This window comes from Stenella coeruleoalba, assembly GCF_951394435.1.
Source record: "Stenella coeruleoalba genome assembly, chromosome: 13".
Taxonomy (NCBI): Eukaryota; Metazoa; Chordata; class Mammalia; order Artiodactyla; family Delphinidae; genus Stenella; species Stenella coeruleoalba.
In genome coordinates this window covers 26,203,173-26,268,404 of record NC_137159.1, presented here as the reverse complement: position 1 = coordinate 26,268,404, position 65,232 = coordinate 26,203,173, and the positions used below count along the sequence as shown (strand labels likewise).

General features: G+C 42.3%; 3 protein-coding genes across 4 annotated transcripts in view; 1 reads left to right on the top strand and 2 right to left on the bottom strand.

The window, feature by feature from the left end:
• Positions 1-7,878: 7,878 nt before the first annotated feature.
• On the bottom strand, positions 7,879-18,191 carry BOLA3 (bolA family member 3). Its single transcript, XM_079940059.1, has 4 exons — positions 18,026-18,191; positions 15,732-15,855; positions 13,525-13,613; positions 7,879-8,124 (listed from the first exon to the last, which is right to left on the bottom strand). Exons 1-4 carry the CDS (start codon positions 18,077-18,079, stop codon positions 8,059-8,061), a joined length of 333 nt encoding a protein of 110 aa, XP_079796185.1. The 5' UTR covers positions 18,080-18,191; the 3' UTR covers positions 7,879-8,058.
• Positions 18,192-25,033: 6,842 nt separating this feature from the next.
• On the bottom strand, positions 25,034-44,225 carry MOB1A (MOB kinase activator 1A). Its single transcript, XM_079940060.1, has 6 exons — positions 43,973-44,225; positions 40,580-40,746; positions 35,809-35,902; positions 34,207-34,340; positions 29,934-30,097; positions 25,034-28,814 (listed from the first exon to the last, which is right to left on the bottom strand). The coding sequence occupies exons 1-6, from the start codon at positions 43,984-43,986 to the stop codon at positions 28,737-28,739; spliced, it is 651 nt and encodes a 216-aa protein (XP_079796186.1). The 5' UTR covers positions 43,987-44,225; the 3' UTR covers positions 25,034-28,736.
• Positions 44,226-60,074: 15,849 nt separating this feature from the next.
• MTHFD2 (methylenetetrahydrofolate dehydrogenase (NADP+ dependent) 2, methenyltetrahydrofolate cyclohydrolase) overlaps positions 60,075-65,232 on the top strand; it is a 22,144-nt gene continuing 16,986 nt past the window's right edge. For both annotated transcript variants that reach the window (XM_079940318.1, XM_079940319.1), the window contains exon 1: positions 60,075-60,181. In XM_079940318.1, coding sequence (XP_079796444.1) covers positions 60,081-60,181 — 101 coding nt within the window. In that variant the 5' untranslated portion in view covers positions 60,075-60,080. The remainder of the gene's footprint in view (positions 60,182-65,232) is intronic.

The following is a 65,232-nucleotide window of genomic DNA, read 5'->3' as shown; positions in this document are numbered from 1 at the left end:
AAATCATTCCCATCTTTAAGATCTAAATTTTTAGTTACTGAAATTTTTAAAAAGTAGTAAATGTAAGGGCCCACTTCAGAAAATGTGATTAACTTTAGCCAGAATAAAATAAACATTTCTCACCATCTTTAAAGAAATCTGGCCACATAGGATTTGCATTCTTAAATTGGCACTGAAGCGGGAGGATGGATAGTGAAACTGGTCACACGCATAGTCAGCCACCAAATCGAGTGTTTGATTACCCTCAATAAAGACCCAGCTATAAATGGGTCAGAAGGAAGGTGTCAGGTTGAGACATACCCTTTTTTTTTTTTGGCTTTGAAAAATATTTATTCATGTCTTTCCTACATTTAGATAGGAAAATTAGCTTCTTGCCTCTACTTTATGGGCTCATTTCATAAGTTCATATCAGAGGACCAGAAAATGGCAGGAGGGACTCATACTTGTTGCTCTGGATGGCCTGCCTGTGTTTCAAGGTAAGTTAGCTGCAGTCAGCTTACATTTTATACTGGCTACCAAAGTGAGATATAGCAGACTGTACTTAATGACAGCCCAACTTACAACTACATATATAATTTTTTAAATTTTATAATTAAAATTTCTTTTGCATTATTATGCCTTTACTGACATGATATTGATAAAGCCACCTGTCTTGATCCAGACCGCTTCAGGGGATTGTTTCCTTCAGTTCTCCTTTTCAAGTATTGCATCAAGAAAATCAGCTGACCCTTAAGTGAGGGAGATTTGTTTTAATGAGCCGTAATGCTCATTAAACTAGTGGACTAACTGCTTCTGGCATTTAACCAAATGAATGGGAGACAAGAGGTATTATAATCTGACCTTCTCATGTCAGATTATGAGCTCACTTCCAAATTGTTAACTACCAGAAAAAGCCTAGAACAGGCCAAGTCAACATTAGTTTTTAAAAAGCCTGCCTTGAAAAAATCCTGTTTTTTGAAGTTTTTTTATTCTTTAGGATTGTGCAGATTTGATTCAGAAAATAGCTCGATTTGTTTGTATAGAGCAAGTGTTGTGTGCATAAACTTATGATCATTATTTTAAGCCATTGCCTCCACACCAAAAACAGATGGAGATATGGGACATTGACTAAAGAGTTCAAGATATTTTGTAGCTGCAGTTCCTTTAGTCAGTGCCTGAAGTATTAGGAAAGGTATTGAACAATTTCCAAAGCAACAGGAATTTCCTTTTCCACCCAAGATATTCTTTTCTTCCAACAGTTCTCTGTTAAATAAAAGAAGAAGAATCTCAGCCTGATTATAAAGTTTTCTTCCTTTATTTTACAGGTTAATAATAACACACTTATGATAGGGACAGAGTGAAGGGACAAAGTAGGTGATTAAATAGTTAATCCCACTAGGAGACTGTAAGTAGAAAAAAAAAGTATGGGAGACCCCTGTAAGTTAATGATCACTGAAGAAGGCAGGCTTGCTTAGCAACAAAACCATGCAACAGAAGCATGAGACATGCCCCCAAACAATAAAACAATGATGAACTGAGACCCACATCCTGCCCAGTGAGGTCAGTAAGTTAATGATTCCTAGGACATGCTCCTCTGAGCATATTAAAAACAAAAATACAGGGAAAAGATGACATTATACTGAAACCTGAGATGATTTACCATACTTTAGTATATGTTACTGCCTTTTTGCCCATTTCCATTGTGCCATGACAGTCCCAGTTTGACCATGACCATGTAGGGACAAGAAAACTCCCCCGCCTGACATGGAGGAGGAACTGATGACAGAAGCTTGACATCTACTGAAGAATGAGGAAGAAGGTGGTCTTCTTTCTCTCCCCGCTTTTCCTTTGATTATAAAAATGTAGCCCGCCTAGCTTTCGGCGCAGCACTCCCTTGCCTGCCTGCTTGTACCCCTCACAAGGGTCCTAGTCTAATAAACTCTTTCCTTACCTGTCATTCTGCCTCTCACTGAATTCTTTCTGCGTGGAGACAGAAGAACCTATGCTCTACTAAGCCCCGAAGCATGTCTGCAGTTTCACTTACAGGTTAATAATGTGTGTGTTGAAGTCTTTCCTCCCTAACCTTGTTTATAAATCTACCAAACCTCACCCCAGACAATGCATTTCTTTAAACTCCTCCTGTTTGGGTGAAGCTGTTACTTCCTGAGGTCCAAAACTCAGGGCACTTGTTTTCTTTTTAATAATGCTAGGGCACTTTTTCGGTGTGGTGTCTAACATGTGATTATTTAATGGTTGCCAAAATGTTTAGAATAACTTTCAATTGGCCAATTGGGTTATGACTCCTTTTGTGGTTTTGTTTTTGTTTTTAAAAATGCTTTCAATCAAACACATCTATAATTCGCCACACAGAATATACTGCTGTTTAAAGAGTCACCAAAAACAAGGAAATTATGAGAAACTGTTTTGAGGGAGAGGGGAGCCTAAGGCGACTGTACGACTAAAAGTAATGTGGTGCTGTGGAGGGGATACCTGGGTAAGACATTATGGAAAACGATGGAAATGTGACTAAACTTTGGGCTTTAATTTGTAATACTGTATCAGTATCGGGGTTTACTAACAAATGTACCATAATAATGTAAGCTGTTAATAATAGGGGAAACTGGGGTACAGAGGAACTCTCCATACTATCTCATTTTTTTCTGTAAATCTAAAGCTGTTCTAAAAACACTTATATTCAATAGAAACTGTTCTAAAAACTGCTTATAAAAAACAAAAACCTAAAGTGGTTACCGGAACTTCAGTTGTTTTAACTTTTTACTCTTTTATCCATTTGTTTAGCTGATTATTCTCCTCCCTAACAACCTTTTTATTTTCATAACTGCCGGAGAGGCTGCCTGCTGGATGAGACACATGAGACTACTATAGACACTTGGGTTCTGAATAAACTGTGTTTGAATAAAGATCAACATGATTGTTTGTTTTTATTCTTATTCTAAAGGAAATGAAACCATCTGGCACCTTTTACTTGTACCCTCTTATCTGCCTCTTTTATAAGTATTATATTTTCCTCAAAAAATTAAAGTGCATAAATGTTCTTTTAAATTCACAGTGTGCAGTGGTTGAGAATCCGCCTGCCAACGTAGGGGACACATGTTCGAGCCCTGGACCGGGAAGATCCCACATGCCGCGGAGCAACTAAGCCCGTGCGCCACAACTACTGAGCCTGCGCTCTAGAGCCCGGGAGCCACAACTACTGAAGCCCGCGCGCCTAGAGTCCGTGCTCCGCAACGAGAGAAGCCACAGCAATGAGAAGCCCGCGCAGCGCAATGAAGAGGAGCCCTGACTCGCTGCAACTAGAGAAAGCCCAAGCCCGCGCGCAGCAACGAAGACCCAATGCAGCCGAAAATAAATAATTAATTTAAAAAAATAAATCCACAGTGTCAGGGTATTTTACCACAGCCTAAGAGCTCACTTCCGTGAAATGAGGTGCCTAACGGCAGACTTCACCCCCACAACAAATGCAAATAAAAAGGCGTCCAAAGCGTGGCTCGGCGGGCGAGCAGCAGAGACCCCGCCGGCCGGGCGAGGGGCGCCGGGAGCCCCGCAGAGGTTGGGGTGGAGGGAGCTGGGTCTTCGGCGGCGCGGAGCCGTGGCCACGGACCCCAGCCCGAGTCTCCGCCGCGCGCCGGCCGGCGTGTCTGAGTCGTCGCAAGGAAGCGCAGGGCGGGAAGGCGGCCGGCTCTGCTCCCCCGAGACCGTCGCGGCTGGTGGAGGCCCTGCTCTTTGGCCTGGTTCCCGGGTCGGATCCCGCCCAGGGCAGCGTGCCCTCGGCCCAGGTTAGGTCGGAGCTGCACCTGGCTGGGGGGCGTCGCGCACTGCCACGCTTTACTCTGCGCAATTAGGGGCCTGGGGGTGGCTCCCCCTAGACGGTGGGGGCGGAGGTGAGCTGGCCACCTGCCCTCTGTGCAGCAGCTCCCTAGAGGGAAAAGGGGCTGGGCAGGGCAGGCCTCACCCGTCTGGGGGGCAGAGGTGAGGGATCTAGGGTAGGGGGTGGGTCCCGACTCCTGGGCCACTAAGGGAGTCTGTCTTAAACTTGGGCTCTGGAATCCACTCTCCCCACCCCTCGCTAGCTGGTCTCTTAGACCTGGTAGGGACCAGGTATGGGGATTTTTAAAATACCCGAGGTAGTTGTGACTTGCAGTAGGTTGAGAATCGCTGTCTTTATTTCCTAGTGTTGACTTTCTCTTAACTTGGACTTGCCACTGCCCCTCATGACAGCTCCCAGGCTGGTTTTTTTTCAACTTCCGCTTCTCCTTGACTGATTCTCTCCGTATTTCCAGATTTGAACCAGATTTGTTTTCCCAGAGCTTTCCACCAACCATTATCTGTCCTTTGGTCATTTACCCTTTCCAGTTTGGATTCCCATGAAAGGAAATTGAATCTATTGATCCCCTGCCACTGCCATTGTCTGGGTGGGGCTTTGTGGCCCTAATCCCCTCCCAGGTTGCAGGCCAGCTTGTCCCACAACTGCTAGTTGGGTGCTCTAATCAGGGGTGAGAGGGGCACCACAGGAACCCATGGAACAAAACAGGCCTGGGACCCGGCAGTGTCTCTTACTTAGGTTGACTTGCCTAGCTAGCAATCACCTACCCTAGGACACTTTGGATTTTCCACTGGAAAACTGCACACTGTCTTCAAAAGGACCCTTGACTCAGAAAATGTCTCAGGTTAATTCAGCAGTTTCCGTAAGTAGCACTTAAACTCTAGGAGTTGGCTGTATCAGATGCAATGTATATACTGTGGCTGCTAACATGAAACAATTTCTTCTTATTCAGTCAACTAAAAAAGAAACCCAGTCATTCCTCTCCCAACTTGCCTTCTAATTTGTGGGTAAGAACAACTGTGTATGTGTGTGTGTTTGACGGGGGGCGGGGGGGTACATTAAAAAGTTCTTGCCATATTTGGGAGCAGACGTGTGAGGTGGTAGGACTGACACATTTCACTGGGTCTGAAGAGTCCTCTGGGGTGGGGGTGTGATGAAGCAGAGGCAAGAGTCCCAGTTTCTCTAGTGTCTCCACACTCCTATGAGGTCTTTTCTTCCTGTTCTCCCACTCACCTTTTCCTCCAGTTGAGAATTCCTGTTGTTTCGTCCCCAGTCTCTGCTTTGGAGAATAGAACCCCTACTTCTTTTGGCAGTTGTTCCTCCCTCCACTCCAAACCCGAGTCCAGAGAGAGGCTGCAGTGTACTGTGACTCCCGGACTCCAGGTGGCTCCTGATTCATGACAGGCTGATCAAAGGCCCTCCCTGGCATCCTTTGAAGTGGAAATTGGAAGGACAGTCTGTCTTTCTCATGATCTGCACATTAAGATATAAAAATTAAGACCTACTGGCAGTAGAGTCGGTTGTATACTGGCAGCATGTGGTGGACGCTGATTTACAGTAGGAGACAATAAAGCTGATCTGCAGAGAGAAGCAGACAGGAGAGGCAAGGAGCCCCAGTGGCGGTGGTGTTCCTGTTCCTGACATTTAGCTGTAACCCAGTCCTTTCTGAGGTTTGGCTGTTCAACCCTTCCTTCAATATGTGTAATCCCCAGTGTCCTCCTAGTAATGCACAAGTGTATCAGTTATCTATTGCTGCATAAACATTCACCCCGGGATTCCATGGCTGGAAACAACAAACATTTATTATCTCACAGTTTCTATTGGTCAGGAATTGAGGAGTAGCCTAGCTGAGTGGTTCCAGCTGTTTGCAGTCAAGGTGTCAGCTGGGGCTACAGTTTTCTGAAGGCTTGGCTGTGACAGACTTGGAAGGATCCACTTCCAAAATGAATGGCTCTTGTCTTGGCAGAAGGCTCAGTTCTCTATGGGCTGCTGGCAGGCCTACTTCATTGGCTGTTGGTAAGAGACCTTGGCTCCTCACCACATGGACCTCTCCACAGGCTGCTTGAGTGTCCTCACAACATGGCAGCTACCTTCCCCCAGAGCAAGCAATCCAAGAGAGCAAGGAGGAAGCCACAGTGCCCTTTATGACCTAGTGTCTGAAGCTGCAGTCACTTCCACTTTAATCTGTTCTTTAGAAGCAGATCACTACATCCAGCCCACCCTCAGGAGGACACTTACGCTCCATACAAGTAATCAACATGTATCTAATTCTGTGGTCTTTCTGTTCTCACTGACCACTGCCTTCTTCTTGCCTCTGGGACTTGGGTGTTCCCTCACTATACCACCTAAAAGCTGTCCTGTGGGGTGTCTAGGTCTTTTGGAGGTGCCCTGGGCCCTCAGGAGTTGTTTTATCCTGTCTTTTCAAATCTGATACAACTTAGTGAATCTATTCCATGTAAAAGGCAGTTCTGCCTTGGCAGGACACCAATCCCTCCCCCAGACTGTGGGGTTAGAGAATAATTTTAAACCAAAAATGAGGGCACTGTATGTGAACAGAATATTTAAAATTTGTGCTGCTCCAAAGCTCTGGGGCTTAAGGTTGTTTTACCTACATACTTTTATTTCTTAGGGAGGTAAGAGGGATCTTAAGAACTGATAGTGACCAGTGATTTCTCTGGTGGTCAGTTCCATGAAACACAAAGGAGGCGTTTGAGGAAGGAGTGGATGGTCAACCTGCAATCGCTATGGCGACAGGTCATGTGGAGGACTGAGAGAGGCAGTGGATGTGATTTCTCATAAAGCTGTCCAGTGGAGAGATGGGAGCAGGAGGGCAGGAGCCACACTGTGAGGGGCGGGTGAACCCATCAGAGCTCTCGGTTGTAAGCAACAGATACTGACCAGGCCGATGTGAGCAGAAAAGAATTCAGTGAAAGGATATGGGGATAATCATAGAATTTCTGGGAACATTGATGAAGCAGCTTCTGAAAATGGGCCAGAAGAGGAAAACTGGCCAGAGCCCAGATCATATTGCAGACACAGTGACTACCACCATGGACTCCAGAGACAGTGGCCTATAACACCGACACCTCCCAGAACACTGGACATTGCTGCCACAGCTGCCAAAATGGACACGCCACTGCCCCGCTTCTCAGCGTCACTTGCTCCCAACGCAAAGTTCAAGGCAGATCCATCTGGCTGAGTCTAGATCATCTGCCTGTGCCGTGTTTGCCAAGGAGCTAGGAAAGCAAGCCTTTTTAGCTTCTGACACTGGAGGCGGGCTCAACCTCCCACCAAGATGCAAAGGGTGGGGGATCTTCAAACGTGAAAAAGACCCTGATCCAGGCAGCCCACACTCCTCAGAGTTCACTCCAGGAAGTAAGAAACTTGAGGGTCCAAGATCATTCTTGTAAGAAGTTTGAAAGGAAAGGGAAACAGAGTGGTGAACTAAGGGAAGAGCAAAACCAAAGGGTCTTTCCTTTTCTTTTTGGTAAAATTAAGGGACCTGAGCAGTTTCACAGAGGAGGAGAAACAAAGTTTCTTGACAAGACAAGGAAGCTGGCACCCCATTCTGCCTCTAGCATCAGGACAGAACTGTTCAAAGACAAGACCACTTTGAACAAAAGGACATGCTTCTGAAGCAAAGGGACTAAAAGCATTACTCATGACTGTTCAAAAATTTCATATAGTCTTTCTTGGTCTGCTTCTTATTAATTACATTATCCCCATATTAAGAATGTTGCCAGGACTTCCCTGGTGGCGCAGCGGATAAGACTTCTCGCTCCCAATGCAGGGGGCCCGGGTTCAATCCCTGGTTGGGGAACTAGATCCCACATGCATACCACAACTAAGAGTTCGCATGCCACAACTAAGGAGCCCTCAAGCTGCAACTAAGGCGCCCACGTGGCGCAACTAAGGAGCAGGTGAGCTACAACTAAGGAGCCCCTGTGCTGCAACTAAGACCCAGCACAAATAAATAAATAAATATTAAAAAAAAAAAAAGAAGAATGTTGCCTAGCACAGAGCAGGATTAAATAAATATTTTTGTAATGAAAAAATTTTTAGTTGTCTGTTGCCTTTAATTAACATCTAAATAGATATCATATTCTTCTATAATTACAATATGGAAATGTCCATGAACAAAATAGATAAATTTTTTGTCATATGCCTAGGAAAGAATGGTGGCAATAAGATACATCCAAGGTTTCAGCAGCAACATCTACGCAGCCAAGGCGTGGTCAGTGTTTGGGGACAGAGGTAAATATCCGCAGTCCGTGCATACCTTTGATTTCTTCTTTTAGTGCCTAAGGAAGCAGAAGAGCATCATCATTGTTTTGTATTTGACACTGATTACAGTAAGTCCCTATGGGAGTATTTTTATATAGCTCTATCTCTGTAGGAAACTTTGCACACACTTTCTTTAACAATGTTTCCTTTTTATTTTTGGAATCAGTATTTAAGCTGGCTCAAAAATCAAAAGGCATAAAAGGCATGCAGTAAAGTCTCCCTCCCACACCTGTCCCCCAGTTTCCACCTCCAAACCAAATAGAGAACTGTTGGTATTTTCATGTGCATCTTTGCAAGAATTTAAAAATGCATATTCAAACTAATATTAATATATATTCCATGCCAATACCTTTTTAAAACACAAATGATAGTATTTCAAACACAGTTCTGCACTCTCTTTTCCCCTAACACTGGGGATCTTTCCACATCAGGCACAAAGCATGCCCTCATTCTTTTTTGTATCAGCATAGCATTCCATTATATGTATCGTAACTTTTTAGCCTGTCCCCTAATGAAGAACTTTCAGGCTGTTTTTTGTGTTTTGCTATTTTGAGCAAAGAACAGCTGTTCTTTAAAACCACACTGGGAGTCCCCTGGTGGTCTAGTGGATAGGATTCCACGCTTTCACTGCAGAGGCCTGGGTTCAATCCCTGGTTGGGGAACTGAGATTCCACAAGCTGAGTAGCACAGCCAAAATTTTAAAAAATTACTTGAATAAAAGAAAATATATAGCTTCATGTAAAAAAATTTTTTTTTAAATAAAAAGATAAAACCACACTAATCAGCACCAATTCCCCAATTTTACTCTAAATCAGAAAATAAAATTGTAAATTACGAGATTTGTTTAAGGTTACAAATGATGTCAGGGCCCAAGTGTAAATGGGCAACCACAATCAAATAGATATTTAGCTCTTGCAGTACCAGGAGACACACTACAGGACCTGAATGAGGCATGAGAGTCTAAGTCCTTTTATACTAGGCCCAAGACATCACAGTGGGGTAGACATTTTTTTCCAGTCTATCCAGCAATCTCCCTTCTCCCTTTCCACTTTAATTGTGTACTGCTGGTGGGGCTACCAGTTGACCTGTACTGAGGTAGCTATGTGCCCCTGGACCAGCCTGACTGGTCCAGGGGAGGCACATGACTCAAACTGGGCCAATCAGAGTCTTCCCTGGGATTTTTCAGTGTAGAGCCTTCTCTCTTGGTCACCACAGATATACCCTGTCTTATTGCACTTTGCTTTACTATATTTTGCAGATATTGTGTTTTTTCACAAACTAAAGGTTTGTGGCATCCCTGTATTATCAGATGATGATTACAATTTTTTAGCAAAGTATTTTAAAATTAAGATATATAGTTTTTTTTTTTAGACATAATGCTACTGCACACTTGATAGATACAATATAGTGTAAGCATAACTTTTATATACACTGGGAAACCAAAAAAATTCATGTGCTTGATTTATCCTCATGGTCTGGAACCAAGCCTGCAATATCCCTGAGGTATGCCCGCATACTGGAATATTGTCACTTGGAGGCAACTTGGAGTCCTGTTCCCCACCAAGAAGAGAAAGCCCATCTCCAGTAGGAGAAAATGAGGCCAACATACAGAAACTGGAAGCTCAGAAAAAGACAATATGAAAGAACAAGCAGATGAACTTAAGACCCTGAATCTAGATAATTTCATTACATGGGCCAATTAATTACCTTTGTTTGCTAATGCTCGTTTTAACTTTGTCTCTGCCACTTACAACAAAGAGAATACTAACACATGCGGTCAAGTTTATTGAGTCAGAAGGATCCTTAGAGATAATCTAGTCCTATCTCCATCTTTGATAAAAAAAAGAAATAGAGTTTATCCCTTGTCCAATGTCAGCACGTGAGTAACAGCAAGTGAGATAGAACCTGAACCCAGGGAATCCTGACATCCTGGCCACCCCTGATGCCAGCAGCTGTGGTTGTGTTGGGAGCCAATGAGCTGCCCCACCATCTCCATATTCACAAATAAGCCCCTCAGCTCTGCAGATAAGCAGAAATGCCCCTGGAAAAAGCCTCATGTCACTGCTGCGAGAGGGAAACACAGCGCCCTGAGCCACATGCTCTCTGCTTTCTGCAGGCATGGAATGTTCCCTAGAGGCTGTCCCTGTGTCTCGGCCACAATTCTTAAAGCCTCTGTGGCTAGATGAGGGCCCAGTCACAGCTTCACATGAAAGACCCTGGACAGAGAAACCATCCAGGCTTTGATCCCTAAGCCCTGTGCACTTCCCCTTCCAGGGCCTTCTCCCCACTCTCTTGCAGCCCTCAGAGGGCTCCCCAACACAGGTCACAGGATCTTACAGCTACAGAGGGCCTTAGAGATCACTTGGGTCACTTTAAATAGGTCAGGAAACTGAGGCCCTAGTAGGGAAATGACTTGGCCAAAGTCCCACAGTTTATAAGATGTACAGTAGGTAAACATTTTTCAGCACCCACTGTGCCCATGGCATTATGCTGGGTGCTGGGGACACAAATGAAAAAGGCATGGGAAAATGATAAAAAAGGTAAGGAAAGTAACTCAAGCCCATAAGAAATGGATTCAGCACAGACTGTGATGGATGCTGCCAGACCACAAGCCAGCTCAGCGCTGCTGCGGGTACTGTTAGGAAGAAGCATTTGCTACCGCACTGGCCGTTTGTGCAGGAGGTAGCCCAGGAGCGGGACGGCCGGAGGTGCAGCAAGCACAGGGCCCAGAAGAGCAGGTGAGGAAAGGCTGGGAACCTGCTGCAATTCACCAGGAAAAGCCTGGCTTTGAGTCAGGCCCATGGAGGGGAGACTGAGGCCGACCACAAAGAGGATCAGAAATCCCAGATGAGGGTGGGACGGGCTCCATGGGCAACCAGGGTGCCCAGCGAAGGGTTCTGAGTAGGGGAGCAAGGGCAGAGGCACCCTTTGGGGAGGATGATGGACAACAGACAGGAAAGAGGGCAGAGAAAGGGAGAGGGCAACTGCTATTTACCAAACGCCCTTCCCATGCCAGCACAAGGCGGGCACGTGTGGCCAGCACCTCACGTGGTCTTCACCAACGAGGAATCTGAAGCTCTAGTCGCACTGTAACGTGCGGAGCTGGGATGGACCAGCTCACCCGACACAGAGGGAACACGGCGCTTGCTCTCCTCTGTGTGGCTGCTCCCCAGGGCAGGGGCAGGATGGATGGGGAAGGAATCCTCATCATCCTGCCATCACTGGGGCCTGGCCCAAAGCATATGGCGGTGACGCCCTCTGCCACTGCCTCCTGCCTCACCCACCCCACGGCAAGCAGTGCTTGGCCCAGCAAAGCGGCTGCTATGGTAACCCAGGCAGTAGCTGCTCCAGGTTAAAAGTACACCAATGCCAGGAGGTGAATTCTCTGAAGTGGAAAGCCTTTCAGGCATTAAACATTTAATTTCTCTGTAAATCAATTAGAAAACCCAGGCCAGCTCTCCTTACTCTCTATAAACTCTCAACAAACACTGATTGAGCTGTTTTATGTACCAGGTCCTTTGTTAGGTGTTGGGGACACAGCAGTGAAGAAAACAGACCTGGGTTGTATAAGTGAATCACTCTGCTGTACACCTAAAACTAATACAACATTGTTAATAAACTATGCTCCCATATAAAATAAAAATTACAAAAAAAAAAAAAAGAAGAAAAGAAAAAGAAAACAGACCTGGACCTGGCCTGCATAGTCTGCTTCCAGGGCAATGACAGACAAACGAGCAAGGTTCTCCAGCAAGGACGGGGCCAGGGAAGGTACATGTTCAGTAGGGGCCCAAAGGAAACCTTGAGCCCAAGATGATGTAGGTGACATTCTCCCAAGCAGAGGAAAACTGCTGCCCCCTGAACTTGTGGCAGGTTCCTCACAGCATTTATAGGTAACAGTGATGATGATGGTGACAGCAGCGGACATTCATGAAGGACTTAGCATGTGTCAGACACTGTTCTCAGTGCTTTACATGACTTTACCACTAATCCTCAAAAGAGCCCTTTGAGGCAAATCCTATTACTCTCCCTGTTACAGATTAGGAAACTGAGGCACAGGGAGATTAAGTAACTTGCTCAAGGTCACACAGCAGAAAGTAGCAGAGCCCAGATTTGAAATGTGGGCAGTCCAACTCCAGAACCTGCATCCCTGTAACCATGGCTTCAGGCCAGGGGATGTGCTGTACTTAACAGCACCCCCAGGAGCCCAGTTGCACTAGGCAGCCTGAGTAGTTTTGATAACAAAGTCCTACCAGTTGGGGATGATCTGGGCCAGTTGGGTCTTCCCTGCCTTGTCTTCTACCTTGGCTCCAATCCCTGGGATCACATGGGGCTAGAAGTGCTTCTGGAGGACAGAAGTGGTTGCTGTTCCACCCCAGATTGCCCAGTCAGACCACCAGCATGCCTTAGGGCTGTATGTGCCCACATCCAAGTGAAGGTGGACTCCACGAGGAATCCAAAGATGGATCCAACAAGAAACCAGACCACAAAGGGCTCGCAGGGCCAAGGGATGGAGGCAGGGACCTAAGTTTCCAGGACACAAGCCAGAAAAGCCTGGAGTCAGGCGGTGGAGGGCATTCATTCCCTGCCAGGCAGGTGGGAAGACAGCATTTGAGCCTGGCAGAGGAGTGAGGGAGGGGCAGTCCAGGTAGGAGGTCTGATCTGGACAAAGGTCCAGATGCATGGAGAGACCAATGGGCAGGGCTCAGAGGTAGACTCTAGGCCAAGAAGGGTGGGGAAAGGCCTGGAAGAGCAGTCTGGAACACCTGGACTCGACTTTCATGACCAGAGCTGTGCTTTACAAAAGTTAAACTAGTTCACAAAGTGCAACTTCCCAGAATGATGTCAAACACACTGGCTGAACGGGGTGAGTTTATAGACATAGGCCCAAGGGTCAAGGCTGGAATAAATTCCAAGTAAAATAAGCATAGAAAATGAATACGTTGGGCCTTAGTCTGGTTTAATCTGATGTTCCGGACCCCTGCTGTTGTCACTGGGTCCAGGGCAGCTGGAGCAATTCTCAATCAGGCCATCCTTCAATTTATCCAATTTAGGACTACTTTAGTAGTCCTAAAAGAGGCTTAAAAAAATATTCAAATCTACAAAAACATATATATTTTAGTACTCCTGTGTTTACAAATACTATTCAATATGCAACAATAACAGTACACAGTAAACATCGGTAGCACTATACAGGGAAATGCAAAATAACTATTGGGTGGCTTGTTTTCAATTTTGAATAAAATTCATATCTGCCTACAATCCAATCCCAGATAGTTTGTTTATGTTTTTCTCAGATCCTGAGTCCTGTTCACATGATTGTGGTATTGCATTATTCTTTCCTAGGACTGGTGGTACAATACCATCCCCACTTGCAGGCCCTTTCAGATGCGGAGACCAGTGGCAAGGCCTCTACTGACCTGATTTACCATCTGGTGCTGCTGGACAGTTCTCTTCTCCTTAAATTCTTCTGATTCAATTTGAATTTCATACATGGCCCCACAGCCTCCTGAAATAAATGTGATTTGAAAATGTTTCAATTATTAAGTTACAGCAGCCACAGTTCCTTATGTCCTTGAAGTAAGTACCACACAATCCAAAGAAGGTCTGAATGTTATCATTCTGTAGAAAGTTGCTAAGATTGTTAGAGGATCATGGCTTACAATCTGACCATGTCCTCCTCCTGGCAGGCTGCCTCAATCCAAAACATGCTCTTCCTTTTGTAAGGCACTTGCACTGCCCAGAATTTTGCTTTTGGGGTAGGAAAGATAAGGCACAAAACATGTAAAGCCTAGGAAATGTAGGTTTTCCTACTATTTCCTTTTATTAAGCCAGCAAATGCCATGGAAGAAGGTGGGAGGGACTGAATTTCAGTGCTCCACCTCCCAAAGGACTAGCAATTGGTATTTTTAAAAATGCAAAAACACACTAAAATGTGATTCAAAAACCACGTGCAATACTATCCAAAATAAAAGGAACAAGGAAGCGTGAGAGACAGGGACACAGCATTACAATAAACAGTGAAAACATGCTGGTCACGGAGCTGGGCTCTCCAGCGCCCCTGCTCTACAAGCAGCATTAAGGGTTTCCCCCTGGGCTGCGGCAGGGAGTGGGTGGCTGTCTGGGGATGCTCTCAAGGCAGAGCTTGTGTGGACCCATCCACCCCCAACCCGAGCTTTGTCTCCACATGGCTGGAAAGCTAGTGCTGATGACTGATGATAATAAAATGTGCTGCTCCAGCATGACACAAAGCGGCAAGAAAGAACTCAATAGGCTTTGTTAAGCTTTTTTCATGGGTTCTAGGAGGCTAAGCTTTAGCTAAACCAAGGTTCCTAGCCTTGATCCCCTTTCTGCACTCTACCCAGGGCTGGGCAGAGTGAGACTGGAGGTCAAGTTCCAGCTCTCCCCTAACTGGGCCTGAGGCAGGTACAAGACTGGTGACAACAAGACCTCAGCACTGGGACTTCCCTGGTGGCACAGTGGTTAAGAATCCGCCCGCCAATGCAGGGGACACGGGTTCGAGCCCTGGTCCGGGAAGGTCCCACATGCCGCAGAGCAACTAAGCCTGTGCTCCACAACTACTGAGCCTGCGCTCTAGAGCCCACAAGCCACAACTACTGAAGACCACGCGCCTAGAGCCCATGCTCCGCAACAGGAGAAGCCACCACAATGAGAAGCCCGCCCACTGCAACGAACAGTAGCCTGCGCTCGCTGCAACTAAAGAAAGCCCGCGCACAGCAATGAAGACCCAACGCAGCCAAAAATAAATTAAATTAAATAAATAAATTTTTTTAAAAAAAAGACCTCAGCATTGCCCTGGGACCCCTGCAGAGGGCTCACCCAACCTACCATTCCAACAGATCTTTAGATGGGTTAATTTCCTATAGTGTCCAGAGTAAAACTACTTTCTAAACTTTCTCCCTATCCTTGTAAATGTTATGTTCCCAGAGAAGCCAGTGAGCCCTCGAGCAATGCAGAGTGACAAAGACTGGGTCTGGGTGTGGGAGATGCCACCCCTGGCCAGCTCTTCCACATGTGTGTCTAGATAAAGGCCTTATCTTCCCCATCTGGTGTGGGCAGAAGTTGATATCCCAGCCTGCTCCTAACTCACAGTCAGCCTGAACTTTGAGGTGCCAGCGGCCATCTGAGAAAGGCAGGGCCTGTCTGGGGCTGGTCACTGGGCTCAGGACAGAGTCTGCCCTGGGTTCTGGCTCTGCCACCTATGCCCTGTGAAGGGCTAGGCAGGTTCTTAGACCTCTCTGGGCTCGTCTTCCTGGAGTCTGTTCTAGCTCTGGCATTCTAGGGTGTCAGAAGAATGTGGGGAAATTAAAGTCTGGCTCATCTCAAAGTCAAATTAAAGGCTGTGGACCGGAGCCCCAGGGTGACTGAGAGAGACCTAAATCTGAGCTGCGCCAAGCCTGCAACCACAAGTCCTCGCAGCTCCCCGCCAATGTTTCTGCATCCCCACCTCCACCCTTGCAGCGGGAGAGGCCAAGGTCTATGTGTCTAAAAGCCACATGTATTGAGAAGCCACTGATGGCGAGTTCCATTCAAGCCTCCTGCCCTCTACCCCTCCAGCGGGTAAAATCTTACCAAACTCTGTGGGAAAGATGAGAGAAAACCTTACCTGAAATGTCAGTGACTTTGATAGCTGTAGCTTGAGGAAATTTTTCTTTGAGAATTTGGGTCACTTTGAGCTCCCCCTCAGTCTGCGAGGCAAACATACGCTGGGCACAGTGGAGAAGAGGAAGCTGCCACAGAACAGAGGAGAGTCACTGTGCAGGCCCCCCCTGCCCTCCCCTGCAAGGCAGGGCCCTGAGCTAAGTCAGGGGGACTGCATGGTGTCTGATGTCCATTTAAGCTCTCCAGGATGCAGAATAAACTTCTTTTGAGGGGGGAGTGGAGTTGTAAATAACTCACTTTGACTCTAGAGATAACAAGGGCCCCAACTTAAATCAACAAGTGTTTAACTCCTCATGACAGTGAGACACTAACATGATGACGGTTTAATAAGTGAGGCACCTGAAGCACTAAGTAATATGCCAAGGTTGGATCCCTTAATAAGATGCAGAGTCAGGAGAGGCCGGGCAGCAGCCTGGCTCAGGCATGCCCTGCTTAGGCCAGCATGCCACTGACCATGTACTGATGGGGCCAAATGCCACCCACCCTTTAAGCCTGATTAACATTCTACATTCTCTCCAGTGGGGTGTAACCCTGTGACCTACTGCTCAATAAGCCAGCTACCCTTTGCAATTCTTACTGGGAGAAGAAACAGAATTCTATTAAAGGACCTTAAGTCAGAACATTTTTAGATTATTTACCACTGACAGTAACACTCCCCCCTCCCCCAATGGCTACCCTAAGGACCCAGTGCTCCTGATGGGAATGTGTCTCAACTCTTATGGATGAAAGAGCACAAAACCATGTCAGCAGCCCCTTGGCTGGGCTGAGCACATGCTGAAAGGGGAGACTGAAAATAGAGCATGGCAGGCCTTCAGTGTCAGGCCAAAGATTTTGGACTTTGTTAGACAGGCTTCTTGGTGCCAAAGTACCAGTGCCTTTTGAAGTAAGTCAGGAAAGATTCCCAGATAATGGTATCATTACAAAGGGAGTAGTACCAGGCATCCCTGACTGGAGGAGGAAGGCAGGTGGAGGGAGCGCTGTTCATCAAGTGCTGGTGCTGAAGGTAACATCCCTTCTCCTCCTCAGTCCTGCCCAACCTCAGGCCTTTTCTGACGGCCCAGAGCAGGGTCCTGGGTTATAGAACCTCAGAGCGCCTCCTTTAAAATGCCCTGTGCATTGACTCTTTCACCAATTGGTCTTAGAGGCCAAGACTAGGTCTGTCTTGTTACTGCAGTCTTCTAGAGCTGACCCAGGGCAGGCCCTCAGGAGGACTTGGGTTATGGATGAATGAGTGAATGAATGAATGAGCAGGGGAAGAACCACACGATTCAAGGCATATGTACTGGGCACCTGCAAAGAAGTCCTGATTCTAGCAGGCAACTGAAATGCAGGTCAGGAGAAAGATCTGGAGGGAGGCTGTCTGAGTGATGTATACAGGGACAGAATCTTAAGTTGTGGGCCTGGGTAAGACTGGGGGGGCAGGGGGAAATGGGACCTCCTCTGAAGACAGTGCCCTGGGGGGCAAAGGCAGAGGGTAGCCAGGTGGCACGCAGAAGCGGCAATCACTAAGGAGTGAGGGTGGTTAGCACTGCTGACTCCTTGGGAGAAGCCTTTTCCTCATCTCAGCTGATCTGCAGGCAGCGGCCTTTAAACCAGTAATCTACTGACAAAATCCCCGGAAAGCCGATTGTCCACTCTGAGAATCACCAGCAGAAGTGTCCTTCATGCCTGGGGGAGGCAGGTCCAAGAGAAGGAGGAATGTGAGAGGAAAGCGAAAGAAGTGGATGAAGTGAGGAAAGAATGAATCAGAAACGGCGGAGAGAAAATTAGCAGGGCGCGTGGTGAGTGCCCTCTGCTGGCTTCCTACCCCGGGAGTATGGGATTTGGGGAGGGTCAAGGTCACAGAAGCCAGGCGGACTTTCCGGAGCCCTGACCCAGCCAACAGTCCCCGGCACGCACGCCGCGACTCCGGGCTATGAGTCCCATGTCTTCGGCTCAGTAAATCAACATTGCTTTTTCCGTGCCCGCTGTATTATGACTACCTATTCCCCTCGGCCTCAACCCCCACTCCGTTCGGGAGCTCCCCCAGCACGCGCCGGGCCTGACACTTCTCCCAGTGCCCGTAGCCGGGCCCACTAAATGAACGAACCAACGAGGGAGTGAATAAGAGAAATGAAGGGTAGGCCCTGGGCCCAGCGCGCCTCCCTCGGTGGACCACTTCCGCGGCCGCGGCCGGCCCCGCGGTCCCAGCGCAGTCCCCGCCCAGGGGAGAGCAGCCCGGTCCCCGCCCGCGCTCACCCGACGGGTTCCGCGGAGCAGAGGCGCTGCCGCGGCCGGGCTCCACGCCGCCATGCCCGGCCGACGCGGCCCGCCGTCTGAGGTCGCTTTGTCGCCCAAAAGACGCGGACCCTGGGTCCAGGGCCGCCGCCGCCACGGGCTAGGCCGCCCCCTGCCGTCCGGAGGCCGCGAGCCGCCCCCGCACGCCCCGCCCACGCCGCCCCCCCACGCCCAGGGCCCTGTCTTCTGCCCTAGCTCTGGCACCGGCTTCCCCTGCCTCCCAAGGCTCTCCCCCAGCGGGTCCTTCCTCCTCTGCCTAGAAGACGGTGCTAGGTGCTCGGTCCTGCAGGACTTTCCCTCGTCCCAAGGACCCTGGGGCCCTAGGTGGAACGCCTCCATTCCAACTCCCCACCCGAAAACTTGCTGCTAAACTGAGGAGCTTGGGTTTCTCCCTCCAGGAGGGAACCAGGAGAGGATTTTAAGCAGGGGAGTCGTTTTCAGATTCGCGTTTTAGAAAGATCACTCGCTCCTGCAAGGAGCGGGGACAGAAGGAGGCTGAAATTGGAGACGAGGACAGAAGTCCCAAGGCTATTGCAATGGTCCAAGTGAGACTTGAGGCCCGAACTACAGCAGCAGCAGCAGCAGCAGCAGCAGCAGGGATGGGAGGAGTGGACTGAGACACCTGGGAGGTGAATGGACTGGAGTGACCCGATTGGTGGATGAGGGGATGAAGGTAGCAGGGAGGACCCTCAGGGTTCTGGCTTGGACAATGAAATGAGTTGAGGAGAACTAGGTTTGGGGTGAAGGGGGTCGACTAACTCAGTTTTGGATTCGTCTGAGTCTAAGATGCCTGCAGGACACGGCCCAGCAGAGATGCTGCTGGAAACACAGACCTTGGATTCTTCACAATGCAGTGGAAACTGACACCATCGGGGACCGGTATTGATAGGGACTGAGTAAAGGAACAAAGTAGGTGATTAAATAGTTAATCCCACTGAGGAATCATAAGTAAATAAAAAAGTATAGAAGACCCCTGTAAGTTAACGATCACCCAAGAAAGTAGGTTTGCTTAATCACAAATCCAAGCAGGCTTGCCTAGCAACAAAACCATGCAACAGAAGCATGAGACATGCCCCAAAACAATCAAACAATGGTGTAATGAGACCCACATCCTACCCAGTAAGTTCAGGAAGTTGATGATGCCTAAGACATACTTCTCTTCACGCATTGAAAACAGTAATATAAGGAAAAGGTGACATTATACTGAAAGCTGAGATGATTTATCACATTTTAGTATATGTTACTGCCTTTTTTTTTTTTTTGCGGTACGCGGGCCTCTCACTGTCGTGGCCTCTCCCGTTGCGGAGCACAGGCTCCGGATGCGCAGGCTCAGTGGCCATGGCTCACAGGCCCAGCTGCTCCCCGGCATGTGGGATCTTCCTGGACCGGGGCACGAACCCGTGTCCCCTGCATCGGCAGGTGGACTCTCAACCACTGCGCCACCAGGGAAGCCCTGTTACTGCCTTTTTGCTCATTTCCATTGTGCCACGGCAGTCCCAGTTTGACCATGTAGGGACAAGAAAACTCCCCCGCCTGACATGGAGGAGGAACTGATGACAGAAGCTTGACGTCTACTGAAGAATGAGGAAGGTGGTGGTCTTCTCCCCCTCCCCACTTCTCCTTTGATCACAGAACTGTAGCCCACTAAGCTCTCGAGGCAGCACCCTTCTTGCCGGTTGCTTGTAACCTCACAAGCATCCTATTCTAATAAATCACTTATCTATCACTTTGCCTCTTGCTGCATTCTTTCTGCGCTGAGCCATAAAGAACCAGAGCTCCTTGGAGCCCCGAGACACATTTCTGTGGTTTCAGTATGATTATCAGCAAATCTGCCCCACTGCTGGAATGCTTCAGATAGATATCAAAGCCAAAATTCAGCCAAGCCCTTTCTCTAGTAGGATATTTGCAGCATGTGGTCTGGTATACACTGAAGGATGTACCAGCTTTTTCGTATTGCATTCTGGCTTATACAATCAACATGTTCGGTGTTGCACTTGGATGGGTTGTGCAAGCAGATAGGGTAGGAGGTCCCCGGAGAAAGAGAATCAGGCATGGCTTTCTTGACATGAGCCATTTCTGGCCTAAGTCATTTTGTGATCTAAGCCTGGCCACAACACTTGCCCTTGAATAGGTCTCAGTAATTAATGATCTTAAGGAAATAAAAGAATGCAGGAACAAACAACTGTAACCCAGGAAGAGTAGTAACAATCGCAAAGATAATAAATCACTTATAAAGACTCCCAGTTCTGTTTCAACGGTAAAGATTAGCCTGGCACACACTCTTGAGTTGTTCTGCAGAATTCAAACACCATCCCCACCCGCCCTGAGAGCTCAGCCACCAGATCAACTGGAAGCTAAGAAATTATGTTGATCTTTCCTGACCCTTGTGACTTCAACTAAAACTTTGACTCTGTCCACCTGTGCCCCAATTCTAGACTGAATTCTCCTCTGCTCAAGCCCCTTCATGAATATGCATGTACCCTTAGCTTAAAACTTCTCCAGTTTTGCTCTTGGGGAGATACTGCTTTGGGAAAGATCCCCAGTGTTATTACTTGCTGCAATAAATCCTCCCTTCTCCTCCTCTTTGACTTGGTTGTGTCATTTGGCTTGACACCCACCAAGAGGCAAACCCAGGTGTGGGGTAACAGTTGGACGTGAGACAGGAGACATTTACAGACAGCCTTCTGTTTACACTTCCAGATAGAAGTAACAAAAGGAACAGGGTAAATAGCTAGACTTTGCCTCCAGTGGACACTTTAAGATAACAGTAATGGCAGGGGCAGAGAGGAGCTGAGCCCTGACCACATAAGAGACAAAGAGACCACATATTTCTCATCCTTGACGTCAAGGAGACCTTCCCGACTACACATAGTAGATGATGTCAACCTACCCATAGGCCTCTTCACTAGAAGCCATCTTGGCTAAGAGATGCACGCACACAGGGAGGACCCTGCGATAAACCAAATACGGACTCAGAGCCAGGCAATGCTAGATGATTGGCCAGAAGAAACCCGGAAGAAATGCCCCATATTAAGTGATTCAAACCACCACGAGGGCATGACTCTTGAGTCCGCCTGTGTGTGTCTATTCACACATACTCTTTTTCCTCCTAATAAACACTTCATTTGTTTCACTACTTTCCATCTCCTTGTGGAAATTCATTTCTAAAAACCGACAGGCCAGGGCCTTGTCACTGGCCACTGTCTCTGGTGGTCTAGTGGCTAGGATTCACTGCCATGGCCTGACTTCAATCTCTGGCCAGGGAACCGAAATCTTGCTTCAAGCCGCTGCAGGCCAAGGCCACCTGATATCAGATGAACCTACATTTGTTGTTCAAAGTGATCAGCTAAAAGTATGCTCATTCATTCTAGTATTAGTTGAATGACTCCTATTATTTTTATTATTTTTTTTTTTTTTGCGGTACACGGGCCTCTCACTGCCGTGGCCTCTCCCGCCGCGGAGCACTGGCTCTGGATGCGCAGGCCCAGCGGCCATGGCTCACGGGCCCAGCTGCTCCGCGGAACGCGGGATCCTCCCAGACCGGGGCACGAACCCATGTCCCCCGCATCGGCAGGCGGACTCTCAACCACTGCGCCACCAGGGAAGCCTGACTCCTTTTCTTTGCGGTACGCGGACTCTCACTGTTGTGGCCTCTCCCATTGCAGAGCACAGGCTACGGACGCACAGGCCCAGCGGCCGTGGCTCACGGGCCCAGCTGCTCCGCGGCATGTGGGCTCCTCCCGGACCGGGGCACGAACCCGTGTCCCCTGCATCGGCAGGCAGACTCTCAACCACTGTGCCACCAGGGAAGCTCCGACTCCTATTATTAAAAAGAAAACCACAGGCCCCAAATGGGGTCACTTATGCCAGGCCACACCACCAAACTGGGGCTTAATACCTAACTTAATTAATTAAAGCTTTAGTATCCTCCTCTTACCCTCAGTTTTCCACACTGCTATCAGAGCCATCTGAAACGAAAATTTGTCCATTTATTTGCTTACTTAAAATCCTTCAGAGTCATCACCTACAGGTAAAAATCCAAGTGCTTTCATATGATCTAACCCCTACCTACCTGTCCAACTGAAATATACCCTTCACTAATACTGGACTGCTTATACCTCCCTATGCAAACCATGCAACAATTCTGGTTATTTGGTAACTACCATTTTTTTTTTTTTTTTTTTTTTTTTTTGCGCGGTACGCGGGCCTCTCACTGTTGTGGCCTCTTCCGTTGCAGAGCACAGGCTCCGGACACGCAGGGTCTGCAGCCATGGCTCACAGGCCCAGCTGCTCCGCGGCATGTGGGATCTTCCCGGACCGGGGCACAAACCCGTGTCCCCTGCATCGGCAGGCAGACTCTCAACCACTGTGCCACAAGGGAAGCCCCTACCCATCTTTTGAGCTCCTACTCACCTCTGACTGCCCCACAGTAAACTAAACCATAACTTCTGCATAACTTTTACTACACAAAATAGCCCTTTAGAACTATCAATTTATGTATATGTCTGTTTTTCGCACTGGTCCATAAACTCCGTGACAGGATCTTGCTTTAGTAACCTATGTCAAAGGCCCAGCATGGCATGGGACAAAAAGGGTATGCACGTGACTGACAGTGGTTTAACAATTCTAGCTCCACAGTATGAATCTGAACCTTTTTAGAAAAGGATTTTCAGAACAATCTCATGATCTTAGGCTTCCAAATTAGTTCCAACGTAACTTCACATAATTTTTTATAATAGAAGCAAATCAAAGGCCAGTTTTAGGACTTGGATGAAAAATGCAAAAGAAGAGGATTGGTGGCATAAAAAATAGAGTGAGGGACTTCCCTGGTGGTGCAGGGGCCAATGCAGGGGACACGGGTTTGAGCCCTGGTACGGGAAGATCCCACATGCCGCAGAGCAACTAAGCCCATGCGCCACAACTACTGAGCCCATGTGCCATAACTACTGAAACCTGCACGCCTAGAGCCCGTGCTCCGCCACAAGAGAAGCCACTGCAATTAGAAGCCCACACACTGCAACGAAGAGTAGCCCCTGCTCACCGCAACTAAAGCCCTCATGGAGCAACGAAGACCCAATGCAGCCAAGAATAAATAAATAAAATTATTTTTTTAAAAAAAGGCCAGTTTTACTTTATGATTAGAAGCATAATGCCTTTAGTCTCTAGAAATGGGTCTATCCCTTCTGCATTTACTCTTTTTGCCCTGAACTTGAGATTCTCTCCTCTTCACTTGTATCAGTCCATGATCACTCCCAGCTTTCATACTTATATCTGAGCTAACTGCAGAAAATTCCTTAAGTAGGATCTATTTGGATATATCTTTTTTTTTTACCTCATTGGGATGATTTTTTAATTGCAGTCATTTTATTTTACAGTCTCCTAGCACTCTTGAGTACACAGAACTTTTACAAATGCAAGCCAGAGAAGGAGATCCACCTCACTATGTATTCAAAGTCTGAGCTTTTGTGACATAGTCTAAAAAACACTGAAAAATTCCTAACATACCTCTCAACTGTCACCCCTTCAACAGATTGCTGTAAGGATTAAATGAGATAAACCTGCTAGAAGTCTCCCCTAAAACAGGTAGATTCCTCTAAGGAAGTGATATTCAAAATGCTGGTCAGCCACAAGACGAAGAGTTTGGTCAGAATCTGAATCAATAATCTACTTCCTTCAGTTAGCAAATCTGCTATAAAAAAATGTCAGCTGAGCTAAACAGTATACTCACATTTCACTATAATGTAAGTATACTTACATTATAGTGAAAACTCATCTTTTCACAGAACAGGAGCAAAAAGTTCACAGAACAGCAGCCTGTCCAAGCTTTTGGACCATCCAGGATTGTTCAACAATTTGCTATGAACTCTGAACCCCAAGTAAAATCCAGAAACTTTTTCCTAGCCCCTCTTGCAGCCAGAAGAGAGCTATGTGACCTAGGATCTGCCAATGGGAGCCACCATTTAAGCTTTTGATTAGGAAGAGACACGAAAGGAAGGAGGTGCTAGGTAAAATCCTTTATTCTGGTCAAGGCAGATGCATCTAGCTTTGGGGAGGAGGTAAGGCTCACTGACATCTAGTGGTCAGCAACAACAATGCAGGCTACAGTGTCCAAAACTACCTCAACAGCACTGGGGTATTTGCTAAAGAAGGCTCAAAGCATGGTTTGGACACTGTTTCTGGCTGTGCAGCTTCAAAGCCAGACTCTGGCTCTCCCAAATATTATTCGAGTTCTTCTACTCATTTATAAAGTTTAAAATAGCTTTCAAACTTAGCCATTAGACACCTTCACAAACTTAACACTTTTGCAACAGATTTTAAGTTTACTGAAATATAACCATCAAAAAAGAAAGTCCAAATTTTGATTACTAGCTTACCCATACCTTTATACAAAATGAGTGTTAACCCATATTATTTAGCCACATTCGTTAAGTTTTCATTAACTCTACTCAAAAAAAGGTCGGAACAATTCTAGCAATGATATTTTGAATGGACCTAAAATTAGGTATCTGTCATTTGAAACTCTAAAAATAATACTTCTCCTACAATAATGAAAAATGTGTTTGATGTGGGGAGGGGTGTCTTATGGATAAGCCGAGTACTAAATTTCAAGGTCAGAAAATTAGTAAGTCTAGTCTTTCCTCTTCCCTTTTCTCAATCTCACAACCAGGAATGTACAAAAAAGGTCAAGAGCTTGGTTAGCATGGTAAGAAGGAGACAACTTATTTTTTGTCTGGGACAGGTTTTAGCCACTGCATCCAGAGGCACAGTCTGTTCCTTGGGGGTGGGCCTGCTATTACAAGATGTTTAGTTCATTTAGGAACTTCCCTTTCTTCTAAGAGTTAAGAAAACATTTTTGCTACTAAATGATAAGCAAAGGTAACCTTCCACAGAACCTGCAAAAATCTCAAGTTTCACATTTAAATAGAAAAAAGTGTGTTGAGACATACTTTCATCAGTCCTTCCTTTCTTTCAATATATTTTATTCTGATGAAGTTACAAAAGTAGATACAAAATATATTTTTTTAAAAGTACAGTTAACTGACTTAGAAAAATAGATAAAGCCCCTAAAGGTTTAAAAATACAAAATAAATTTTCATGTAAAGAACATTTAAAAATATTTTAGATGATAACCAAGACTAACTTAAACTATTTTAAATGTAGACCAAACATAGAATGTTGTTCTATAATAAATCTATAGCACACTGGTAATCCATTTGGATTTACAGAATACTTGTTTGGAAAAGAACCTGATAATGAGAGAAAACCCAAGTGAATTTCAATGCAGTTGCTTCAATAAAATTACTGCTATCACAGGTAATATCAATAGCATCCCCCAAAGCCCTTTACAGTCTGAAATATCAAAATCTAATGCAAAACAAAGGAACACTGAGGAACTACTTATCTTCCCTCTTTGCCAGAATTGTACAATAGTAAAAAACCAAATCCAGTTACTGAACTGATATTAGGAGGAAATAATGTCCCTGTTGAAGCTGCTTAGTTTGGTGTACCAGCTGGTATTTTCAGGCCAGAATTCTAGACAGGAGAGACAGCCTCATACAACCAGGCAAGGGTAACAACAGCATCATGACTGGAGTTGCTTAGAAACAAATTTCTAGGACTTATACTCTTCAGTAATGATTTATTTATGCTTATAAGGTGATGATGTTATGTTTAGAAGCTTCTCCACTTCTAATGTGACCTCACTGCTCAGAGAGAAGGCCAAGAGTATAATCAAGAAACCTCAACAATATTTGAAAAATTAAAATCACCACCAGAATTGTTCCTCTTGCATTACTAGAAAAACCTTCCTCTTGCTGTTATCAATGTAATCATGAATACAGATGTGCATTTCTCAAGCAGCTACATGAGCTAGGGATCTACAAGTCTAAGATGAAAGGAAATACTTTGTTAGCTGGCAGCTCACTAAAAATCACTTTATTCACAGTTTGGAGAATAAAGGATACATCTGGCTGTCAATACAAAAACTGTAGTACAAGGAAGTTGCACTATTTAAACAAAAACCTGCACTAAAATCATGGGTTGGACAGTACTTGCTAAATTATGCAGTTAATCCTATGGTGCTTTAATTTCCAGGCCTTTAAAAAAAACTTTCCAGGCCAGAAGTTTTTTTTAAAGGCCTGGAAATTAAAGCACCATAGGATTAACTGCATAATTTAGCAAGTACTGTCCAACCCATGATTTTAGTCAGGTGTGAAGGGCAGTGATCAGACACTGAGAGATGACTTCTGATTAGGAGGAGCCAGGCGAATGAGTGTTACTCAGGGAGATAAATCAAGATTGAGAGGAGTGAAAGAGAGACTGATTTCTTCCAACTTTAATCAAAGGTTGGCCCTCCAGCCAAGTCAGAAAGGTGTCATCCTCTCCCTATTCTCTCCCCTTCCTCCAACTCTCCTGTTCTCAACTCCCTGGCCTTGTATGTAAACAAATAATGTTAACACCAATGTTTAGATGCATTGTTGGTTAAGCCAGATTAGCTTGGGAACCTAGTAATGCTTTTATTTTTTTTTAAAAAAAAGGACATTCTGAATTACCTGAATTCCCAAATTACCAACAAATTTTAAAATTTATGTCCCATTATTAAGCTGCCTCTGCTACTGTCCTAAATGTGGCCATCTTTAGTTAGTTTTTGGGCTGAGTCATGAAGAGAGGGAGGATTTCTACCACTGAAAATAAATGGAGAAAAGTGAGAATCCTTTTGTTTGATGATATGTGAAATATTAGAAATGATGAAAGTACAATCCTAGGTGAGAAATATTTCATTCCTTGCATACTTAAAGCCAACAATGTTCAAAGTCAAGAGTCAGTAACATTCTAGGTGGCATGTAAAAACCGTCTTTCTTGTTTGGAAATGATCAACATAAACATACAGAATGTGTGACAGGGACTTTGGATATTCTTAAAACATGGATTATGGAATGTTTCATAGAGGGCTTTTCTCTTTTTTTTCATAAGGGATTTTTCTACTCTTTATTTCCCAAAACAACGATGTACGGTTTCAGCCTAAATCAGATAAAATGTTTTGTTTCCTTTAAAATTCTACATATATTTAAGAATTTATTGAAATTGGATTATTACAAAAATGGAGTTTCTAAGCAATTCTTTTCTTTACATTCTAGTGGAATAATAAAAATAAAACCCTATCAAATTTAACCTTAACCAAAGGTATCAAGATGGAAGATGGTGAGTACTTTGCAAAAAAAAAATCATAGCTCTGAAACGAAGAACATTGATGAAATTAAAGTGTTGCCAGTCTGGCAAGTCTTTAGTAATATGTGTGCCTCATTACATTTTAAACAGTCTAAATCTTAGAAACCTAAAGAAAATTAGATCTTTTCTTCCTTAAAGATTCTTTTTATCCCAATAGAAATAGAATAATTTCAAGTTTTAATACAGAAACAAAACAGAATAAAATCCCAATCCATCCTTTGACTATTAACAGATGAAGTTTTCTTTTTTTTTTTTTAACTTATCCCATTTTGTCTCCTTTAAACATATTACCCCCCCTCGCCCAACACACACACACATTAAAGAACAGGCAGCACATCAAACTTTTAGCTGGGTTATAAAATGTGTACACCTTCAAGGTTTTTTATTGTGGTTTTCCTTACGTTTTATCCTTATTGGGATAAGGTTCGTGCATTTCTACACTACACTTAACTAAGTCTCAAGTCACAATAAAAACGTATAAAAGTAGTTTCTTTTTAAAGGAAAACTCAAAATAAAATAGTCAAGTACTCTGAGTACTTTCTTCCATTCTCCTATCCAAATTTTAAGGCCTCTGAAACAAACATGAATGAAAATAATGGTTTATGAGACCCAAATTTGTCATAATTTTTTGGAAGTTTTTCTTTTCTCAGCCAAAACCTACATATTAAATTAATCTGAATGAAGCATTTCAAAATAAAAATCTGCAAGACGATCCTTAGATGCCTTAAAAAAATTATTTGATACACACACACTAAAAATTTAGATAGGTTTATGTGAATAAAATCCCAAATAAAGATTAAAAAATAAAGTCCTTTTAGAAATGACTTTGGTTACTCCCATACCACATGTCATATGATGATTTAAACTGCAATCATGGATTTTGAAAAAATATACATATATATAATCTTACCTATAAAAACACTAGCATACAAACTTCAAACTACAAGGTTATCCAAAGTGACACAAATGTTCTAAATCTTAAGGAAAGTTTAGAACACCTCTTCTATTTGTAAAATAAAAGCAGAATAAAACTGATCTGTGATTGCATTATTAGGAAATTTGTTCTGGAAACCTGTTAATAAATTATTGGAAATTCTTAATATCCATCGTGCTGTCACCTGAAACAGAGTCGATCATCTTCTTCAGTAAAAGAGTAAGTAAACTAATAAACTACAGGTTAGTCCTCACATTCTACAACCAAGTATGGCTCTATGGCAGTAACAGCAGTGGTAACACAGTGCCTCAGATTCAGCTGTGTCCTGAATTTCTCACTCTGAAGGTATTAGGCCAACCTACCTTTGGGACAATTTTATCAGTAGACACAGACAATAGGTGTCTTTTTATCTTGTTTTCTTAAAGTTTGTATCACTAGTCTATAACAGAAAGCAACGAGATAGCTCTAGCAGTAGATGAAGCAAGAGGGTAACTGTTCTAGAAGAAAAATTTATCTGTCTTTCGATCCAAGCTTCTCAATTAATTCCTGAAGAGGTGCCAACTCACGCCTATCAATCAGATTAAACTCCTAAAATAAAGAAGAAAAATAAAATTTAAAAACAGATCTAAAATTAAAACTCTATAAATGTCATTGAGAAGGGCTTCCCAACCCTAGCTTTCTGAAATCCAAAAGAATGATGAAATAATCTCTATGAACATTTTAAAATGGGGTCATTTTTACTCCCTATTTTAAAATACAGGGGACTTAATAAGTAAGCAACCGTACATATTAGCATGATCCTGTGTAAAATCAAAATCGTAAAATGTTTGCATTTACACAGAAATTATCTGAAAACTATACACTGAACCATTGATAGTGGCCTCATCTGGGGCAGCAGACCTTTTACTTTCGTATATCTATATCTACACTCTATCTATGCCATGCAATAATCTCAGAAGGAAAACAAAGAAGAGAGCACAGTACATTCTCCTTTGTGTGGTACATAGAATTGTGACATACAATATCTACTATAAAACTACCTGCTTTCCCTCCAAAATATCTAGAGAGACATATTTATATTTTACATATAGAATTATATATCTCGAAAGTTAGGCTAACGAGTCCCTATTCTTTGATATCTTTTTCAAACAGTGTGAATTATTTTGACTTTAAAAAGTTCTAATTCCAACTAAGGGCCCATAAGGAAATAGACCACACCTCTGAAGAGGGTGGTTCTTTTTGAAGTTTCTAGCTGCTGGCTTTGTAAGATTTGGCCTGAAGTGGACTTCTGGAAACTTAACCCAAGATAGTAGCTAATGAGTTCTTCCAAAAGTTTCTCTTTTAGGCATAGACATCTCATGAAACAACCCAACCATAGATGTTTTCCCATGGCATCCCTTTACCCAGCGGTGGCGATGGAACAGGAGGGGATGGACAAGCTTTCTTGAGTGTTTGGTGCTTCTTGTCATATCTTAACCAGAGACCTGGGGCAGGTCTCTCCAGAGGCAAAAGGTCCAAAATGGGGGTAATGGTTTCTATGCTGCTACGCACATCAAAGAAATAAACATGGAAAAGGGAACAAAACACGAGAACCCTGCATGCTTAGCTCTACATCTATAAATAAGACTCTAAAAATTACTCTATATAAACTACCAATCCGGATATGTCCAGGTCAAAGGACACAAAAGTCAACGCAGTTCAACTTACCTGAACAAAGAAAATAAAGTGCTTAAAGGAGGTGTTGAGGTGGGCCTCCTCCTGCAGCTGCATCACAGAATCAAAGTGCTGGTGATAAATATGGGCATAAACCCTGAACAGACGCTTTAGAATGGTCTTTGCCACAGACATAAAGTTTTTAGGAAATGGGACACCTGTAATATAGGTATGTATCAATCAGTCTTTTATCAATTCAAGAAAAATAGCAGAAAAGTTTAGATGCTGAAATGAGCAACTCCAATACACAAATTCACAAATACAAGCCTATTTCCATTTTTTTTAAAAGGCAAGGGAAACCCCCCCCAAACCTAAGTATATGAGGTATCCTCACATACCACACTTTTCCTGACTGCCTCAGAATAGTAGACACAGGTATCAAGTTATGCAAGATGATGAGGAATCAAAAACAATTTTAGTTGTTTAATACAGGAGAGTTTCTTCCTAAAATTAAATGCAACCAGTTTTTTCTTCTTTTTGGCTGCACGTCGTGGCATGTTGGGATCTTAGTTCCCCAACCAGGGATTGAACCCACGCCCCCTGCACTGGAAGCACGGAGTCTTAACCACTGGACCACAAGGAAAGTCCTGGAGAATAAGTATTTTTGACTATAAATAGAAAATTTTTACTTTTTGCAATTTTTAACTCTAAAAAAATTTTTTTACACAAACACATACACACTCAACCAGGACTGGAAACTCTCCCGAGCAAAAAAAAAAAAGAAAGGCACACTTTGAGTCATTATTATCTACTGTCTACAAATAGAAAGTATTTCCTCGGGGCTTCCCTGGTGGCGCAGTGGTTTAGAGTCCGCCTGCCGATGCAGGGGACACGGGTTCGTGCCCCGGTCCAGGAAGATCCCACATGCCGCGGAGCAGCTGGGCCCGTGAGCCATGGCCGCTGAGCCTGCGCGTCTGGAGCCTGTGCTCCGCAACGGGAGAGGCCACGACAGTGAGAGGCCCGCGTACCGCAAAAAAAAAAAAAAAAAAAAAAAAAAAAAAAAGGTATTTCCTCTTCTGAAGTACTCTGAAAAGCCAGTTTTCCTTCTTAAACTAGGAGTCCTCAACTTTTTATTTAATTTTTTAAAGTGCTATTTTCATTTTCCTATAGTCTAAGAAGGGGAATAATACTTTCTGTAAAGGGGAGGAATGGCACCTCCCTAGTTTTCAAAGAATATAAACACCTCCTTAGAAAAGAACTGGGAGAGGACTTAGTCATCTCTCTCCAAGCACTGCAGGTGGGGATGTGACTGGTTGCATTCCTGAGAATTTTGGTTGACAAGACCAATGTTTCTTAGAAAACAGGGACAGGAGAAAGACAATACAACTGGCACTGTGTGTAGCTAACAAACACATAAGAAGGCATCTGCTTCCAAAATAACCTAGATTAGTTGGCCTTAAAGGTCTGTTCCACTACACTACTCTTGAACATATTGTTTTCTCTAATCTTTCAGAAAACAAAGGCTGTCACTTTCTCCTTCCCTGCATTTTGTATTCTTTATTTCTCATCCAGTCCTTAATAGCTTGAAATTTAGTATAGTTTGCTCTTGTTAGCTGATGTGTGTGTGTGTGTGTGTGTGTGTGTGTGTGTGTCCCCACCCCCCACCCTTAGTCTTGGTAACAACTTGCCTTTTCACACATTATTCTGGGGCTTATGGACATGTTTTTTCTGGACTTGGTCTTATATTCATGTACTGAAAAGATGGATTTAAGTCAAATCCTTTTTCTCTCAGAATTCGCAAATGGGCCCCATGCTATTAAAAAGAACATTAAGAATTTTAAAAAAAGAATTAAAAAAAAACAAAGAAAAAAACATTAATAAGTTGGATATATTTGTTTAAAAATGAATAATAGACAGTTTTGTCTAATAAGAATAAATAATTAGCATAAGTAAGCTATGGATAATAGCCTAATGAAGGGGGAAAGAATTCCAGAACATTAGGATAAAATACTGAAGAATTGGGAAGCCGAGGAAAGAGAATAATGACAAAAGTATTCTTTACCTCCATAAGAGGGAGACTTTAATAAAGAAATATACAAGTGATTTGTTTTAATCTAAGCAGCACTTTCCAAGCTGAATTTAACATTCAGGCACACCCTATACACAATAAAGGATCTATGAGAAAGGAAACAAAAGGTTTTATAGAAAGGAAAAGTTGACCAAAAACAAACAGACCAAACAACATGATATAAATTTTTCTCCTGAAAGAGCCTCTGATTAGACTTCAAAAAGGAATCTGCTATGTTCTGAATGTTTGTGTCTCCCTCAAAATCATGTTGAAATTCTAATCCCCTAGATGATGGTACTAAGAGGTGGGGCCTTTGGGGGTGATTAGGTCATAGGGCATCTGCCCTCATCAATAGGATTAGTGCCCTTATAAGAAAAAACTCAACAAAGATGATTTCCCTCTCTGCCATGTGCGGATACAACAAAAACACTGCTTTTTGCTATCTGTAAACCAGGAAGAGGACTTATGACAGAACCTGACCATGCTGGCTCCTGATCTTGGACTTGCAGACTTCAGAACTGTGAGAAATACATCTCTATTGCTTATAAGCCCTCCAGTCTCCAGTATTTTTTGTTATAACAGCCCGAACAGACAAGACAGAATCCAACAATATGTTGTTCATAAGATACCCTTATACTGAAAGTGACAAGGACCAATCACATCCATGAATACCAATGCCAAAATCTTAATCAAAATAGCAGAAATAAAAAAAAATACTCTTGCAGCGGAACATTAAAAAAAAATGGAGAAAACCTTATGATCAACAACAGATACTAGAAGAGTATCTGATAAAACCCTATAACCAACTTGATTTTTAAAAATTCACATACCTCTAACCAAAAGCAAGATTCCTACTTAATGCTGAAATACTAGAAGCACTCACATAAAAGTATACAAGAAAAGGATGTTTGCCATCATCACCATTAATCAGTACTGCTCTGGAAGTACTAGTTATTGCAATTAGATAAGAGTTACACAAGCAGTATATTTATCAGAAAAGAAGAGGTGAAATTAATATTATCTTAGTATGATGTAACTATATACTTTAAAAACTCAAGAAAACCAATCCAAAAGAAACAATCAGAATAGTTTTCCTATATACTAAACAATAACCAGTTAGAAACCAGATTATCAATAAAAACATTAAGTGCCTAGGAATAAACTTAAGAAACCTGAAGGACTAGCATAAAGTAAAATACAGAATCTTACACGAGGAAATAAGAAATAATTAAAAGACATGAATAAATGAATATGAATTGTTCTTGGATAGGAAGACTCAGTATTGTCAAGAGAACGAGAATCCCTACATTAATCTACAAATTGAATGAAATCATAATAAAAATCTCAGTTTTTATTTTTTTACCTTGCAAAATGTTTCTAAATTCTTTGGAAGAACAAATTTTCCAGAATAGCTGTAACTATTCTGAAAAAGAAGAGCAAGGAAGAGAGACTAGCCCTACAAGATGTTCAAAGATACATAGCCATGGTAATTAAAACAGTGTGGCATTTCTAAAACAATAGATAAAGAGATTAAAAGACTCCAAGATATATGTCAATTTGGTGTACACATATGATAATGAGGGGATAAAAGACACATGTATTCGATAAATGGTACTGGACAAACTAGCATTTATAGTTGGAAAAAAGTAAAGGGAGCACTGAGAAAAAATTCCTGACAGAACAAAGATTAAAATAAAATGCAAAAACAAAACCACAAAAGTACTAAATAAAAGCATGGACAAATATTTTATAATCTGTAAGTAGGAAAATCCCTTCTAATCATTGTATTAAAATCCAGACATCATAAAGGGAAAGATTAATAGGTCAAAATAAGAACATTATACATAGAAAAAAACCTCATAAACAAGACAATACGGCAACCCAGGGAAAAAATACACACAACATGCATGACAAAGAGCTAATAACCTTAACATAAAGAAATAGAAAAAGGATATAAACAGAAAACACACAAGGATCAATAAACCAAAAAATGCTCAATGTTATTGATATTTTTTAGAATGTATATTATACTAGAAATTTATTTACCCATATTAGAAAAGATGAAAAACTGAGTAACAACTAGTACTGATGAAGAAACACAGGCAGACACAAACATGGCTAGAAGGAGTATACATTCACAAACTTTTTGGAGAGGAATTTGGCAGTCTTTATTACATTTTTTTATAGTAACAGAGCATTAAAAAGACAATAACACACTTATCTTTTAAAAAGCAAATTAGTTCTACAACATTAACTCACCAATTTTAGAAGGAAAAAGAGTTTCATCATCAAGTTGATCCTGAACCCAAGTCATCAAATAGTCAATGTATTTTGGTGCAGAACATTTGATTGGCTTTTTAATATTAGTACCATCTGCCCAATGATATTCATATCTGGAGAGAAAAAAGTTTTAGTGATAAAGTTTTCAAAAACATGTTGCAACTTGTAATCAAAGTAGGTTCACAGTTTGTCAACAGAAGTTATATATATAGTACTACAGTATAGTATAGTATATATTTTTAGTAAATTACCTAAAGTTCTACTGAAGATTACTTGAGAGTTCCCTGTAGAAGTACAGTTGACGCTTGAACAATGTGGGTTTGAACCACACAAGGTCCACTTACAAACAGGTATTTTTCAATAGTAAATACTACAAGATCCACGGTTGGTTGAATCTGTAGATGTAGAGAACCATGGATACGGATATTCTCTTTCCTCGGCTTCCCAATTACACTGTATTCTGAAATGTGATGGTAATAAATGGAAAAGAAAAGGAAGCCAGTGTGGCAGCTGGCTGTGCCAGAATCTGTTTTACAACACAGCCCTGAGAAAAACAAAGGAACTGCATTCCTGTCTGTTAGACAGAGGGTGCTGAGGACTGGGTAAGGTGCTGATGGATCCACCACATTCTGAGCTTGTTGGCCATTAAGTAATCATCAACAGAGCCAAGATTATAAAACCCTGTTTCTTGGAGAGGGTTTTAAAGAAACAATCTTAGGCATGCGTCTTTTTCTACCTCACCTTTGCTGAGCTAGAATGATTAATAAGACTTAATCAAAACTTCACTGTGTGAAGCATTTAAGCCAAAGATAGTTTGAGGAATAAAACTTAACACTTCACAAAATAAAAAAACATCTCTCCTAAAATAACATAATAAAAATAGGACTCAAATTCATTGGGGCCCTTCCTTTTTTTCCTTTACATCTATAGCAAATTCAGAAAGGACTATTTTTTCCCAAGAGGTAAATATCCTGCTACCATCTGTCATCACATAAAATCAATCATTTGTTATAGGAAAAAAGGCCGGAAGGACACACTAAAATGTTAATTCCATCACATCTTAACTTTATGGGTGATAAAGAGTTCCATCTCTTTCTCAACATTTCTAGAAATTTATGATAGTCAAAAAAATTTTAATCTAGCATTTTTAAGCCAGATAACTAAAGCAGCACAATTTGGAGGTAACTAACAGTAAAAAGCACAACAACAAAAAAATCAAATATTAAAGGGTCAACTAAAAACTATTCCAAGAAATTAATTTAAAATCCAGAAACAGAACCATAAATATTAATAAAATTGAAAAAAATAACGTTTGTAAAAGCAAGATAAATCTAACTCAAATTTCTTTACTTTCAATCCTACTACTGAATATTCATACTTAATATAATGCAATTACAAAAAATCAAAATACTGGGTACCACATACCGAACTATTTAATAACTAAAAGCTTATAGGTAAACTTTTTGTTTTCACAAGCAAATGGGTAAGAAAAACAAATCTTCATTATTTAATTTATATCAATTGGTGATTAGCTTTATTTGGTAATAATTCAAATACCTATATAATAGCCAGTATATGTACCTTGGACCTGCAGACATGACTGGACAGCTTGCTTCAGTGCAGAATTCTGTGATAGTTCCATATAACATGTTGATCTGGTTGAAGAAATCCACAGCTGGAAAGATAATAGCAAAACTGTGTTAAAATGTCTGTGTAAACACAACAAAACATCAGACCTCTCAGTCGGAGGATTCAGCCAAGAATCCTCAGGAGATTCAACAATCCAGGGGCACATAAATTCTCTTTCTAAGTTGTTACACCTAAGTAAAGTTAACTTTTAATATACATTAACTTTTAATATACTAAGCTTTTAAACAGCCTGTAAGCAGGAAAATAAAATATTAGGGATAATTCTAACGTAATGGTGATTATTACATTAGAATATACAATTTGATCATATACAAGCAAATGAAAAAATCCATAGCTTCTTACCAATCTGGACCAGACAATATCATTTGTGTTGGGAAAGAGAAAAAAATCGTTGCAGAATATACTGGGAGGGAGGTGTATCAGCTGTGTCGGGCATTTAAAAAATCTAGTTCATCATAAAAAATTGAGACCTAGTGCATATTGAGGACATAAAAAAGACAGGAGATAATGCCCCTTCCCCTAGAGTCTCCAGCTAACAAAAGGGACAAAATTAAAAGAGAGGAGTAATACAACATATAAGAAGATAGCATACAAAGGCCAACAATAAGTGCTAGAAGAGTTCAGAGAAAAGGCAACATCTCGAGGAGCTGAGATAGTCAAGGAGTACTTCCTAAAGGAGCTTCAGCTAGATCTGGAAGAAAACAGAAGAGGAAGGGGGTAAGAAATGAACTTAACTGAGTGAAACATATTACTCTGTGCAAAGAGAACCACATAAGCCTTGGCAAGCTTTTTAAAAAGTGTCTTAGTTCCCCATCTAAAAGACTACCTAAAAAATCAACTAGGGCTTTTCCAAGTTTCTTAGAAAACAAATCAATATTCCACCATGTCAAAAGGAATTTTATACAAAACTCCCTCACTTATAAACCTTCCTCTTAAATTAGTCATGTTTCTAAGAAAGTAATACTTAGGCATTCAATTCATTCAAAACAAAGAGTGTGCCCAGATGGTGTGCTGGTTTATTGATCTGTTCTCAAAATACGGTCCAGAGATCCCCTGTTTCAGAGGGGAATCTGTGAGGTCAGAAACATTGTAATTGCTCTGAATTTTCACTCTCTCTCAGGAGGCACAGTGGAGTTGTCCAGAGGCTCCATAATGTATGACATCACAACAGACTGAATGCAGAAGCAGATATGAGAATCCAGCCAACCTCCTATTAAGTCAGACATTAAATAAGATTTGCAAACCTGTAAAACAATGCCACACTTCTCACTAAAATTTATTTTGGAAAATAGTCATTTTTCATAAAAATATATTTATGTTAACATGTATTTTAAAATAAGTATTTAAACTTGCTCAGTTTTAATTTCTAACACAGTATCACTAAATATAACCCACATAATTAAAAGCCCTTTAAGGTTCTCAATAATTTTTAAGAGAATAAAGGGATCCTGGAACCAAAAGGTTTGAGAACAGTTGATTAGAGCATTAAGTCTCAAAGAAAAATTGAAAGCTGAAGGTCAACAGATGCCTTCAGAATAAAAGATGATATACAGATGGCCAACAGACACATGAAAAGATGCTCAACATTGCTAATTATTAGAGAAATGCGTATCAAAACTACAATGAGGTACCACCTCACACCAGTCAGAATGGCCATCATTAAAAAGTCAACAAATAACAAATGCTGGAGAGGATGTGGAGAAAAGGGAACCCTCCTACACCGTTGGTGGGAATGTACCAATAAATTGGTGCAGGCACTGTGGAAAACAGTATGGAGGTTCCTCAGAAAACTAAAAATAGAGTTACCACATGATCCAGCAATCCCACTCCTGGGCGTATATCTGGACAAAACTATAATTCAAAAACATACATGCACCCCTATGTTCATAGCAGCACTATTCACAATAGCCAAGACATCGAAACAACTTAAATGTCCATCAACAGATGAATGGATAAAGATGTGGTACATATATACAATGGAATATTACTCAGCCATAAAAAAAAGAACGAAATATGGGACTTCCCTGGCGGTCCAGTGGTTGAGACTCCACACTCTCAATGCAGGGGGCATGGGTTCAATTCCTGGTCAGGGAACTGAGATCCCACATGCCTCACAGTGCAGCCAAAAAAAAAGAGAACAAAATAATGCCATTTGGACCTAGAGATTATAATGCTAAGTGAAGTAAATCAGAAAAAGAAAGACGAATACCATATGACATCACTTATATGTGGAATCTAAAATATGACACAGGGGCTTCCCTGGTGGTGCAATGGTTAAGAATCCACCTGCCCAGTGCAGCAGACATGGGTTCGATCCCTGGTCCAGGAAGATTCCACGTGCCGCGGAGCAACTAAGCCCATGAGCCACAGCTACTGAGCCTGCGCTCTAGAGCCCACGAACCACAACTACTGAGCCCACGTGCCACAACTAATGAAGCCCCCACGCCTAGAGCCTGTGCTTTGCAACAAGAGAAGCCACCAGGATGAGAAGCCCTCACACCACATGTAGAGCAGCCCCCGCTCACTGCAACTAGAGAAAGCCCACACACAGCAACCGAATACCCAATGCAACCAAAAATAAATAATTAAAATCAATAAATTTTAAAAATAATAAAAATTTAAAAATAAAATAAAATATGACACAAATGAATCTATTTATGAATCAGAAACAGAATCATGGACATAGAGAACAGACTGGTGGTTGCCAAGGGGGAAGGGGTTGGGGGAGGGATGGAGTGGGGGGGCTGCGGTTAGCAGATGTAAGCTTTTATATATAGAATGGACAAACAAGGTCCTACTGTATAGCACAGAGAACTATATTCAATATCCTATGGTAAACCATAATGAAAAAGAACATAAAAAAAAGATGTATGTATATGTATAACTGAATCACTTTGCTGTATAGCAGTAATTAACACAACACTGTAAATCAACTGTACTTCAATTTAAGAGAAATCAAAAAAAAGAATGAAAGATAATAATTTGAATAAGGTTACAAAAAAGGGGTCTTTTCTGAATAGATAATATGTCACATGGTTCACATGCCAAAAGATAGATAAAAATATACAGTGAAAAATCTAAGTTCCAACCACTCCAACTTCCCCCCTACACACAGGTAACTACTATACTAATTTTTTCTGTGTCGTGCCCCCTAAGTTTCTTTATCCCATCTAACACAAAAGATAACACATTACATAGTTCTACACCTGATTTTTTTTCTCTTAGTAATATGAATAATGGCTTTTTAATGAGTTGAGAAAAATAAAATTTTTCTTAATGTGGCTACTAGAAAATTTTAAATTCCATTTGTAGCTCACAATGTATTTATTTCTATTGGACCACACTGACCAAGGCAATGATTATCAACAGTTGAATACCACATAAAAAGACAACTAGACACTATGGAAATATCTACACTGTTGGAAGTATATACCACCACCTACGAAGTAGTGTTAAACAAAATCAAACCTGAATCTGATCAAAGCTCCACATCTGTTCTAACATGGTAGCCACTAGACACACAGGGCAATTTACGTTAAAATGAAGTTAAATTTAAAATTCACTTCCAGTCACAGTAGCCACATTTCAAGTGCTAAATGGCCACAGTGAAGATATACAACATTTGCCTAATCACAGAAAGTTCTCTTGGACAGTGCTGCTCTAGATTTAACATTTACAGGAAATAAAAGAACAAGATAATGGACGCCTTGGGGATGTTATCAGCAAAACTCATTCTGTAGAAAACAAACTGGTTTCTTCAACAACAACAAAAAGAGCAAGGAAAAATAACTGCAATGATGGGCAACCTGTGAATTAAGAGATTCAAGAAACATATGTACAGGGCTTCCCTGGTGGCGCAGTGGTTGAGAGTCCGCCTGCCGACGCAGGGGACACGGGTTCGTGCCCCGGTCCGGGAAGATCCCACATGCCGCGGAGCGGCTGGGCCCGTGAGCCATGGCCGCTGGGCCTGCGCGTCCGGAGCCTGTGCTCCGCAACGGGAGAGGCCACAACAGTGAGAGGCCTGCGTACGGCAAAAAAAAAAAAAAAAAAAAAAATTTAAAGATTCCTGGAACAACTAAAATTCCTAATAGACTTAAACCCTATCATCCAGAACTGATCTCATCTCAGAAATGATAGACACTAATATTCAAACCTCTAGCCTCAGCATATCCTTCCATGTCATGCCCTTACTTCTTGAATTCAGAGTGACTTTCAGCTCATGGGTCCCTCTGTTTTCTCCCAATCTCTCAATTTTCTTCTGACTACTCCTAACTCACAATAATCAAGTGACTGACCATAACAACTGCACTTGACTTTTCTGTATACACAGGCAGATGAAAGCTGCTGGGAGTGGGGGCACAACTATGAAGATGGATTCCTACAAAGTCATGTCCACCACAGGTAGAATCTTTGTATTTATCAATCTTTCATTTGACCTTACTCAGCAATTCAGACCATTCTCCTCAGAGATAACCCCAAAGTACTTTTCATTTCTCCTCAGGTCTCTCTCTATTTAACCACACAAGCTACAATCAGGTACACTCTGAAGAGAACACACTTTGGATGTATTTGCACTTACATGTTTCTTTACAGATAATCTGTTTTACTAAGACAGCTACATCCATAAGAAAGTTCATTAACAAAAAGATTTTAGCAAAATCTTCTTATAAACCAGTAAAGTTGAAAGTTATTAAGAACTTACTGTTAACCGCAATCCATTCATTGAGGTCCTCTCCCTCTGGCAACATAACAGCTTGTCTCAGATTCCCACTTCCTAGAGTTGCTTCTGCATGTTTTAAGAGTTCATACTGATGAGATCCTTCAGGGATATTCTTCTTTGGTTTGAATGTTTTAGAAGAGCGGCTACTACTGTTAGGTTAAAAGTAAAAGTACATCAATTTTTAGGACCGGAAGCAGAATGACAATTTTAGGCATATAAATTGTTTTGAAATTTAAAAATATTCCCTGAAAAGTGCCAAGATGGGGGGTAGGGGAGGAGAGAATAAACACAATAAAAGAAAGAGTTATATTTTTTCCCCTACATAGAAACAGGATTAGCAGCACAATTTCACACAGAAGGCAATTTTGCTATGCCTCATGAAGCAGTCTGGTGTAACAGAAAGGGCACCTTAACCAAAAGAAGAAAAAACCTGGATTCTAGTTCTTGATCTGCCACTAACTCTGTGACTGCCTGAGAAACCTAACCTCCTTTGGCCTCAATTTTCACCTAATAGTGCTGTGAGGGTGTTAGCTTTAAGGTTCGTATAGCTCAAAAATCCAGTTTTCTGTATCAAAATATTTGTGATGCCATCAAAGCAAACCAGAGAAGTAGCACTAACATTTTAGAGTTTATAGCACAGAAAATAAATGAGACAACTGGTTTTGGGGGGGGAAAAACAAGTTTTTATTCCTAACTCACACCATTCATAAGGAAGGTCTTCCTAACATGACACAAAGCCCAGAAAAAATGGACAGCTTTCTAACGGTAACAATTAAAACTTCAGTAATTCAGAACAAGGAGACAAGTAGCCAAAAAAAGTACTTGCAACATATATTAAAAATATTAACTAAATTATAAAGGGCTTTTATAATCTGTTAAGAAAAAGGCAAAGAATGCTTTAGAAAAATGGGCTAAGGAGATGAATACACAATTCAGAAAGAAAAACAGAATGACAAATGAACATATGAAAAGCTGTTCAATTAAAATTAGATTTATTTTTCCTTAACCTGTCAGAAATCAGAACAATTACATTAAGTGTGGGATAGGGTAGAGCGAAATTAGTACTTTAATTCACTAATGGTCAAAGTGCATTAACATTTTAAGAGGGCAACACGGCAATATCTATTAACACTGAAATGCTTCTCAATCCATCCCTTCTACTTCTAGGTGTCTCTCCTCGATATGGATAAGGATGTGTTTCCCAAGATTATTTTTAATAGCGAAAAACCTGGAAATGATCCTAGAGCTTACTGGTAGAGGAATGAATAACTATGATACATCTATATCATGGAATACCATACAGTAGTTAAGAATAACAAGATAGAGGTACTTGTATTCACACCGATAGATCTCAATACATGCTTAAACATATTACAGAATGAAATGTACAGCAGAAGCCCATTTTGTAAATGCATAGAAAGTGTCACCCATCAAACTGATCGTGGTGATTACTTCTAGGAAGGGGAAGGGAATAAAACTGAGGACTTTCACTTTACCTGGGTAATTTGAATTTTAAATAAGACTGATTATGAAGTAAAAAGGAGTTATGAAAACAATAAAAATCAAATATGGAAAGTTTGTGTTTAACATGATAAAGAGCTAAAGTTAATAAGGAAGTACTAAATTAGAGGGAATGGCCCTTTCAATAGAAACAAGCTGTGAATGACAGGTAGCTAAATATTTTCCGTACTTAGCAAGAAATGATGTCTCAAGGTTCAGTAAGATCTTCATCTAAATTAAGACTTTCGTGCTTCAAATGGCACCATCAAGACAGTGAAAAGAATCCACAAAGTAGGAGAAAATATTGCAAATCATAGATGTGATAAGGGACTTGTATCCAGGATAAAGAATTTTTACAACTTAAAACCAAAAAGACAACCCCATTTAAAAAATGGTCAAAGGATCTGAATAGACATTACTCCAAAGAAGATACACAAATGGCCAATAAGCACGCAAAAAGATGCTCAACATCATTAGTCATTAAGGAAATGCCAATTAAAATCACAATGAGATACCATTTCACGTCCACTTAGGATGGCTATAATCAAAAATGCAATTAACAAGTGCTAGGGAGGGTGTGGGGAAATTGAAACTCATACAGTGCTGATGGGAAGGCAAAATGGTGCAGTGCTTTGAAGAAGTCTGGCAGTTCCTCAAAAGGTTAAACATAGTTACCATATAACCAGGCAATTCCCAAGAGAAAGGAACACACACGTACATCCAAGTTTATAGCAGTATTATTCATAATAACCAAAAGCAGAAACTCAAATGTCCATCAACAAAACAAAGTTTAAAAGAAATAAAGAGCCTCACATTTAGGTCCAAAAAGCAAATAAGAACTGTGCATCCACAAAACAGAAAAAAAGACTGGGGGGTGGGGGGAGGGTAGTGGTGGTTTCTAGTAATATGGAAATTTGCAATTAAAATATAAATCATAGAGATTTTTAAAATGCTAATCATACTCTGAAGACTATACGCTTAAAAAAATAATCCAAAGGAGGGGAAAAGCGATTTAGACTAAGATAGTCTCAGTAGTCCTATTTTATAATAGCAAAATACTAGAAAGAATCCAAACTTCTCACAATAAGAAACGGGGTAAACTCTGGTTATGAAACACTATTTTAGATGTCAAGTATGTGGGTGATGCCCATAACTGAAAATGGATTATTTATTCGCTCATACAATACATATTTAAGCAACATGCTAGGTAAAGAGAGCCACCTGAGAAAAATAAGGTGCTAGAGCAATGCTTCTCAAACCTTAATGCGATTAAGAATCATCAGAGAATTTACAAACTTTCCCATTGAAGGCTCCTTTGGGCCCAGACGTTATCTCTAAAATAGGATTCTACTGAGTTAAAAAGAAGTTAGTTAATTATACAAATTCACAAAGTGGGCTGAATCAGAATCGGATGCAAGGCCCGCAGCTTAACTTCAGCGGCACTCCCACATTTTCCTGGGGCTGCATTTTTCCGCGGGGGTAATTTAATACTGACGATAATAAAGCTGGACGTACGGTGGAGTAAAAATCTAAGTCAGCATGCATCGTTACTAAAAGGCTCGAGACTCAAGACAAATTGAGACCCCCCAGATCGTCCCTCTGCCCTCAGGTGCCCTCGGGCGGAAAAGTCTGGAGGCACTACCGGCCTCAGGGCCTTTCTACTCCCCAACCTTCTCGCTCCGCTTCCTTTGCCTCGACCTTCATCTCCCTCTGCTTCTGCCCACATCCAAGCCTCCCCCGTGACCCAGAGCGTGGGCAAAGCAAGCGCCGGGCACCCGACCCCGGCCCCGGGGACCCGCCCTCGCCTCAGGCGTCCGTCCGCCCCTCCCGGGCCTCGGCCCTCAGTCCTGGAGCCCTCGACCGGGCCACACTCACAAGAGGAAGCTCATCTTCTATCCTCGGAGGGGAGGGGAGGGGCCGCTGGCCCCTGCCGCGGACAGGATTCGGAGCCGGCGCGGGACCAAGGGGGAGCTGAAGGTCCTCAGCCAGCGGACAGCGGAAGCCCGCGCCGCCGCTGCTCCGGGCCGGGATCGAGCTGGGGCAAGCAGGTGAAAGCAACTGCACCCGCCTCTCCCCCCTCCCCCACCTTACAGACCCAAAATGCGGAACCAGCAAAATCTCGCGAGCTAAGGCTTCGTTCTGCTCCTCCCCGCTGAGAGGGTCTCGAGAGGCCGCTTTTCGCACCGCCCGCTCCTCCGCCTCAGCCAATCAGCAGCCTCTAGGCCGGGACTTCCGCTGCCGGAGGCGTGGTGGAATTGCGGTCTTCGGACTGGAAGAGCGGCTGAGCCTGTGCTTGGTTGGAATTGTAGCTAATGTCTTGCGTGTTCCATCTCACTAGGTGTCAAGGGGTCTCTGTGAGGGCAAAAATTTTTTTAATTTTTTTTTTTTCCGCCGTGCTGTGCTACTTGCGGAATCTTAGTTCCCCAACAAGGGATGGAATCCAGGCCCACGGCAGTGAAATGGCCGAGTCTTAACCACTGGCCGACAAGGGAATTACCCAAATTTTTTTTAAATTTTAATTTGATTTTTAAGTTGAGCTCTAACTCTAACTCACGTAGCATAAAATTCACCCTTTTAAAAAGTACTCTCCTGTGTTTGTGTGTATGTGTGTGTGTGTTCAGAGTTGTGCAACAATAGCCATTATCTGATTCTAGAACATTTTTTTCCATCACCCCAAAAAGAAACCGGTACCCATTAGCAGACCCCATGCCTCCCTCCTCCCAACACCTAGCAACAACTAGTGTACCTTCTTTTTATATGAATTTGCCTAATCTGGATATTTCATGTTAAATGGAACCACACAATATGTAGTGTTTTGTGTCTGGCTTCTTATGTTTTTCAGATTCATCCATGTTGTAGCATGTATCAGTACTTCCTTCTTTTTTATGGATGAACACTACTCCATTGTATGAATATACCATGTTTTGTTTATCCATTCATCTGTTGATGGACATTTGGGTTGTTTCCACTTTGGGCTGTTATGAATACTGTTGCTACGAACATTCCTGTACTGGTTTTTGTGTGGATGAATGTGTTCTTTTCTTTTGGGTATATGCCTAGGAGTGGCTGGGTCATATGGTAACTATATGTTTAAACTTTGGGGTAATTGACAGATTGTTTTCCTAATTGGCTGCACCATTTTACATTCCCACTGGCCAATATCTGAGGGTTCTGATATCTCCACATCCTTGATAGCATTTGCTATTATGTATTTTTCTGATTATAGCCATCCTAGTGGGTGTGAACTGGTATCTCTTGATTCTGATTTGCATTTCCCTGTTGGCTGATGTTGAGAATCTTTTCATGTGCTTATTGGCCTTTGAAACAAATACATTTTAATCTTCCTTTAAGTTACCTCAGGCCCCCAAAAGACCATCTGAAAAAGGGTCCTGGTCCAATAACAGTCTTCATCCACTATCTCCACAACATTACCATTTCTTTTGTTCCTCAACACCAGTCAGTCCACATTCTGCAGGGTGCCTGCCCTCCCACAGAAAATTCTCTCACCAGGCTCTCCAGTGTCAGTTTCCAAATCCCACAGGCATTTTTCAGTCACTATCTTACTTGCCATTTAGTTCTATCTGGCCCATCCCACTAGACTCCTGATTTGATCACTGATTTTATTTTTCAAGAACCTCTTTGTCCCTCCCTGTGATCTGGCTTCTATAGGGTACAAGCAGGGCACAGAGAAGGGGAAACCATGGCCAGATATGTTGATAATAGTTTACTTTAGCCAGGCCCACACTGTTCATCTTTCCATCAGAACTATCTTACGTTTTCTTCCCCACTAGACTGTGAATTCCTTTGGGGGCAAAACATAACTTGTTTATTTGTCATCGCCAGTGCTCAGCACAGTGCCTAGCACCCAATAAATGCTCAATGAATGAAGGGTGATATAGACTGGAATTCCCAGACTAACAGAGGAGACTGACACAGGAATAAACAGTAATTAGTGCGGTATTACCAGTACTGATAAGATGAAAGGTAGAGGAATTCTAGGCTTTTTATGACTTGGCCTTTAGTTTTCTAGTTTTCTAGCTTCATTGCTTAAGGTGGTTTTCCACCCAAACAACTTCTTGCTGTTTCTCCAATAAGTCCTGGGCCTCTTTGAGTCCATGCTCCTGTGCTTGCAGTTCTTTTTGCCTGGAATGCCTCAACATCCACATCTTACCTTGTCCTTCAAGATCCAGCAGGAAATCCTCTTTCCTACCTCTGAACTCTTGTAGCCCTGTATCTATTGATATATCTTTCTTGTAATATAATTATAGTTGAAGTTAAAGAGTAGTATTTGCATATTTAACAGCTGTTTTGTTAGGTGGTAGGACTTTGAGAGTTTATGTTCTTTTCTATTTTTCTGTCTAATTCCAATTTTTCTCTCAAAGCAAATACTAATATTAATTTCTTTCTTTCTTTTTGAAAAGAGAAGCAAGATAGAATAGTGACTAAAAAGCTCATATTTTGGAGGTGACTATTTGTATTTGGACCCTGCCAGTGCTACTTAATAACCATATAACGTTGAGTATTTTCATAACTTTTTGCCTCAGTTTTCTCATTTGTAAAATGCGGGCAATCTCTTAGGGTTGTGAGGATTAAATAAGGTATAGAACTCCCTTAGACAGTTCTAGAACATATATTTACTCAATCAACGTTTGCTATTTAAAAAGGAGGACATTTTGACATGTTTTATTACCTTGGTTGGATGACCAGCCTCTTGAAAGCAAATCCCTGACTTAACTTATCTTTGTATTTTAACTGTGCCTATTGTGGAGCCTTGTATGAGATATTTAGCAAATAGAAATGTAGCAAATATTTGCTAAGTAATGCAACTGAATATTTGGCTAAGTATTATTTTATTTATTTATTCATTTTTTGGTGGCACTGCGTGGTTCGTGGGATCTTAGTTCCCCGACCAGGGATTGAACCAGGGCCCTCGGCAGTGAAAGCACAGATTCTTAACCACTGGACTGCCAGGGAATTCCGGGCTACGTATTATTTTAGACCAATTTTTTTAAACAGATGCAGTCCCTGAATTTCAGCAGTTCTTGTGTAGCTTAGGAAGTAGTTGCATCTGCTTGCCCAGGGAGTACATTCTCACTTTTTGTTGTTGTTTTTAACCTACCTCATATTTCCTCAATGGGGAACAATCTTTGGTCAAATGGCAGTAAAATGACCAGGTAAGGCAGTATGTATTTTCTGGAAGGGATGGAAGTGCCTGGATCCTTCCCCAAAATATTTTAATAAGGAAGTCATGTGGGAAAACAACAGAGATATTATATCACGAGGCTAGTAGAGTGAGAGCCACAAGGAAAGTCCTATGCCGGTTCTGTAACCTTGGCTTCTGAGAAAGAATGCAGCCATTAAATGATAGAGCAGTGGTTTAAACTGGAAACCTCTTCATTACCCACGTGTTTTCTATGAGAATTTTAATTAATTAATTAATTTGTTTATTTTTTGGCTGCATTGAGTCTTCGTTGCTGTGCGCGGGCTTTCTCTAATTGCAGCGAACAGGGGCTACTCTTTGTTGCGGTGTGTGGGCTTCTCATTGCAGTGGCTTCTCTTTGTTGCAGAGCACAGGCTCTAGGCATGGGGGCTGCAGTAGTTGTGGCACACGGGCTTAGTTGCTCCACAGCATGTGGGATCTTCCCGGACCAGGGCTCGAACCCATGTCCCCAGCATTGGCAGGCAGATTCTTAACCACTGCGCCACCAGGGAGGTCCCTATGAGAGTTTTTATATGGTATTTTCAGTTTGTTGTACACATTCTCTCTTTCACACACACACACACACGCACACACACACAATTATTCTAGAAAGGTGCAGTCTAATAGAAACAGAGTTTGAGTTAAAATAAGTAATTTTAAATTTTAAACTAAGTAATTTTAAACTAAGTAATTTTAAATTTTCTAATATATATAAAGATAGATAGATAGATAGATATAGATAGATAGATATTTAAAGCAAAAATTAAAAAACCGAGTGGAATTAATCGATAATATATTTTATTTAGCCTGATGTATCCAAAATAATGTGATTTTAACATGGAATCAATTTAAACATTTTTAATAAGATATTTTACTTTTTTTTGCAAAACATGATATGAATGTACTTACATCTACACACAGCTCAGTTTGGACGAGCCACATTTCAAGGGCTCAGTAGCCACATATGGCTAATGGCTGCCGTGTTGGACAATACAGTTCTAGATCATCTGCATAATCCTCTCATAACATACCTTCCTTTTTGCTCTTTTTGGTATCAAAGTGCCAGTTGTCATGATCTAATAAAACATTAACAGAAGCAAGCAATGTGAAAACAATGCATCAGTACCAACTGACAGCCACATGACACGCCGTGGAATGAAGAAACCAAGAAAAAGCAAAATTGGGAGAGAATCAAGACTAGCTCAGCAAATGGTGGTGCAGGATGCCCAGTGCAAAAGAATTTACCCTGTACCTGTCATGACCACATTCATATTGCAGGTGACTTTATTTCATCCAAATATTCCCTGTCACATTAAGTACTGATGTTATTTGGATTTTATTAACTTTAGTGGTTTTGTTGGTGTTTCATTTATAACTGTAATTTGATAGCTTTTTAAAAGTTATAAACATAAGGACATTTAGAAATTTATACTTTTATAATAATTTATATTATTTAAATAATGTAATTGTCATTAAAAATATTTCCAGACAGCATGAGAAGTGAGTTTGTGAAAATTTTCCTCCCTTTTAATGGGATTGTTCCTTAAGTTGGAGAATCACCGAGGATATGAAAGGCCAGCCATTTATAAGAAAACCTTTCCAGATAGCTACATTTGAGAGCAGAGGGGAGGAGGGGGAGCCTTAGGGATTTGGAAATATTTGACCAGGATATCAATATAGATCACTTAGAGATCAAAGATAAGATTTCTGAATGAACAAATATAACAAAACAGAAACAGACTCATAGATACAGAGAACAAACTGGTGGTTGTCGTGGTGGGGGTGGCGGGGGAGATGAGTGAAATAGATGAGGAAGATTAAGAGGTACCGACTTCCAGTTAAAATGACTTATTTAGTCATGGAGATGTAATGTAGAGCATAGGGAATATAGTCAATGACATTGTAATAACTTTGTATGGTGACACTTAGTAACTAGACTTATGATGATGATCATTTGTGTATAAAAATATCGACCTGAAACTAATGTAATATTGCAAGGCAATAATACTTCAATTTTAAAAGTAATAGAATGTAAAAAAAAAATAAGATTTCTGAGAGAGAGAAAGATAGAGTAAAACATAGGAAGAGAGTGAGATAAATTGCTAATTGCTACAGGGCAATTTGCTCCCGTCAGACACAGCCTATAGTCTACAAATACTGGGGAGGTTTTACTCTTTCCTTGGCTCAGTTGGCCAGAGAGATCACTGCACACCATCTGGTCACAGCAGATGCTGAAAGCAGAAGCTAAGCAGCAAATTGTACCGCAGCCAATACTGCCTTTTCTGAACCTCTCCCACCCCCTGCCCCACCGGCATTCATCACGCAGTTCCCCTTTTCAGCTCCCTTGGGCAGAATTTGCAACCTTGCATTTTCATTCTGTGTAAGTGTCCTGTCTCATCATTTGAACAAACTCGCTCAAGCCCCACCTCTTCTCACTTTGGTCACAGCAAGGTTCCTGCCCCTCCCAGCCTAGTTGGTGCTCTTGGCAGCCTGTGTTTTAGCCCCTGTCAACAAGTGGATGAAAAAAGACAAACAGACAGTAAAGTTGCTAAGCTGTCCCTGCTCGTTATCTCATGACTCAGGTCTCACAGGTCATGAAAGAGAAATCCCAATTTGTTGAAACACAGAAAATTCACTCAGTGAAGAAGCCATGTGAAAGTTTCCACTTTGAAAATGTCTTCAGTCTAAGGTCAGACCTCTGTCAGTCACATACACTGGTGAATGCAGTTCATGGTCCTTGCACTCCTGGAGCTCACATTCAGTTGGAGAAGATAGATATTAACAAAGAATTACATAATTACTACTAGGAAGAAAAGCACAAAATGCATTAAGAGCATTAAGAGAGCGTAACAGGAGAGACCTAAGAGAGACTGGGGAGTCTCAGGAGATGTCATTTAAGCCAAGACCCGAGAAGGTGAGGTAGCCGAATGAAGAGAGAGGGAAGAGGGTCTGTTCAGAGTCAACAACACGTGCAAAGGCTTTGAAGCAGGTAAGAGTTTGCTATGATCAAGGCACCAAAAGAATAGGACTACCATATGACCCAGCAATCCAACTACTGGGCATATACCCTGAGAAAACCATAATTCCAAAAGACACATGCACCCCAATGTTCATTGCAGCACTATTTACAATAGCCAGGACATGGAAGCAACCTAAATGTTCATCAACAGAGGAATGGATAAAGAAAATGTGGTACATATATACAATGGAATATTACTCAGCCATAAAAAGGAACAAAATTGGGTCACTTGTAGAGACATGGATGGACCTAGAGACTGTCATACAGAGTGAAGTAAGTCAGAAAGAGAAAAACAAATACCGTATATTAACACATATATGTGGAATCTAGAAAAATGGTATAGATGATCTTATTTGCAAAGCAGAAATAGAGACACAAATGTAGAGAACAAATGTATAGATACTGGGGTGGGGGGCGGCGGGGGTGATGGGAAGAATTGGGAGATTAGTATTGGCATATATACACTATTGATACTATGTATAAATTAGATAGCTAATGAGAACCTACTGTATAGCACAGGGAACCCTACTCAGTGCTCTGTGGTGACCTAAATGGGAAGGAAATCCAAAAAAGAGGGGATACATTTATATGTATAGCTGATTCATTTTACTGTACGGTAGAAACTAACACAACATCATAAAGCAACTATACTCCAATAAAAATTAATTTTTTAAAAAAAAGGCACCGGAAGAGGCCAGTGTAATGAGAATGTGGTAGGCAAAGGGAAAGCGGAGGAAGCTGAAACCAGCCACCAAAAACTTAGATCTTAGTTGAAGCCGGTTGGCCAGCCATTGAAAGGTTTTCAGGAGAATGGTGATGCCATCTACACTTTAAAATGTGGAAGCAGTTAAGAGGCTATTGTTGTTGTCTGGGCAGAAGATGGAGTTGCCCTAGACTAGACCAATGGGGAGAAGTAGACAGAACTGAGGTCTACTCTGGAGAAATAATTCAGTGATGAGCTGACTGTGAGTCAAGGCTAAGTTCTGTGTTTCTGGCACAAACAACTAGCTGGTTGTTGCCAATTACTAAGATAGAGAAGATGGGAGGAAAAGCAGCTTTGGGGGTAGATCAGGAGTTCTGTTTTGAATGTATTAACACTGAAATATCTACGATGCAGGTATATACAGGTCTGGAGCTCAAAGAAGAGACCAGGATGAAGATAATCTTGGCAGGTACCAACATATAGATATTTACAGCCATGGCAGTGGCTAAAATAGCCAGGGGGAGAGTAGAGAGTAAGAGATGCCAGGGCAGAACCTCGAGGAGCCCTGATATTTAAAGGCCACATAGAAAGAAGAAACTGGCAAAGGAGGTTGAGAAGGAGCAGCCAGAGAAGTAGGAGGGAAACTAGGAGGGGATGTTATAAAAGCAAGAGAAGAGTGTTGAAGGATAAGAGAGGGGGTCAACTCTATGGAATGATCTTGCAAGTTCCAGGAAGAGGACTGAAGGGAAAGTTTATAAAAGTGGTGACCTTGGGGAAATCTTCTGACTGTGTTCTCATCTTCATGTTCCACTGTGGTGATGTAGGAGAGAAGTTTTATAAATGCCATCATTGTGGGGGAGGAGAGTCAGGCAGGAACCAGATGTACTGATGAAAACCTTTGTCACCCAGGCATGTCCTGTGGTACTCACCGAGGAGTAGCCTTCTCTGAAAGTGTACTCTTTTTTTGCTTCAACTGGTTTTAATTGAATGATTCTTTAAATTCTATAGTGCTTTACAGTTTTCAAAATTTTCACATTTCATATAATCCCCTTGAAAGCATACTCTTGAGTAAGAAATGGTGACAAGAATTTGGCTCAGACTGCCTTCAGTCACAAAGAGAGCCCAAAGACTCTAAAGTTTTTAATGCCTTTTCTCATATTTTTTGCCATTTTCCTTTGCTATCTTAACCCTGCCACTTACTAGCTGTGCACCCTGCCACTTACTAGCTGTGTACTTACTAGCTGTGCACCTGTGCACTTATTTATCCTCTTTGTACCTCAGTTTTCTCATCTGTAAAATAGGGACAATAATAAGACTGATAAGAGGATTGGATAATACATGTAAAATACTCAGAACAGTGCTAATATATGTTGGCTATTATTAGTCTCAGAAACCAAAGTTTGTGTTGTTGACGTCTTTTCTCTTCTCCTAGAGTTCAAAAGCTATTTCTCTTGTGTCTTAAAAAAGAAAGGGACTTCCCTGGTGGCGCAGTGGTTAAGAATCCACCTGCCAATGCAGGGGACATGGGTTCGAGCCCCGGTCTGGGAAGATCCCTCATGCCGCGAAGCAACTAAGCCCATGTGCCACAACTACTGAGCCTGTGCTGTAGAGCCTGCGAGCCACAACTACTGAGCCCATATACCACAACTACTGAAGCCCGCACTCCTAGATCCCGTGCTCCGCAACAAGAGAAGCCACCGCAATGAGAAGCCCACGCACTGCAACAAAGAGTAGCCCCCGCTGGCCACAACTAGAGAAAGCCTGCGCGCAGCAGCAAAGACCCAAAGCAGCCAAAAATAAATAAATAAATTTATATTAAAAAAAAAGGAAATGGATTTGAAAATTAAATTTGCCATTTACTAGCTGTGTGATCTTTGGGAAGTTACTAACCACTCTGTGCCTCAGTTTCCTCATCTGCAAAATGGGGATAATAGCAGTACACTGCTTTATAGAGTTATGGTGAGGATTAAATGAGTTATGAAGCGTAAAGCATTTAGAACAGTGCCTGGCACATAGTAAGTGCTACCTGTTAGTTATGTTGTTCTCTGCAGCTAATCATTTCCCTCAGTATTGCCATCACCTTTAATCTTGAATGTGATAAAATGAGGACAAGGAGAAAGTGTGTAAAGGATTTTTTTTCATGATTTTTTTTTCATGATAAAATACAAGTTTTGATTTATTTGTAATTAATTCTAAGGAGATAATAAGGAAGAACATGATGGATTGGCATCTAAGTACTGAAGTTTGGAAGATAAACAATATTTTCCATAACAATTTTTGGTGCTGCTGTTAGAAACATGTATTTTTAACCGCTTTGGTAAAACATCATCTCTCTTCTTTAAAAAATCATACAGGGTTTCCCTGGTGGCGCAGTGGTTGAGAGTCTGCCTGCCGATGCAGGGGACGCGGCTTTGTGCCCCGATCTGGGAGGATCCCACGTACCACGGAGCGGCTGGGCCGGTGAGCCATGGCCGCTGAGCCTGTGCGTCCGGAGCCTGTGCTCCGCGGCGGGAGAGGCCACAGAAGTGAGAGGCCCGCATACCTCAAGGAAAAAAAAAAATCATACAAAATTTTTGTAAATGATAAAAATTTAGTAAGAGTTCTTTTTGGCAAGCCAAAAAGAAGAAAAAGGAGGAAAAAGAAGAGGAGAAGAAAAGGAAGAAGGCAGGAAAGCAGGCTAATAAACTACAACCTTTGGGGAGGAGCATGTCATTAAATGTTCTGTAACCTTGTCAACCTTCCTGTTCCACTTGCTCCATTCCAGCCATTACATTCTGCCAAATGCCCTCTCTTCAATCTGACCTCACACAACTGTGATAGACATATTTTGTGAAAGAACATGGGTTTTGAATGAAGACAGACCTATGTTTAATCCTGGCACTGCCATTACTAGCTGGTGGTCATGGGCAAATTACTTTAACTTTGTTGCTTCTTCTATAATAGATATAATAATATATTGACCTCACAGGAACATTAGGATTATATGAGTAAATGTAGGGGAAGTATCTAGCATATTTCCTGGCACGTGGTTAATGGTCTATGAAACTAGTTCCCTTTTCTCCGCAGTCTGACTCCCTGCCCCCTTTCCTATCCTGTCAAGTAAGTAAGGTCTCCTTCCTTCTTGAAATTAGAAGAAAACTGAACTGCATCTCCTCAGGATGCTACACGGACTCCCCCAATATCCAGAATCCTTGAAACAGAAGCCACCCCCAGTTCAAATATAAGAATGAGAAGAATTGAAGAAAGAACCTAAATCCTGAAAATTCTGAGGCTGATATTCTCCAACCACTGGATCCTTAACCTGCTGCCTTTCACCCTATAATGGTTTATGAAGGAGATATGCAAAGTGGCCCTGTAAATCACTGGAGGCTTCTGTACAGGCTTCTGAACAAAGTTCCCAGCTTCTTATGAGCTGGGATGGACTGCTTGTGAGCCACGAGCTCTCCTGTTTTCTGTCAGCCTTATGGTCCTGTCAAAAAGGCTAAACATACGCCTCGGCCTGCTTCCCTGAGTCCACACTTTCACTATGGCCATAAAGTGATTCCAGTATAAAGGCGAGGACAGGACTTTGCCAAGAGTCAGGGGTCCCTCCACTCAGCTCCCAGAGACCCCTGGGCATACCTCTGTCACTTACCTACTCAATGTTAACATGATTTGTCTTCCACCTCACTGAGCTAGAAACCTAGTTAGAACAAGTTTGTATCTTATTCAACTTTTTAAAAATATCCTTACTTCCAAGCACAGTGCCATTTACCTAAACCTGGGTGTTTCTGATTGGTGCTGGAGTGGGTGTCATTTTATCTCTGCTTCTTAATCTTTTTTGTATTCTCCAGTGTGTATGCGTACATGTGTGTGTTTTATTTTTTTATTTTTTTCATGTGTGTGTTTTAAACAAAGAACATGAATTGCTTTCATAGTAAGAAAAAAGGAACAATTCTCTCTGGTTGGGTGTTTCGGAGACTGGGCTGTCCTGTCTTAGTGCTGTCTACTTTGGTGGTATTGAAATAGAAGGCACATTGCCCCAAAAACAGTATGTTCTAAGATGAGAGAAAGTCAGGGGTATGAAATGGATAGGCATGGCCCAAACTAGCCTAGTGTGAAAGCAGGATCATGGTCTGGGTGTTGATATTAATTTCCCTAGGGAGGGCTACTAGGGTGTGGTAGACAATCAGAGGGCTTGGGAGAACAGGTTTTACCAATCGGTACAGAAACATTTCAATATTTTCACAACTGCAGTGGCTATCCTGATGCCATTATGAGCTCTAGGTCATGAGGGGTGCCCAGCATAGTCCTTACTTAGAAACTGCTCTGGGATGATAATGAGTCCTTGATTTCTTCAGGTAAATCAGTTACACTGGAGGTTTGATGGGTGGTGGAATGTGTTGGTGTTCATAAGCTCTGTGGTTCCTTCTAGACGTGGAACACTGTTAGAGTTTAGCTGCCAATTCTGTGGGTCCCACCACCATGGCCTCCTTCTCTCTCACCCATTTATCGTTTTAAGTGATTTCGCCTGTGTGTGGTCCGGTTTTCTCCTTAGCTATCTATTAAATATTCAGGCCCACGTGAAGTGGAGGGCTAGAGGGAAGGCTTCCATGCCAGGCCTCATCTTGCTGGTGAGTGACTTCAGGCAAGTGGTCATCTCTCTGAGTCTCAGTTTTCTCATCTGAAATGCAGAACATAATACGTACCTCACAGGGTTGTTGGGATTAAAGAAGATGGTGCTGAACCCAGTGCCTGGCACAGAATAAGTGCTCAATAAATAGTACTTAATAGCAGAGCATGGACTCTGGAGCCAGCCTGTCTGGCTTCAATCTCTGCCCTCCCCTTACTAGCACCCTGACCTTAGACATGTTCCTTAAACCTCCTGTGCCTCATTTTCCCCATCTGTAAATGGACATAATAATAGCACTTACTTCATGGGCTTACTGTGAAAATTAAATAGGATAATATTTGCAAAGGGCATAAAACAGTGCCTGACACATTATGAGTGTTCAATAAAGCTTAGCTATTATTAGAATGATTATTAATAGATGTTTGATTATAAATGTGCTTTGTGCTTGCATGAATGAAATGAATCATGAGATATGAATTGTCTTGGTTTAATAAGCTCACATCATATTGAAACAGGAGGGAAAGGGGCAGGGCACAACCTTTAAATGAATGACATAACCATAGGACATGACAAAAACTGGCTAGAATCAACTAGGTCCAAGATGGCAGAAGATTTGACTTCCAGTGGACCTTGAGCCTCATTATACGCTCATTGTAATATATTAGCATACTAAATGACACACCCACAGGTGCCATGACAGTTCTGAAGCCAACCATAAAAGGCCCAAAAGTGGGTGGTGACCCAATTCATGGAAATTCCTGCCCCTTCCCCAAAATAGTTGGAATAATCCACTCATTAGCCTATCAAATTACCCAGCCCATAAAAACTAATCATGCCATATTTTGGGGCCTCTCACCTTCTGAGATGGCCCATACTCTGTGGAGTGTGTTTCTCTCTAAATAAATCCACTTCTTACCTATCACTTTGTCTCTCTCTGAATTCTTTCTGCGATGAGACATCAAGAACCTGAGCTTCATTAGGTCCTGAGACCAGGTGTGTGATCTCAATTAAAAGACCATGGGGGACTTCCTTGGGGGTCCAGTGGTTAAGACTCCATGCTTCCAATGCAGGGAACACGGGTTTGATCCCTGGTTGGGGAACTAAGATCCGACATGCTGCACAATGGGGCCAAAAAAAAAAAAAGACCCAGCATGTAAGTCCCAATCTGAGTTGCACAGTTTCAGTATTTGAAGAGATAGACAGATGCACAAATATCAAGATGTCCTTCTGAGGACTGACATAGGAGTATTCTCATATTCTATGATAGCCCCAAAGAGAGGGCAATTAATTCTGCCTATCGGCATTAGGTTGGAGCAAAAATGCTCTTTTGCCCGTGTGTGGTCCCAATTCTTCCTTATGTGTCAATGAAACATGTGAGGCCACTTAATGTGAAGGCCCATAGGCAAGATGGGCAAGTCAGGCAGTCTGGGGGTGCAGCCTTGGGGATGAGTAGCAGTGGTTCTGGGGCGTAGATGGAGGAGGGCAATCAAACAGCAGGTAGAAGTACAGGATGTGCTCAGTGGAGGCCAGAGCAAGGAAAGAGTATGCAGAAAGGCTATTTAGGGCCTGAGTTAGAAGGGCCTGAGCACCCCACAGAATTTGGGCTAAAAATTAGAGCATAAAGTAATTTTGTTAAACAAGTGGTATTTCAATATAATACTGTGGGAGCATGGAGGGAAGTTCTTTCATTAGGCATAGTAAAAAATGTATAATAATGTTCTCATGCTTTCACTCTCAAGAGTTTTCTTTTTGGGAAAAGAGAATTTCCAAAATTTTGCAGAGTGGTGAGAGGGTTGTGTATCCTAAAATCTGGGCATGTCTGGTTCCTTTCCCTCTTCAAAGCCACTGCTGCAAGGCCCAAGTAACTGTAAGGTCCTCCTCACCAGGGCTTGCTGGGGATAGATTCTGCGAGTTATCACACTCAGGCATATAACCTGAGGGCACGCTCTGAGCTGTACAACCTTTCACACCTACTGTCTGGAGGGTTCTCAGCACCAGTCTTTTTCTTAGTCTCTTCTCCTGATCACTGTATGTCTACCTTTCCCTCAAACCCCAGGAGGGAAGAAATCTGATTTAAAAATTTTTTTTGAAATAATTTCAGACACACAGAAAGGTTGCAGGAAAAGTTCAAGGAATGCTTACGTACTCTTCGCCCAACTCCCCAGTTGTTAATATGCTATATTCACTATATGCTTTATTAGCTTCTCTTTTTGTATATACATCTTTATGGACTGAATTGTGTCACCGCCCCCAAAATTCATATGTAGAAGCCCTAACCCTCAGTACCTTAAAATGTGACTGTGTTTGGAAATAGAGCCTTTAAAAAGGCAATAAAGTTAAAATGAGGTGGTCACGGTGGGTTCTAATTAAATCTGACTGGTGTCCTTATGAGAAGAGGAGATTAAGACGTACAGAGAGAGGTGCCAGAGGGGTGCTCCCACAGATGAAAGACCATGTGAGGACAGTGAGAAGGCAGCCACCTGCAAGTCAGGGGGAAAGGCCTCAAGAGAGGGCAAACCCGCCAACACCTTGATCTTGTACTTCCAGCCTCCAGAACTGCAAGAAAATTAATTTTGGTTTTTTTCTACCAATTTTATTGATATATAATTGACATAGAGCCCTGTATAATTTTAAGGTGTACAGCATAATGATTTGACTTACATACATCAAGAAATGATCATCACAATAAGTTTAGCAAACAGCCATCATCTCATATAGATATAATAATTTTTTTAAGCCATCCAGTCTGTGGTATTTTATTGCAGCCCTAACAAAACCTATATATATATATTTTTTAACCATTTGAAAGTAAGTTGTAGATATGATGTCCCTTTATCTCTAACAGCAAGTACATTCTCTTACATAATCACAATATGATTAGCTATAGGAAATTTAAATTGATACAATGCTATTAACTGATCTACAGACTTTATTATTATTTTGCCAGTTGTCCTATAATGTCCTTTATAGCAAAAAAGAGACAGAAAAAGAAGAAGAATGAAGGAAAAAGAAAGAAAATAATTGGGGGTGTGTGTCTGGGATCACATATTACATTGAATTGTCATGCCCAGGCTCCTTTGATCTAGAAAAGTTCCTCATTCTTTGTCTTTCATGACTTTGACATTTTTGAAGAGTACAGGCTGCTTTTCTTGTAGAACATCTCTTAGTCTTGACTTGTCTGATATTTCCTTGTGATTAGATCTACTAGTACATTGCAAAATTTCAGGAATGTGCCTTTTTCCTGGACTGTTTTAACATTCCAGGTCTATGATCTCTCCTCTCCCTGTGTAAATAAGAAATCTGTAACAATTTTAGGGAATTCAATGGTTTAGGAAAATCACTTTATTCAATATTCAGACTTGCTAAGATTTATGAAGTGGTGTGTCTTCCTCAATGCGTCATATCTGAGGGCATATAATGTGTTTTTGTCCTATTACTGGTGTTAATTTTGATCACTTGTTTAAGGTGATGACTGTCAGATTTCTCCACTGTAAATGTACCATTTTCTCCCTTTGCTATCTTTTTTTTTTTTTTTTTTTAATTTGGTTGCACCCGGCGGGCTCCTCAGTTGCGGCTCGCCGGCTCCACTGTTGTGGTATTTGAATTCTTACTTGTGGCATGCATGTAGGATCTAGTTCCCTGATCAGGGATCAAACCCCAGCCCCCTGCATTGGGAGCAGAGTGTTTTAACCACTGTGCCACTAGGGAAGTCCCCCCCTTTGCTATTAAAAAAATACTCTGTGGGAGAGATACTTTGAGACTATGCAAATAGGGCAGCCAGTCAGATAAAATACAGGTAGCCCAGTTTAATTTGAATTTCAGGTAACAGACGAATACCTTTTTAGTAAAGTATGACCCCTCCTCCCAATCCAAATTTAACTGGGCATTTTGTATTTTTATTGCAAGATCTGGCAACCCTATATGTAAATAACTTGGTCCTCATCCAACTTCACTCAGTTGTTTTGACATCCATTGATGATTCTCAATCAGTTTTTACTATGATTTTGCCAAATAGTCATTTTCTAACTGCATCATTCTTCTACATTTATTAGTTGCTATTCCATCTGCCTATCTTTTTATCCACTCTTAAAGCGCCTGGCACACAGTAGGCACTCAGATATTTGGGCAGTGAATGAACGCGTTGGCCAGGCTTCCGTGACAACGTTTGGCAGGGGCTTGCCTTCCTCAGCCAGTCTCGGCAAGCTATCGAGCCTTCGGAACCATCCAGGGCCCCGCTCTTGGCGCTTTTTGCTCCAATCACCAGCATGGCTTTACTGGGCTTCTCTACGTTTGAAGGAAGACAACCGATCGGTTCCTTCAGCTCCAGCGGCCCAACAGACTGCAAGTGGAGAGCCGCAGGGACCAATGGGTGCCGGCAGGAGGTGGGGCCTGCCACGCGGCAGCGGTATAACTGCAGGGCCCGCGCGCGTTTGCCTCCCGGCGCTGGCCATGGCTGCAATGTGCCTCTTATCCACTTTGGCCATCCGGCTGCTCCGGCCGGCGCAGAGCTGCCGCCTCCACCATCGCCCCTTCCACCTCTCGGCAGTTCGGTAAGAGGGTCGGGGGGCTGGGTTAGCGCGGAAATCCGAGGGGAACCGAGCGCGGGGCCCGCCCGGGGACTCCCTTCATGAGCATCTCCGTCCCGGGAGGTGGTGGCCACCGAGAAGGGTGTGGCGGGGCGACGTGGCATCCCAGAGTGGCCGCAGCCTACCACCAGGGCGTTCGTTCGGCTGTGTGGGCTGAAATCGAGAGCCCGCCTTTCGGAGGAGCCGGCCTCCTGCAGGCTCCGGGCGTCGTCCTGTCTCAAGGCCAGTCCGCCGGCTGAACGGGGCCCACGGTGTGGAGCGGAGGTGCTGGCGGGCCCTGGGACTCAGCGACTTACCTGGGAGCATACGGAGGTCACCGGCCAGGGCCTGCCGGCCGCCCTTGGCCCTGATACCAAGAGCGGGAAAGCAGAGGAGATGTTTTGGCGAGCGTGGGGAAGAGTTGTGAGTGAGCAGCCTTCAGTGAGCCTTCCCGGGACCCTAGCGGCGGTGGGGGTTAGGGCGGAGCCTTGCTCGCCGGGTACCAGCACTTCCCTCCTTCTCCCGGTCGTGGGTGTGGCTCGCGCTGCTCTACAAGCTGCCCCTTTCCCTCCTAAGGGAATAAATGTGTTGTGGTCACCAGGACTTTGACTGCAGCCCACCCGGAGTCGGTCAGTGCCAGACCGAGTAAAAGTACCAGCACTTCCCTCCTTCTCCCGGTCGTGGGTGTGGCTCGCGCTGCTCTACAAGCTGCCCCTTTCCCTCCTAAGGGAATAAATGTGTTGTGGTCACCAGGACTTTGACTGCAGCCCACCCGGAGTCGGTCAGTGCCAGACCGAGTAAATTGAGGTGGTAAACGCCCGGGAAGAGAAAAGGGAAAGCTCTGTTTGCGTTTTCTTAGGGAGGTAATAAATATTTCCTGATTTTTTTGGACCTCAAATTCCTATTCTAAACCTAGGTTGAAGAATCTTTTTCTGGGGGGGTGGCGGTGGAGGGAGAGCTGTGATTTCGTTCCTTTAAGCTATGCACCCTCTTTCCCGTCAATCTTTAGAGCCTTTACACTGCAGAGACCTAAGCCTTGAAACAGCAGCCCCTTTATCCAGGCACTGTGCTAGGCTGTGCGAATTCAGAGATGGTAAAAGCGATTTTCTTTAGTGGAACTTCCATACTTGTCAAGAGGCAGAACACGTACATGTGGCAGAAAATGTAATTTCCAATCAGTGTAAAAATGCTATTAGAGACGTTTCCAAGGTGCTGTTGGAGCACAGAATGGGGATTAATGCGTTCTTGAAAGAAGACTTCAGAGGGGACATTTAAGGATTTTCTTAGTCTGACCCTGACCTGCCTTTCCAGCCCCATCTTTCATTACTGTCTGTTCTCTTCCCTCTTCCTCCCTTCCTGAGTTCTGGCCACATGTGCTTTCATGATTGAAGAGATTTATAAAAATACTCCAATTCCTTACCTAAAGAACTGGAACAGTTTGCTCACACTCTCCAGTAACAAATGCCCTGCTTTTGGGGCTTCCCTGGTGGTGCAGTGATTAAGAAGCTACCTGCCAATGAGGGGGACATGGGCTCAAGCCCTGGCCCGGGGGGATCCCACGTGCCGCGGAGCAACTAAGCCCGTGCGCCACAACTACTGAGCCTGCGCTCTAGAGCCTGCGAGTCACAACTACTGAGCCCACGAGCCACAACTACTGAAGCCCATGCGCCTAGAACCTGTGCTCTGCAAGAAGAGAAGCCACCGCAATGAGAAGCCCAGGCTCTGCAATGAAGAGTAGCCCCTGCTCGTCACAACTAGAGAAAACCCGCGCGCAGCAACAAAAACCCAATGCAGCCAAAAATAAATAAACAAAATAAATAAATTTATAAAACACACACAAAAAATGCCCTCCTTTCACTTCCTTTTCTGAATGAAATGTAGGTTTCCACGTCTCTGAAGGCAATAAGTACATTTGGTATTCAGGGTTCTAATGTATTGCTTTGATTACTGCTAGCTGGTAAAATTAAAACATCCTTTAAAAAATATGGGTCTAAGGGCAAGACGGGAATAAAGATGCAGACCTGCTAGAGAATGGACTTGAGGATACGGGGAGAGGGAAGGGTAAGCTGGGACAAAGTGAGAGAGTGGCATGGACATATATACACTACCAAATGTAAAATAGCTAGCTAGTGGGAAGCAGCCGCATAGCACAGGGAGATCAGCTCGGTGCTTTGTGACCACCTAGAGGGGTGGGATAGGGAGGGTGGGAGGGAGATGCAAGAGGGAAGAGATGGGGACATATGTATACGTATAACTGATTCACTTTGTTATAAAGCAGAAACTGACACTATTGTAAAGCAATTATGCTCTAATAAAGATGTTAAAATAAAATAAAATTGAACAGAAATGAAAAAAAAATATGGGTCTGCATATATTCCTTTTTATGGGGGGGGTAGTGTGAGAGTTTTCATGGTTAGAGAGATAGTACTGTAGTTTAGGCGACAATGAGGTAAAGGAAAAAATGGACTTTGGAGGCAGAAGTTTGTGTTTTAATTTTTTTTCTACTGTCCTCAGTCTCTTGTTCTGTATAACATGCTTATAATAGTCCCAAGGTAACTGAGAGTAATATATGTAAAACTCTAAGCAAAATATCTCCTGTTTCAGAGATGTTAGATCCATCCCCCTTTGTGTCTTTGTTCACTCATTACTGGTTCCATTAATTAGTAGATAACAGAACTCTTTCCACAATAAGTTGATCATGAATTATAAAATGCACCTGATATTAATTTTTCATGGAAAATTACAGTACTGTAAACCATTGAATTAGAAGGAAAGTGAAGATGCTACTGACTTGGATTTCAGTTTTTAATTTTATTTAGATAGTCCTCTTCTTTCTAGTCTGTTGATGCATAATTTTATTGGAAATTTTTCTAAAAACATCTGTGAAAGCACTTCTAAATGTGTTAGCTAATATGGTTAATAAATTTTGGATTCCCCTTGGGACTGATCTCAGTTTCCATTTCCATTTATTTTGGGGTAGCAGTAACTTTATCTGCCCATTGGCAAAAAAAAAAACTGTTGGGAAATTAGGTAATGACTCCCTCTCAGGACTGTGTTTCACATTTGGCAGAGTTGTGGTATGCAGGCGACGGCTAAAACACAGTTATGTTGTAAAAGATACTCGTTGCTTTGTGGCTTTGTTTTGGTTCTTGTTACTCTTTGATTTCTTTCTTTCTTTCTTTCTTTTTAAGCAAATTGGCATAACATCCAGAAGTTGCCTTTGGAACTTGGAACAATGGATTCTCCCAGAACCCTGTGTCCTTAACTTTATTATATCATGCTTAGCCCAAATGTGCTGCTACCATTTTCTCTAAGTTTACTGCTTTCAAAAGGAACTTAAAAAACATTTTTTTAAATGAGCTTTTTAATGAAGTGCAATCTAAGTCCTATTCACTGATTATTTTCATAAAGCTATCCTTATGAGTGTATAAATAGATAAATATATCTATTGTATATTAAGGATGTGTGTGTGTATAAATTTAGCCAACAGAATTAGATATTAATTTTTAGTGAATATATATGCCTGGCACTTTATTTATTTATTTTCTATTTTTGGCCATGCCACGTGACACGTGGGATCTTAGTTCCCCAACCAGGGATTGAACTCCTGCCCTCTGCATTGGAAGCTCGGAGTCTTAACCATTGGACTGCCAGGGAAGTCCCCATATCCTGGCACTTTATTTGTTATTTCATTCAATATAAATGACTGTCCTAAGCACTTTTAAAGTAATCTTTCACGCTATTCTATTCCAGGGTTGGGAATCTATTTCTGGCACAGGGCAGGTATTACTATAATTCAAGAATGTTGGGCTTCCCTGGTGGCGCAGTGGTTGAGAGTCCGCCTGCCGATGCAGGGGACACGGGTTCATGCCCCGGTCCGGGAAGACCCCACGTGCCGCGGAGCGGTTGGGCCCGTGAGCCATGGCCGCTGAGCCTGCGCATCCGAAGCCTGTGCTCCGCAACGGGAGAGGTCACAACAGTGAGAGGCCCGTGTACAAAAAAAAAAAAAAAAAAAGAATGTTGCCGGGGTATTTGTATCAACAAAGCCCTTTTATTTTATTTTATATTTTTTTAAGATTTTATTACAGTTCTCTTTTTTTTTAACATCTTTATTGGAGTATAATTGCTTTACAATGGTGGGTCAGTTTCTGCTTTATAACAAAGTGAATAAGTTATACATATACATATGTCCCCATATCTCTTCCCTCTTGCATCTCCCTCCCTCCCACCCTCCCTATGCCACCCCTCTATGTGGTCAAAAGCACCGAGCTGATCTCCCTGTGCTATGCGGCTGCTTCCCACTAGCTAGCTATTTTACGTTTGGTAGTGTACATGTGTCCATGCCACTCTCTCACTTTGTCCCAGCTTACCCTTCCCTCTCCCCGTATCCTCAAGTCTTTTCTCTAGTAGGTCTGTGTCTTTATTCCCGTCTTGCTCCTAGGTTCTTCATGACCACTTTTATTTTTTTTTAGATTCCACATATATGTGTTAGCATACGGTATCTGTTTTTCTCTTTCTGACTTACTTCACTCTGTATGACAGACTCTATGTCCATCCACCTCACTACAAATAACTCAATTTCATTTCTTTTTACGGCTGAGTAATATTTCATTGTATATATGTGCCACATCTTCTTTATCCATTCATCTGTTGATGGACACTTAGGTTGCTTCCATGTCCTGGCTATTGTAAATAGAGCTGCAATGAACATTTTGGTATGTGCCTCTTTTTGAATTATGGTTTTCTCAGGGTATATGCCCATTAGTGGAATTGCTGGGTCATATGGTAGTTCTATTTTTAGTTTTTTAAGGAACCTCCATACTGTTCTCCATAGTGGCTGTATCAATTTACATTCCCACCAACAGTGCAAGAGGGTCCCCTTTTCTCCACACCCTCTCCAGCATTTATTGTTTGTAGATTTTTTGATGATGGCCATTCTGACTGCTGTGAGATATCTCATTGTAGTTTTGATTTGCATTTCTCTAATGATTAATGATATTGAGCATTCTTTCATGTGTTGGCAATCTATATCTTCT

Bases quoted from the DNA above. Each gene is read 5' to 3' on its own strand.
- BOLA3 (XM_079940059.1), bottom strand. From the start codon at position 18,079: ATGGCGGCGTGGAGCCCGGCCGCGGCAGCGCCTCTGCTCCGCGGAACC. The intron at 15,856-18,025 runs GTGAGCGCGGGC...GTTCTGTGGCAG, and splicing joins TGCTCCGCGGAACCCGTCGG to CTTCCTCTTCTCCACTGTGC. The intron at 13,614-15,731 runs GTAAGGTTTTCT...CATTTATTTCAG, and splicing joins CAAAGTCACTGACATTTCAG to GAGGCTGTGGGGCCATGTAT.
- MOB1A (XM_079940060.1), bottom strand. The intron at 30,098-34,206 runs GTGAGTTAATGT...CCTATATTACAG, and splicing joins TCTTTTTCCTTCTAAAATTG to GTGTCCCATTTCCTAAAAAC. The intron at 28,815-29,933 runs GTAAGTTGAACT...TCTTTATTTTAG, and splicing joins ACTTTATTTTCTTTGTTCAG to GAGTTTAATCTGATTGATAG.